At 43.7% G+C, this 61,878-nt stretch overlaps 1 protein-coding gene across 1 annotated transcript; it reads right to left on the bottom strand.

The window, feature by feature from the left end:
- Nucleotides 1-15,164: 15,164 nt before the first annotated feature.
- DHX33 (DEAH-box helicase 33) lies at nt 15,165-60,751 on the bottom strand. Its single transcript, XM_073615063.1, has 12 exons — nt 60,418-60,751; nt 51,190-51,350; nt 48,166-48,393; nt 41,193-41,363; nt 37,965-38,150; nt 37,608-37,719; nt 36,200-36,359; nt 32,354-32,442; nt 29,408-29,535; nt 29,061-29,264; nt 22,143-22,229; nt 15,165-19,161 (listed from the first exon to the last, which is right to left on the bottom strand). The coding sequence occupies exons 1-12, from the start codon at nt 60,620-60,622 to the stop codon at nt 18,853-18,855; spliced, it is 2,040 nt and encodes a 679-aa protein (XP_073471164.1). The 5' UTR covers nt 60,623-60,751; the 3' UTR covers nt 15,165-18,852.
- Between the last annotated feature and the right edge of the window lie 1,127 nt (nt 60,752-61,878).

Below are 61,878 nucleotides of genomic sequence, written 5' to 3'. Positions count from 1 at the left end.
AATGGAGCAGGGATTCGTCCACAGAGATGTTCTTGTCAGCGATATAAAGTTCGTCAGTCTCTTGGAGAAAAAATCTATTAGGGGGCGAATTTTATATAAATTATCAAAGTCTGGGTGATTTCGGGGGGGGGGGGGAGAGACTGTGCATTATCACTGAAATGCAGGAAGTGCATTATAATTTCACATTGGGACCTGGACATGACAGATGAAAAAATTGGCATGTACTGAATAGGGCTGTGGACCAATATGCATGCACTTCATTTTTTTTTTGTAAGCCCCATGTTGAGCGTTAGACCTAAAAACAATTTAAGCTCCTCCACTGTTAGGGGTCTCCATTCAAAATAGCTTGAGTTGGGATTGTTTTCAATGAATTGGTGGGCAAAAAGATTGGTTTGGTCCACGATGCCTTGAACTAATTCATCAGGGAAAAATACATTTTAAAAAATACATTTCGGAAAAACCTTCAGTGTTGACCTGCACACCTGGCTGTGCTGTGAAAGAGGGGATTGTGGCTGACCCTGTGCAAGAAGGCAGCCAAAATGGGTTTGCTAAGGCATCTGGAAGCTGTGTTTGGGCCCTACTTCTTTGGCGTGCAATTCCCGCACTTGTACTGGGCTTTTCCTCCTGGGGTCTAGCAGCGCTTGTACTGGGCCTCCCCTCCTGGGGTCTAGCACCGTCTGCTGGTAGCTGCCTGGTGTTCAGACCATCTTTTTTGGATGGACTACTTCCTCCTCTGATTCGGAACCTGATGTGCTGCCTTCAACGGGCTCATATTTCGAACAGGAATCGGAATCAGAACTTGGCGGTGAGAGCTCCTTGTTGCTCTCATCGGTCAGACTCAGAATTTGATATGCCTCTTCTGGAGTGCCTGGATAGCCTAGACCATCTTTATGTAGAGCAACAGTTCTTTTTTTCAGATCCTCAGAGAATTCTTTGCCATGAGGTGCCATGTTAAACTTCCAGTGACCAGTATAAGAGAGTGAGAGCGATAAATTTAACACACCTGCTCCCCATTCACATCTGACACCTTGTAACACTTAACGAGTCACATGACACCGGGAGGGGAAATGGCTAATTTGGACATATTCACTTAGGGGTGTATTCACTTTTGTTTCCAGTGGTTTAGACATTAATGGCTGTGTGTTGAGTTATTTTGAGGGGCAGCAAATTTACACTGTTATACAAGCTGTACACTCACTACTTTACATTGTAGCAAAGTGTCATTTCTTCAGTGTTGTCACATGAAAAGATAGAATAAAATATTTACAAAAATGTGAGGGGTGTACTCACTTCTGTGAGATACTGTATGCGTCTATATCCATGCATTATATTTAAATTTAACCCCTGTCGTGCTAATTGGGCACTAATGGCATAGACATTTAGATATATCTATTCGGGAACTTATACATATGTAAGAATCCAAAAATAATTATCATGATTATACCATAAAAATATGGCAAACTAAATAATCGGAATACGGGCAATTCAAAGTTGGCTCATATTCCATTCTCCGCATATACGCCTATGTATTGATTATAATTAGAGGTAATTAAAGATATTAATTTAAAGAGCTATGTGCATACAATAATGTTAAAATATTTGTAGTGTCTATTGTCTCAACAGATAGTGCTAAACATATAACTAAACAAAAATATACTAGAGATTGGCTCATATTTTATCCACTAAATGCGTACATGCATGTATATTGATTTAGTTGTCACATCTATTCATAAAAATGTGATACATCCCAGTCGAAATTTAAGCCTATAGGTTTCCTAGTATTCAGATGGAGTGTCCAGAAAACTTCTTGTTTACATAGTAATCTGAATGATCTTCTTAATGGTATGGCGATCTTCTCCATGCCTTGAATGGCCAGACTGGAAGTATCTTTATGATGGTATTCATTCCAATGTCTGGCTATATTTGTGGAGTGATTTTTCTCGATGTCATATAGATGGTCATGGAGGCGGTCCCTCAATCTACGTGTCGTATGGCCTACAAATTCTTCAAAAACGGTTTCTTCTACGAAAATTACAGTTAATACACATACATATATACAATGCTGTGAAAAAGTATTAACCCCCTTTCTAATTATTTTTTTGCATATTTGTCACACTTAAATGACTCAGATCATCAAACAAATTTTATTATTACACAAAGATAACCTGAGTAAATACAAAATGTAGTTTTTAAATGATGGCTTAATTTATTAAGGCAAAAAAGCTGTCCATACCTGCCTGGCTTTATGTGAAAAAGTAATTGCCCCCTAAACCTAATAACTGCTTGTGCCACACTTCGCGGCAACAACTGCAATCAAGCATTTGCGATAACTGGCAATGAGTCTTTCACATTGCTGTGGCCTGTGGAGTAATTTTGGCTCACTCTTCTTTGCAGAATGGTTTTACTTTAGCCACATTGGAGGGTTTTCCAGCACGAACAGCCTGTGTAAATACAGCATCTCAAATGGATTTAAGTCTGGGCTTTCACTAGGCCACTCCAAAACCTAAATTTTGCTTTGTTTGAGCCATATGGAGGTGGACTTGCTGTTGTGTTTTGGATCATTGTCCTACTGCATAACCCAAGTGCACTTAAGCTTGAGGTCACGGACTGATAGCCGGACATTCTCCTTTAGGATTTTTAGGTAGAGTTTAGAATTCATGTTTCCATCAATTATGGTAAGTCGTCCAGGTCCTAAAGCTGCAAAACAGCCCAAGACCATCACGCTACCACCACCATGTCTGACTGTTGGCATGATGTTCTTGTTATGAAAAGCTGTATTAGTTTTATGCCAGATGTAAAGGAACGCACACCTTCCAAAAAGTTACATTTTTGTCTCATCAGTCCACAGTATATTTTCCTAAAAGTCTTGGGGATAATCAAGATGTTTTTTGGTGAATGTGAGATGAACCTTTGTGTTCTTTTTGGTTAGCAGTGGCTTTGGCCTTGAATCTATCCCATGGATGCCATTTTTGCCCAGTCTCTTTCCTATTGTTGAATCATGAACACTGATCTAACATGAGGCAAGTAGTTCTTTAGATGTTGTTCTAGATCCTTTTATGACCTCCTGGATGAGTCGTCGTCATGCTTTTGGAGTAAGTTCTGTAGGCAGGCCAATCCTGGGAAGTTTCACCACTGTTCCAAGTTATCTCCCATTTGTGCATAATGGCTCTCCCCGTGGTTCACTGGAGTTCCAAATCCTAAGAAATGGCTTTGAAACCCTTCCTAGACCGATACATGTACATTACTTTGTTTCTAATCTGTTCTTGAATTTTTTTAGATTGTGGCACAATGTGTGGCTTTTTGTTATCTGTTAGCGTGCTTCACTTTGTCAGACAGCTTCTATTTATGTGATTTCTTGATTCAACAGGTCTGGCAGTAATCAGGCTTTGGTGTGGCAAGTGAAATTTAACTATACAATGATGGGGACAGGAACCTTGTGGAAGAAGACGCCTTGCCCACATCCCTATAAGACTACACAATGGGAAATTTCCTCTGGTGGGACTTTATAAGGCAAGAGTCTTCAAACAAATGATAAGTCAAAAAAGTATCTAATTTTATTATCAAAAGTTAAAACATGACAAAATATAAAAGAGGTGGATGCCAGCAATTACAGATGGTGGTAACTAAAAGGAGTATACATATCTGTTTACAATAATGCAATAAACCCCATACGGACTGTTTCAGCAAGAGACTGAGAACAGAGGCCCGACGCGTTTCAAGGTTATAAAGGTTGAAACCTCTTCTTCAGGGGGTGATGGTGAGGTATTTGGTTATCTAAAAACATTTTGCAAAGAAAATAGGATTTTTTTAAAACAGCTTACCTGTAAAATCCTTTTCTTTCTAAGGACATCACGGGACACAGAGCCACAGTAATTACTGATGGGTTATATAGGTATCACTGGTGATTGGACACTGGCACACCCTATCAGGAAGTTCAACCCCCTATATAATCCCTCCCCCTTGCAGGGATACCTCAGTTTTGTAGCCAAGCAATATAGTGTATTAGAAGAGGGGCGGGACCTCTGTGTCCCGTGATGTCCTTCGAAAGAAAAGAATTTTACAGGTAAGCTGTTTTAAAAAATTCTATTTTCTTTCTCGAACATCACGGGACACAGAGCCACAGTAATTACTGATGGGATGTCCCAGAGCAATGCTACCTGAGGGGGGGAACCACGACCAAGTAGGGTGCAATCAGACCTGAGGACCCTGTACCGCTGCCTGCAGCACACTACGCCCAAAGGCGATATCCTCATGCCTTCTCACATCCACCTGATACATTCACCAGATTCTATGAACTGAAGACCAGGTTGCGGCCTTGCAGATTTGAGCCATAGAGGCCCGGTGATGCACTGCCCAAGAAGCACCAATAGCCCTTGTGGAATGTGCCCTGATCTGAAACGGAGGAATCTTCTGTTTTAAACCGTAAGCTTGAATGATCAACTGTCGAATCCATTTAGAAATGGTAGCTTTTGACGCTGCCTGTCCTCTATTGGGACCCTCTGGCAGCACAAACAAAACATCCGTCTTGCGGATCTGAGTAGTTGCCCCTAGATAGGCCTTAACTGCTCTTACTACATCCAACGAATGTAGAGATCTCTCTTCCGGAGAACAGGGATCTGGAAAAAAGGAAGGTAGAACAATGTCTTGGTTTAAATGAAAATCAGAAACCACCTTCGGAAAAAAACTAGGATGAGGGAGTAGTACCACTCTATCCTTGTGTATAATCAAATAAGGCTCCTTACAGGAAAGAGCTGCTAATTCTGATACTCTTCTAGCAGAAGAGATGGCCACCAGAAAAATTAATTTCCTTGTCAACAAGACCAAAGGAATCTGACTTATTGGTTCAAAAGGCTGTTTCTGTAACACAGCCAGGACCAAATTCAAGTCCCAGGGGTTTAGGGGCGCTTTAACCGGAGGATTAAGATGCATCACCCCCTGCATAAAGTTTCGGACCAAAGAATGCGAAGCAAGTGGCCGCTGAAATAATACTGATAAAGCAGAAACCTGGCCCTTGATGGTACTCAAGGCCAGCTTCATCTCTAATCCCATCTGTAGAAAATCAAGGATTCTACCTATGACATATTTCCTGGGATGCCAACCTCTGGATTCACACCAGGTTATATAAGCCTTCCAGACTCTATGATAAATCATCCTGGAAGCTGGCTTCCTTGCATTAATCAAGGTAGATATGACAGGACCTGAGAGCCCACGACTCTTCAGAACGTGGGTCTCAATAGCCAAACCGTCAAATTTAGCGTTTGTAAGGCAGGATGGAACACTGGACCTTGAGATAACAGGTCTGGGCGTACCGGTAGGGTCCACGGGGAACCCACCATCATCCTTACTATTTCTGCATACCAAGTCCTTCTGGGCCAAGCGGGGGCCACCAGAAGTACCGACTTCCTTTCCTGCCTGATCCTGCGAAGGAGTCGTGGTAGTAGCAGAATAGGCGGGAATGCGTAAATCAGTGAGAACCGATGCCACGGAATCACCAACGCATCCGTCCCGCATGCAAGAGGATCTTTTGTCCTTGCCACAAATCTGTCTATCTTTTTGTTGAATCGGGATGCAAAGAGATCTACATCTGGAAGCCCCCATCTTTGGCATATGGCCCAAAAGACGTCGGGATGCAGAGACTATTCCCCTGGAAGTAACTGCTGGCGACTTAGATAGTCCGCCTGCCAATTTTCTATTCCCGGGATGAAAACTGCCGATATGCATGGCACATGCATCTCTGCCCAGACTAAGATCTGGTTCACCTCTTTTTGAGCAGCTCGGCTCCGGGTGCCTCCCTGATGATTGACATAAGCCACTGCTGTGGCATTGTCGGACTGGATCCTGACCGGACAACCCTGTAGCCTGATAGTCCAGGCTTTTAGAGCTAGATGTATCGCCCGGATCTCCAGAATGTTGATGGGTAAGGTCCTCTCTGTCTTGGACCATACCCCTTGGACCGCAGCCTGTTCCAGAACTGCTCCCCAACCTGACAGACTGGCATCTGTTGTTACTACCGTCCAGGTAACCGGTAGAAAGGATTTCCCCTTCTGCAGGTTTTCGGTTATGAGCCACCAATTGAGGCTCTGACGCACCGCATGCGACAGGTGCATCGGAAAGTCTAATGCCTGAACCTTCTTGTTCCAGGTCGACAGAATACTGTGTTGCAGCATTCTTGAGTGAAACTGAGCATAGGGAACTGCTTCGAATGAAGACACCATCTTCCCTAGTAGCCTCATACAAAGGCGGACTGAGGGACCCTTCTTGGTCCTTACTGTCAGAATCAGCTCTCTCAAAGCAGTGATCTTTGCCTGGGGTAGAAATATTTTCTCCTGGCTTGTATCTATAATCAGACCTAAATACTCCAGTCTTCTTACTGGTTTTAGGAAAGACTTTTCTAAGTTGAGGATCCAACCCAGGTGTTCTAGATACCTGACCGTGGTCCTCAAGTTTCCATTCAAAGAGGCTACCGACCGGTCTATCAAGAGCAGGTCGTCTAGGTATGCTATGACAGCTATACCCTGAGCCCTTAATCTGGCCAGAGGAGGAGCCAAGATCTTTGTGAACACTCGAGGTGCAGTGGCTATCCCGAAAGGCAGAGCCACAAACTGGAAATGGCGCCCTCCTACCTCGAAGCGCAGAAACTTCTGATGAGCAGGAAAAATGGGCACATGCAGATATGCATCTCTGATGTCTATTGATGCCAGAAATTCTCCTCCCTGCAGGGTGGGAACTACTGTTCGAATTGATTCCATGCGGAAGGATTGAATCCTTAGGAATCGGTTCAGATCCCTTAAGTCCAAAACGGGCCTGACATCCCCATTTGGCTTTTGGACCGTAAAAAGGTTGGAATAGAAGCCCAATCCCTGGTCCTTTGCGGGAACTATCATAATGACCTCCTGCGACAAAAGTCGCTCTAACGCTAGAAGGAGCGACTGCTTCTTCTCTGGGTCTCTGGGAACATTTGAGCTGAGGAACCGAGGAGAAGGGAATTCCTGAAACTCCAGCTTGTACCCTAAGGTTACCGTGGAGACTACCCATCTGTCCTGGAAGTCCTCGTGCCAGAGCTCTGAGAACTGTCGCAGTCTTCCCCCCACTCGAGTGAGCGGGGGCGCCCCCTCATGCAGAGGTCTTAGTGTTTTGCCTAGTAGGCTTCTTTCCCCAGGACTTCTTTTGTCCCTGGGGTTGACTCTTGTCTCTGGACCCCGATGGAGGCGGCCGTCGAGACTGCCTGGAGGCTGAAGCCCCCGGCGCTGGGGAAAGAGTCCGTTTGAAAGAGGGACGCTTACTCTTCTTCTTGACAGGTAAGAGAGTGCTTTTCCCACAAGAGATTCTCTTGATATAGTTATCCAAGCCCTCTCCAAACAACCTTGCACCACGAAATGGAAACCCAGCCAGTAGCTTCTTACATGGTGCTTCGGCTGACCAATTTTTCAACCATAGGATTCTACGTAAATGCACCAACCCCAGTGAAAGACGGGAGGTTTGCACGATAGAATCTCTAATGGCGTCAACCACAAAGCATAAGGCTGCTGGAAGGTTAGCAAACCCCTGGGCCTGCTGTTCAGGTAATACTTTGATGACCTGCTTAACATGGTCTCTTAAGTATTGACAGACTCCAATCGCTGCTACTGCAGGTTGGGCCACTGATCCTGCTAAGGAGAAAACATCCTTCAATAGGGATTCCATCCTTTTATCTACAGGATCCCTGAGCATCTGAGCATTGTCTACAGGACAAGTCAGGCTATTATTTACGGAGGAAATGGCGGCATCAATAGCCGGTATTCCCCACATTTTAATAAACTTTTCTTCCATCGGATAAAGTGTTGAAAACTTTCTCGGCGGAAAAAAATGTTTGTCTGGGTGATCCCACTCAGAATAAATAAGCTTTTCAAGTAAAGTATGAACAGGAAAAGCATGTGCTGCTTGGAAAGGTTTCAGTGACCCCAAAGCAGAAGAGGATTCTTTAGCAGTTTCAGGTATGGGCAACTTAAATGTGGAGCGGACCAATCCAGTGAGGATCTGCACTAAGACTTTCTCCTCTTGGGAAGTCGCAGAGGGTCCCTCTCCACCTGAATCCTCCGAAGAGGAATCATCCATCCCATCCCGATCCTCTGAAAGGGATTCATCTCCTTTATCCCAGAGCTCCTCTGTCTGAGGGTCTTGGGGAACAGAGGAAAGCCTAGTGCGTTTTCTTCCACTGAGTGAAGACGTAATCACGGCCATTAAATCTTTCCTCTAGACCATTAATGGTTGAGGAAAAAACCTCTTGTGTAATATATACAGGGGCTGAAGTGCCAGAAGCAGGTGTAGCCCCTGACCCCGATGGCTCTCCCTGGCTAGCCGTCCCTGGCCCATCTTTAGGGGGGGAGGATGCTGCCGACAGGGGGCCCTCAGAACCTGAACGAGATCCCCTAGTGTCTCTGGTTCCTGGGGTGCTTGAACCTCTTCTACCCATAGTGCAAAGCAACAAGGTGTGAGGTATACAAATGAACACTGCCCGCTGAGCGATGTAGTCTGGCTAAAAGCCTTGCTACCCAATGCTCAGTCTGGTGTTACTTCAGTAAATGCTGCCTAGGAGAATGCCTGTGTCCCACCTTACATGCGACCGTCAGCTCTGTGTCTCTCAGAAGGCTGTGTGCACCTGTACAGAGTGCCTCTAATAGCCTGCAGCTGGCCTGAGTGGGAGTCTAAGCACCTGTGCTGACGTCCCGCCCCCTCCTCTACCACCCCCCCCCTCGAGTTTTGAAAAAAACTAGCGCTGCCGACTCTCCTGTCATGCTTCTGGAGGAAGGCTGGGGATGGGGGGGGAGGGAGGCTGGTAACAAGATCTGCCTGAACGGCTATCTTGAGAGATGGTGGCCATTAGGCCACAGAGCCCGGGTGGTATAACCACTTTCTAGACCCCTGTGGCCCCTCTCTAGCCTGGGGGGGAACATTCAAACATGAGAAATCCCCCTTTCCACCTTACCTGTTTGCAGCCTGCTTGAGACGCTGGGACATAAACAGCGATTACAACACCTGAGACAGAGTCAGCATGTGTAGGTTTGTGCTCTTGGCAGCCCCCGGTGGTCACAATAGACATAGCATGCATTTACCTTAAAGGAGAAAAGCCACTAGAACTCAAAAATTCTGTGGAATCTCCTCTTACCTTATCCAGCCGCAGGGTGCTGTTTACACAGACCCAATCTTCACCTCTCACGGTGGGCTCCGTTTGAAAAAAACGTCAGAGACTGGGGCCCCCATCAGTAGGGGGATCCAACAGTTCTGGGACCGTAAAGCACCTCGCCAGAAATTAGGAAGTTTAAAGCCATTTTCTGATCTGCGGGGTCCAGCTCTCTAAAAAGAGAAGCATTACGGGTAAAACCTTGTTTCTTCGGACACGAGGCCCGGGTACCATTCAATTCGGCCATGAAAAGACACTTTGAATGGATCCGGTTCGCCTGGCTTGCCCCAGTATAGGATCTTAGGATATTCCCTTTGGAGCTCAGCACAGGACATCTTTACACGTCCATCACCTAAGACACTGGCGTAAAAACTGAGGTATCCCTGCAAGGGGGAGGGATTATATAGGGGGTTGAACTTCCTGATAGGGTGTGCCAGTGTCCAATCACCAGTGATACCTATATAACCCATCAGTAATTACTGTGGCTCTGTGTCCCGTGATGTTCAAGAAAGAAAAACAGAATAAGCAACACCGTAAGAACCAAACATGATATACTATTCAAATAGATTCATATAGCATAGATATCAAAATTTCATTAATATGTTTAGGAAATGTTCTGACAGTGTTACTCCTAAGCCAACATCAGGTTGCATCCAACTTTACGAAAAAATGGGGATGAATGGTTTGCCGGCAGGGATCAGATCCGTGAGCTAACGCTTGTCACCAGGAAATGCGCAAATCCACGACCCAGGACAGAACACAAAGGGCATCCTACCACCTATAATATGGCACCAATAATATCCAATGCCATAAGATGTCCTGTCAGCTGAAGGAGAGACGATACAATATGATAGAACCCACTCCATGGGTATAAGGGAAGGATTGAGCCTAAATGGGCTCGCACCTACTCTAGATTGGTGTGATGGAAATGTGTGTATCTCCTTTAATACCTGTTAGTACATGGATGGTAGGTCACTCCAAATCAGGGGTAAGGGGGCGTCACATGGGGCGCTGTCTGGTCAGAGGTAGTGTTGAGTCCCCACAGTGAAAAAGGATCACAGAAAAGAGAGAGCGGTGGAATCCTCTGCACAAAACAGCTAGAAAGAATAAAGAGAAAAATGAATGGTGCTGTTTGATTAATTAAAATCACAGACACCGGCCATGTATAGCTCAGACTGCAGCGTGGAGTGTCCAAAGTGGACAATAACTATTGCAATCCAGTATAGAGGTAGATTTACATGTAGACGCACATTGTTCTCTACAAAAAGTCATATCAAAAATTATATAGTGTGTAGTTTGCAAAACAAAGTTAGATGGTTTACCTTTGGAAGTGAGCGGCTGCACGATTTTCCCCCACAAATAGAGCTTTCTTTTGGTAGCATTCGATCACCTCTGGGGTTTTTATTATTTGTGCTACAAATAAAAAAAGAACAAAAATTTTGAAAAGAAAAAGTTTTTCTTTGTTTGTTACAAAACTTTGTTAATAAGTAAGTTTTCTCCTTCACTGACGGGCACTGATGAGGTGGCACTGATATCTGAAACAAGTCAACTGTGTTCCTAGGCATGTTTAGCCATCATATTCCACCCATAATCTCCATGTAGAAAAATAATCATACCCATGTTTTTATCATAAACAGGTCAACTGTGTTCCTAGGCATCAGAAACCAGTCAAATGCATTACATAGGCTGTGCATAGATGATATTCCACCCAAAATCTCCATGTAGAAAAATAATTATACACATATTTGTATCAGAAATAGATCAAATAGGCTCCTTGGAATGTGTAGCCATGATATCCCCCCATAATAGCCATGTAGAAAAATAATTATACCCATGTTCTTATCAGAAACAGGTCAACTGTGTTCCTAGGCATGTTTAGCCATGATATTCCACCTATAATCCCCATGTAGAAAAATAATTATACATATATTTGTATCAGAAACAGGACAAATGCATTACATAGAACGTGTATCCATGATATTCCACCTATAATCTCTATGTAGAAAAAGAATTACTATTATTGTATAGCTGCAAGTATACAAATCAGCAAGTAAACAGTTAAATATTAGAAACTGCTTCTTGCAACATAGTATCAAGCACTGCAGGAAAGAATATCATATTTTGAGTAACAACAGAGTCATTACCATATATGTGTGTAAAAATACACTGACATCTAGTGATAGTTCTGAGCGTGCAGCCAATAAGCCAATCATCCCATCACCCCAATATGCAGTTTAGTAAGCCCCATGTGATGCAGTGTCTCTCTGGGATAACACTCATCCCATCACACAGCCTCTGATCACAGGGCCATTCTCTCCACAGGTCCTGCGGTCTGGGTGGTTCTTCTTGAGGCGCGCTGAAGTCCGGCTCCGCACACCATCTCTGGTACAGAACACCCAGCACAGGGTCCCCCTTCATTCCACCACACAGACTGACTTCTCTCATGCCGGATATCTACCTAATACAGAACATGGGGCCGCGCACTGCACTCTGGGAGATGTAGCGCTCTGGGCCAAAATTCCTCCTCTGCGTAGGGAAGGCCAGAAAAGATCTGAACTACACTTCCCAGCATGCAAGTGTTTGTATATGAAAAACTTTAAACACCAGAAAACTTTTCAGACGGTTATGATTGGGTTGTTTTTGCACCATCATAGAGCGCCTGGAGGAGGTACAGAGTGGTGCATCTGGGCAGGGTCTGGAGAAACATCAGAAGAGCTGGGGGGTACAGAGAACTACTGACTGCATGGAGTGTGCTGTGAGTAGGGCAGCCATTAGAAATTGTGGGGCCCCTATACACAGCTTTAGGTCTGGGCCCCCCCCCCCCGAGCCTGACCACCAACATTCCCCAGGGCCCACTAGCCATCCCACCAAGTCATTCAGTCCCACCAAATCTGCCCACTAGCCATTCCACCAAGTCCTTTAGTGCCTCAACCCCCCTCACACCTGTATGCTCTCAGCCCCCCCTCACAACTGTACGCTCTCAGGTCCCCCTCACAACTTCATTTTTTATAATGGGCTAATATACTTCATTGCATTAAAGCTTTGTACCCTATGGGAGGGTCTATCGCTACTTTGAGATGTTTTTGAAAAAACTGTTTAAAGAAAACCTGTACACATTTTTTAATTCCTTACATTCATTAATTCATTTCACGCTTTCAGGGTCCTTTCCTGCTTTTCGGCCCCAGTGGGTCCTCTGGCTTCCCCTCCTCCGGGTTGGTGTTGTGTGGCCACTGGACCAGCACATACGGGCCAGGCACTCTCCTGTTCTTGAGGTATGCCTACATATTGAACACTGTGGCTCAAGCAATTTGGAAACAACTCCTCTTGACAACCCCAATGTTTTTAAACAATTGTGACTTCCAGTCTATGTAAGTACTCTCCCCTTTATTATCCCTCCATGAATCCTGCCTGACACTTTATATTTGGATGTAAAATATGTTATATATTTGTATATTTATGCTATCATTTTCTCTATTTTAATGTAGAATACTGAGTTTCTTGTTTAAACTATACCCTTGAAGGAGGATTACATTTTCACTCCGAAACGCGTTGAGTACAGGAAACACTAGTTCGTTATATGTATTCTGATTTATATAACACTGGAATGTTTATTCTCAACATGTTTTTTTTTAAAATTAAATGTTGTGTATTTTTCATATTTCAATAAATACTTTTCATATTAGAATATACCTTTTTACCATTTTGTGCCTTAAAAGTCCGCCACCTGGGGATCTTGTTTCATTTCTTGTAAACATTGGATGTGGCACAACTATATGCCACAAACCGACTCACCCTCGCTCAGCCTCCCCTCACACCTGTACGCTCTCTGCCCCCCTCACACCTGTACGCTCTCAGCCGTGTGTGTGTGTGTGTATATATATATATATATATATATATATATATATATATATATATATATATATATATATATATGACACACAGACATGTACACACACACACAGCCACCACCCTCATTTGTACAACAGCCCTTACTTGTAAGGTGGTCCTCCTAGTTCCAGCTCTTGTTTATACATGTGGCTGAGACACGTATAGGAGCTGCAGTCCAGCATACATTACACTGAGTACAGGCAGCTCACGAGGGGTGCACATGCAGGAAATGGCCAGAGGTGGCAGCAAAGAGCCCGATGTGAGTTCAAAAACACACAGCAGCAGCTGTCGTCGACTCACACATGTACAGAAGCATTCACGGAGCTCCTCTGTAGCCACCCCTGCCAGTGGGCCAGGCCCCTTACAATTGCATGGGCTGTACCCCCTGATGGCGGCCCTGGCTGTGAGTATAGGAGGATCACATGTAGTGTTTATAAGAATGTGTATGGGGACTGCATGGAGTGTGCTCTGAGTGTATAAGGGTGTATAGGGACTGCATGGTGTGTGCTGTGTGTATAGGACTGCATGGGGTGTGCTGTGTGTACATAGGAGAGTGTATGGGTACTGCATGGAGTGTGCTGTGTGTATAGGTGTATGGGAACTGCATGGAGTGTGCTGTGTGTACATAGGAGTATGGGTACTGCATGGAGTGTGCTGTGTGTATAGGAGTGTATGGGGACAGCATGGCGTGTGCTGTGTATAGGTGAGTGTATGGGGACTTCATTGAGTGTGCTGAGTGTATGGGGACTGCATGGAGTGTGCTGTGTGTATATGAGGGTATATGGGGACTGCATGGAGTGTGCTGTGCGTGCATAGGAGTGTGTTGTATGGGGACTGCATGGAGTGTGCTGTGTGTGTATAGGAGAGTGTATGGGGACTGCATGGAGTGCGCTGTGTGTGTGTATAATAGAGTGTATGGGGACTACATGGAGTGTGCTGTGTGCATAGGAGAGTGTATGGGGACTGCATGGAGTGTGCTATGTGTATATAAGTAAATGGGGACTGCATGGAGTGTGCTGAGTGTGCATAGGAGAGTGTATGGGGACTGCATGGAGTGCGCTGTGTGTGTATAATAGTGTATGGGGACTACATGGAGTGTGCTGTGTGCATAGGAGAGTGTATGGGGACTGCATGGAGTGTACTGTGTATATAGGAGAGTGTATGGGGACTGCATGGAGTGTGCTGTGTGTATACAAGTAAATGGGGACTGCATGGAGTGTGCATAGGAGAGAGTGTATTGGGACTGCATGGTGTGTGCTGTGTATATAGGCAAGTGTATGGGAACTGCACGGAGTGTACTGTGTGTGTATATAGGAAAGTATATGGGGACTGCATGGAGTGTACTGTGTATATAGGAGAGTGTATGGGGACTGCATGAAGTGTGCTGTGTGTATATGAGGGTATATGGGGACTGCATGGAGTGTGCTGTGCGTGCATAGGAGAGTGTATGGGGACTGCATGGAGTGCGCTGTGTGTGTGTATAATAGAGTGTATAGGGACTACATGGAGTGTGCTGTGTGCATAGGAGAGTGTATGGGGACTGCATGGAGTGTGCTATGTGTACAGGAGAGTGTATGGGGACTGCATGCAGTGTGCTGTGTGTATATAAGTAAATAGGGACTGCATGGAGTGTGCTGAGTGTGCATAGGAGAGTGTATGGGCACTGCATGGAGTGCGCTGTGTGTGTATAATAGTGTATGGGGACTACATGGAGTGTGCTGTGTGCATAGGAGAGTGTATGGGGACTGCATGGAGTGTTCTGTGTGTACAGATTGTATAGGGACTGCATGGAGTGTGCTGTGTGTATACAAGTAAATGGGGACTGCATGGAGTGTGCATAGCAGAGTGTATGGGGACTGCATGGTGTGTGCTGTGTATATAGCAAGTGTATGGGAACTGCATGGAGTGTACTGTGTATGTATATGGGAACTGCGTGGAGTGTACTGTGTATATAGGAGAGTGTATGGGGACTGCATGGAGTGTGCTGTGTATACAGAGCTGCCTGGAACTAAACTTTTAAAAAAATGCCAACGACAATTATAACAAGGTAGATAGCAAAAACATGTCAGTAATATATTCATCAGGTTTAAAGTAACAACAACCCCGATAAACTATATATAAAAACCAAAGCTTTATTTTAGTCCAATATATATATATATATATATAACAAAAAATATATGCTGCAGCATTTCCTGTATTTGTAATACTAATACATTTCTCAAACCATTGTTTTCATGCTGCATTTAATTTACCTAAGTCTAGAAGACAGCACTTTAACCTTCATTTTACACTTGCCTATATTATAGCAGCACATTTTTTATATTGCACCTAGTACAGTAAACAGGATCCTAAAAATGAATAAAGAGAAATTTATATTCAATGTTCAAAAGCACAATAGCAAAATGAATATGTATACATATTATTATTGATAGTTAATATACCACACAACAGAAGTATTATATTGTTGTTTTTATACCAGGAACTTGCATTGTTGTATAAGCCAACATTCATCCCTGAGCAGTCCTAATGATCTGGCTTTTCTGCATTACAAGGCACACATACTCTCTTATATTTGATTCGCCTAAAAATGACATACAACTGAATCGCTAATAAGAGGTCAGATTTAAAAAGATTGCAACCAAGAGGGATAAATATATTAACGTATAAAGTTTCATTACATCACGCTTTACAAGCTGCGCAACTGCAGGTTAGCTACAACAAGCGATCATCTTGTAAACACCAAACAGTTTGTGACCCAATACCTCTTACAGCGCACACTATATAAAATAGAAAGTCATCAATTGGTTTTAATGTATAGATTTAAAATTGTGTGTTAATAATTCATGCTAAATTGCAATACTCTAGAACCATTTTATTTACATTATAAAGAATAAAACATACCAGATACCCGTTAGTGGGTCTTGCACTGGGCAATACTATTAGTGGTCCCTTTTACGCAAGCAACTTTTAATTTACGTAGCATCTAACATAACAGCTGCGCATAATAAAGTAAATAAGTATGAATGTCTGCCTCTTTATATATGTCAAACACATTAAAGCAGAATTATAGGCAGATATAAAAAAAAAAAATCTATGTTTTTAATGTCTAAATAACAAGAACAAATAAATTATTAAATAAATCAGTACATTTTATGCTATATTAGCTTCCTGAAATGCCCTGCACAACATAAGGAGAACCAGTAGTGTGAGCAAACTGGGTTCTACTGCAATGCACTGTGAGCTTGCTGACAGAAGGCGCAAGCAGGTGGATGTCCTCATCAGCATTATTCTTGCTAGGTTGGGTGTGAGTCCATGAGCAAGCAATACTTACCTGGCCATAACGGGGAAAAGAGAGGTCAGTGACCTGGCTATGTTGACTGGCAGGCATGCCTGGATCACAAGAGTGGCTGAAAAAAATTGCAAATCATCTCACTTTATTATATACTTTATAATTATATATAGCTGAAAAAATTCACATACATGTGTTTAAAGCAGAGGTCTGCCCACTCCTGCAAAAATTAAAAGCCAGCAGTTCCACATACTGCAGCTGCTGACTTTTAATAATCGGACGCTTACCTGTCTTGGAGTCCAGCGATATCGGCACCGCAGCTGATGTTTCCATCAGTTGTCGGGTGCTGCCGCCACCATTGCCAGTAAGGGAACCCGGTAGTGAAGCATTACGGCTTCACGCCGGGTGCCAACTGTGCATGTGCGAAGCACCACTGCGCTCTCCTACTGGTCCGGCAGTGGGGGAAAGATGAGGGAGCCGACCCCCCGCTGACGTAATTTGCCGCAGCCCGGTCTCCTGGAAGTGGGGAAGGGTACCTGTTAAAGACAGGCATCGGCTCCCCCCCCCCCCCAGAAAGATGGCAAACATGGCACCGGAGGGGGTAAGGAGCGGAAGTTTTGGGTGGAACTCCGCTTTAAGTCCCAGCTCACATATATCCGATGCAGGAATCAGCGCGATTCCTGTGAGGGTTCCCACATCGCAGATCACTTGCAGGCAGTTCACACCGAAGTGCCAACTGTCAAATGGTGCAGGAATCAGATCACATGTGTGTGAACACCTATGCAATCCGATTCCAGTGCGGACCAAAAAAAGGGTCCTTGCACCATTTTGGTGCGAATATAATGCAATTTCAGCCATACAGACATTGCCTGTGATCTACACAGCAATGCAGTGCAAATCACATGTGATGTGTGTTTGCACCAGTGTGAACCCAGCCTCAAGAGTGAATTTAGCCATTTCCCCATACTTCAGCTTTCAAAAATGCAGCCAAAACAACTGATGTTTCTGTAACTTTTAAGAACAAAATATTTACAGAATATGTACAACACTGAAACTTTTTTTTCACTACAACGAAACATCAAGTGCGATACTCACAAAGCTATCATTTAAAAGCTAAGCGGTTAATATATTGCACTGCTGATTTCATGCAGGCATGAACTCAGTATAGAACTTACAGAAAGGCTATACGGCTTGGTATACATGAAAGTCATAACCAAAGACAAAAATCCTTGAATATGGTACCTAAAAAGGAACTGAACTCATTTTCTAACAGGCTGCGAGCAGGCAGACCATTATCACAGAGACATGCAATGCCTTTTCTGCAATAGAGTACACACCTACCTGCCTGTTCACAGACCCCTGTGGCATGTAAACTGAGCTGCGAAAGCGTAGCTCAGCTTATATCGCCGGCATGGTCCCTGTGTGCCAGGATGACTGGCTCCTGCACTGGCCAATGCATATGCCAGAACACCAGCACCAAGGGAGAAGAGTGCCAGCAAAAGACCTGGACACTGTTCAAGAGAAGGCAAGTATAATACTTTTAGTTCTGCTTTATCTAATCCAATTCAGTATTGGTTACTGCCCAACAAAATTCACTAGAAGAAACTTTTTCTACTAAGTTTCAATTCTGGTATATTAAAGGAGAAGTTCAGCTTTGGCAACATGTTTCACCCATTTTTATGGTGGAACATGTAACAAATGCTGCAGCCGCAGCCCGATCCCCTCCCCGGAGAAGTTCCTGGTACTAGCTGTCACTTTTTAAAATCAGCACGGCCGTGCGGGGCTCCGCCCATGTGGCTCCATCATTCATTCACAAAGCTGTGTGTGTGTGAATGAACTACAAGCCCTGACATCCTTTGCAGCTGTCGACTTGAAACAACAGCACTGTGGCGCGCCGTGGTAGTTCACTGATTCTTCCAGTCAGTGTATCTGCTTGCCAGTAAGGAATGTACGGGCACACAGATACTCTGGAAGATCTGCCGGATTTATTATTTTTTTTTGTGCAGGATCGCTGGTGCCATGCAGGTACCAGTGATCCTACAAAAGAAAATAATAAATGCACATTTTTTTACCTGCAAAAAAATGTGCATTTTTTAAATTTTTTTTTAAGTGAACTTATCCTTTAAATTCAATGCCATTTCTTCACAGTAAAGAAACCTAAGAAATGTTACATTTCAAATCATTTTGATTTATAGAATTCAGCAGTAGATATACAGTCCTCCAGTAGATCGTGAATCTAATTTACAAGCATCTGCGAAAGAGACAATCTAATCGATTATCTAACAAATATAAAAGATTCACACAAGAATGATACAGTGATACATGTATGTTGTACAATGGACAATTTGAAAGTGTTTCCAGTGATATATATGCCCAGCATGTGACCTCAATCAAGTAAATCCGATTTTTATACATAAAGTTTAGGTTTTTCAAGATCCAGTAATTTAGGATCAATTAGCTGTTCGACAATCTAGTTCTACACCATCTAACAGAACAGAAAAAGTTCTGGAGTGACTTAATTTTTAGCAGATTTTAATTTTCTCCTGAAATATTCTGGGGCAGCTTCAAAGAGCCAATCAGGATCCACCACGCACATGTCTCTCATATAGCACTTAGATGTGTGAAGAAGCTCATTGTAAATCACACAGGCAGGTTTACAGTGAAAAAGGACAGATGACGGATGTATAGCAACAGGTTGATGTGTCTCCACAGTTGTATATGTTCCATCTGGTTGCACTTCAGCAGCATTCATGAATAGGCCATGGGCTAAGCACTGTCGGATGTTGCGCGAGTCTGTCCTTGAGGACTCTAATGGCATGGACATCTGCAATTTAAAAAGAGTATATAAATGTAAAACAGGCTTGATCTACATTGAGATGTCAAAATACAGTGCCTTGAAAAAGTACTCGTACCCCTTGAAATTTTCCACATTTTGTCATGTTACAACCAAAAACATAAATGTATTTTATTGGGATTTTATGTGATAGACCAACACAAAGTGGCACATAATTGTGAAGTGGAAGGAAAATGATAAATGGTTTTCAAAATCTTTTACAAATAAATATGTGAAAAGTGTGGCGTGCATTAGTATTCAGCCCCAATTACCCTGATACACCTAACTAAAGTCTAGTGGAACCAATTGGCTTCAGAAGTAAACTAATTAATAAATAGAGTCCACCTGTGTGTAATTTAATCTCAGTATATAAATACAGGTGTTCTGTGAAGCCCTCAGAGGTTTGTTAGAGAACCTTAGTGAACAAACAGCATCATGAAAGCCAAGGAACACAACAGGTAAGGGATAAAGCTGTGGAGAAGTTTAAAGGAGGGTTACATTATAAAAAAAAAATCCCAAGCTTTGAACATATATTACGGAGTATCCACTCACATTTAAAAGTGCCCTCGAGCCGGCACGAAGCTTATCCAGCAGTTATGGACGGGTGTTGGGCTGTTTGCATGGTCCGCCTGATCATACTGTGCGGCCTCCACGCTTGGCTTGCGCTCCAAGCCTCGTTCCCGTTCACGTCCGGTCACCTGATGCAAAAAACTCCCAGCAGCCTCTACGCGTTTCGCATCATAGAATGCATCATCAGGAAGCTTCCTTCGGGAACGAGGCTTGGAGCGCAAGCCAAGCGTGGAGGCCGCACAGTACGATCAGGCGGACCATGCAAACAGCCCAACACCCGTCCATAACTGCTGGATAAGCTTCGTGCCGGCTCGAGGGCACTTTTAAATGTGAGTGGATACTCTTTTTTTGGATTTTAAAATAAATAGTTGAAACATATTGCGCTATGATCGTTTTTTGTCCCCATGCTTTTATATGAGGAATACTAGAGTCCAAGTTTTAGCCGGTGAGGAGTGTTACTTAGGTGGAGTGGTTATCCCTTGAATGAACCAAAGGCGCATCTTTAATTAAGCATCTGGTGAGTGGCCAATCTGAATGGTGGAGGTGTCTCACATAGTCACATATGATTATTGAAGGAACATAGGAGCACGCCAGTCACAACAATTGTTAAAGGATTTTGCAGCACGTTTGAAGGACTTTTTTGTTCATGCACTGGATAATATATGTTTATTTTTGTTTGATTTAAAGTTTTAAGTTAATGCACATGATATTATTTATAAGTGATTGTTTAGAATAATAGAAACGGAAAATTGTAAGTGGTGGAAATATGGGAGTAGCGCATTCACACACACCAATCAGCATTTCCAGCCCATCTTAATGAAGGGTTCTTTTTGAATGCAGCAACCCTGACATATACTTTTGTAAAAGGTTTGGAGGAAGTAGTGGTTTTGCGCCGGTGACACACACACATTAATTCACGTTTATATATTACGGAGCACTGTTCAATCCATCATCTGAAAATGAAGAAAGTATGGCACAACTGCAAATCTTTTAAGACATGGCCGTCCACCTAAACTGACAGGCCGGGCAAGAAGAGCATTAATCAGAGAAGCAGCCAAGAGGCCCATGGTAACTCTGGAGGAGCTGCAGAGATCCACAGCTCAGGTGGGAGAATCTGTCCACAGGACAACTATTAGTCGTGCACTCCACAAATCTGGCCTTTATAGAAGAGTGGCAAGAAAGAAAGACATTTTTTAAAGAAAGCCATAAGAAGTCCTGTTTGCAGTTTGCGAGAAGCCATGTGGGGGACACAGCAAAACATGTGGAGGAAGGTGCTCTGGTCAGATGAGACCAAAATGTAACTTTTTGGCCTAAAAGCAAAATGTTATGTGTGGCAGAAAACTAACACTGCACATCACCCTGAACACACCATCCCCACCGTGAAACATGAGTGGTGGCAGCATCTTGTTGGGATGCTTTTCTTCAGCAGGGACAGGGAAGATGGTCAGAATTGATGGGAAGATGGATGGAGCCAAATACAGGGCAATCTTAGAAGAAAACCTGTTAGAGTCTGCAAAAGACTTGAGACTTGAGGTTCACCTTCCAGCAGGACAACAACCCTAAACATACAGCCAGAGCTACAATGGAATGGTTTGGATCAAACCATATTCATGTGTTAGAATGGCCCAGTCAAAGTCCAGACCTAAATCCAATTGAGAATCTGTGGCAAGACTTGAAAATACCTGCTCACAGACGTTTTCCATCCAATCTGACAGAGATTGAGCTATTTTGCAGAGAAGAATGGGCAAAAATGTCACTCTCTAGATGTGCAAAGCTGGTAGACATACCCAAATAGACGTGCAGCTGTAATTGCCGCAAAAGGTGGTTCTACAAAGTATTGACTCCGGGGGGCTGAATACAAATGCACGCCACACTTTCCACATATTTATTTGTAAAACAATTGGAAAACCATTTATCATTTTCCTTCCACCTCACAATTATGTGCCACTTTGTGTTGATCTATCACACAAAATCCCAATAAAATACATTTACGTTTTTGGTTGTAACATGACAAAATGTGGAAAATGTCAAGGGGTGTGAATACTTTTTCTAGGCACTGTACAAGCTTGTTGTCTTTGTTTCACATGTATTCCTACAGTATGTCTCTTCTATAATTGTAAAGAAAAATCTCTTTCTTAAAAAGAGTTCACAGATTCAGCCAAAAATACAATCTATATCCACATACAACTATATTGTAGTAAAACTGTTTTAATCCCTGCTGAGAGGGTTTGTGGCTGCTTTATTTTTCTTTTTTTTAATGGCTAAAAACAATTTTCAGCATGTTCGGAAAATAATGTTCTTGTAAAAAATACAGTGCCCGTAGACACTACACTCAAGTCATTAAATGTTGCTCAGAAAGACCAGGGCATTAGTGACTGGGTAAAAAACAAAAAATGAAATACCTTTATACAAATATCTCTGAGCTGAGCACGAACCTCTGAAACCAGCATCATATTTCTGCCATTTATGAAATTTTCACGGCACCAGTCCTAAGCATTAAAGAAAAAAAAATAGACTTCTTTATTCTTTTATAATATCAGATTACATTAGTCTACAACGTAAAAGTGAAGATCTGTGAATACTTAGCCACTCCTGTTACTACAGCCCCATAGTTGTATATCTGTAGTGTGAGATCTAAGGCGAGGAAATCATTACTGTGCTGCTCATTGTTCTCCATGTAGGAGGCTCTGACCTGAGAAATAAAGGCCCTGCCTCGATCAAGATGGCATCCTCAAAACAAGACATGGTAAGTCAGTAATGGCTGAAAGATCAGCAAGACCACAGGTAGTAACGGTGTCTAGTATTTGGCCCTCTGCCTACCTTTCTTCGGGCACAGCTTCCAGAGTTTAGTTCCTTTGTAAAGTGGTTGTAAAGTCAGAAGGTATTTTATGCATTAAGATAAAAAGCCTTCTGTGTGCAGCAGCCTCCCTTAGCCCCCCCTATACTTACCTGAGGCCATCTCGATCCAGTGATGTTGTGCGAGAGACTATGCTGTCCGGGACTCTCCCTCTTGATTGGTTGAGACATACAGAGGGCGCCATTGGCTGCTGCTGTTGTCAAAGTCAGTGAGCTAATGAGGAGGGAGAGGGGGTGGGGCCAGTCCATCTCTGAATGGACACACAGAGCTGCGGCTTGGTTCAGGTGCCCCCATAGCAAGCCGCTTGCTGTGGGGGCACTCAACAGGAGGGAGGGACCAGGAGTGCTGAAGAGGGACTCAAGTGGAGGTGACCCTGGTTAGCTTTCAATTATTCCAAAGCATACCAGAACTTGTTGGCACCCTTGGACACTAATTAAGATGAGGCTGTCCCATTTAACTGTGCTAGAGTTGGTTCCATAATGAATGTATGGATGGAGCACTGTATTAGTTGAATGCTTCCTGTGCTCTCTTGGGGTCTTGAGGCCAACCTAGTCTCTTACTGACATAATCCCTACTACCCCCTTCGTACCCAGTTTTAACTCTCCTGCCTCCATCCCCTTCAGATTTAGAAAAAAAAATGTATTTTAGAAAGTAAACAAGACACGTTTAGAATATACAAACACATAAAGAAAAAAGGTAGCACACGGATTATGCAAACACCCCCCAGGGTCAATAGGCTGTCACGTTGTATCGTATTTCCGGGAAAAAATCCTGTAGCAAGGAAACCACCAAATTAAAGCGGAGCGCCGCCGAAATTTTTTTTTTTAAAAGTCAGCAGCTACAAATACTGCAGCTGCTGACTTTTAAAACATGGACACTTACCTGTCCAGGGTGCCCGCGATGTCGGCACCCAAGGCCGAACCGTCTCTCCGTCCTCGGGTGCTTCCACCTCCATCTTCGGTAAGGGAATCAGGAAGTGAAGCTGTGCGGCTTCACTTCCCGGTTCCCTACTGCGCATGCGCGAGTCACGCAGCGCAATACGGATGGTCCCTGCTGCCTCTGGGTCCCGTGTGTTTCCCAGCAGGCAGCGGGGAGGGAGCAGGAAGTGGCGTAAATAACCGCAGATTCTGCGGCTATCTATGCCGGAAGTGGGTACAGATACAGATATACAGGTATCTGTACTCCCCTCCCCCCCGAAAGGTGCCAACTGTGTCACCGGAGGGGGGGAGGAATCTGATGGGTGGAACTCCACTTTAATGCTAGAATTGAGAGGAAACTACCCAATTTTCCAGAGAGTTGGAGAAAAAAAAAAACAGGTGGGAAAGAGCGAGAAGGGGAAAGGAGAAGAGGGGGGGGGCGGGGGTTAAACTCAGGGTTAGGTTGTCAAGAGATGAGGGGGGACCTTCAACCATTAGGAGTCACTTCAATGAGAGCCTTCCCTTCCTCAGAATAAATGAACATGTTCCATAGTGTCCAAGTGTGTGTGTAGGTCTCTCGTTTCTGCCGAGAGGTCAGAACCAAGTCCTCCATCCGGCTTAGTTCCTCAACCCTCCTCAGCCACAGCCCAATCGTCGGAGGCTGTGTGCTTCCAGGTGAGTGGAATGCAAGACTTGGCTGCATTCAGGAGGTGCCGGATTATTGAATTCTTGTAAACCTTGGTGGGAATAGTGGAGGCATGCAATAAGAAAAAAAGCTGGATCCTCGGGGATCCTGTGATCCGTGAATTTTTGGATAATCACATGGACCTCCCTCCAAAAGTCCTCCAATTTATTACACAACCAGAAAATGTGTAGCAACATCCCCTGCTCTTCTTGGCATCTCCAACACAGAGCAGAGGTGGTCGGGAAGTATTTGTGGAGAAGAGATGGTGTACGGTACCACCGAGTAAGAATCTTGAAGTTGGTTCGTGCAGATTGAGGATTTTAAGGTGAATCGCGTTATATTAGTTTGTTGCGTCTTCCTAAACGTTCTACCCAGATTTGATTCCCATTTCGCCAAGTAGGGGAGCAGAAAGCCTTCGGAAGGAGAAACTAAGAGGTTGCACATTGTGGAGAGGGCATAAGGAAATGTGCCACTTTCAAAGCAATACTCTAGTGTGGTCAAGTCGCGGCAGAAAGTATCAGGAGTAGGGCGAGTCTGTAGAAAGTGCAATAATTGCGAAGCCCTCCAGATATCCAGTTGAAAGGAACCATCACGATCCATCAGGGCCTGCAGAGAGGGCCAGGCTCCCATTTTTGCAAAGTGGGAAACTTGATAACTCCTGCCTCAATCAACATCTTAAATTGACCCATACGAAGGCCAGGAGAGAAACGGGAGTGACCAGGTATAGGGGACAGTAGAGACTTGTTCTATACCAGGCCAGAGTTTGACGTCACCGTGGCGGCACCAGTCTACAAGTCGTCCCAGGTGCGCTGCTTGATAATGTTTGTAAAGATCTGGGACCGCGAGGCCCCCCAGAGTGTTTATAAAAGGGACAATAGAGATCTCCTGATCCTTGGGGGTTTAGGAGCCCAAATAAACCCTGTGAACAGGGAATGGGCTTGTTTAAAGTATCTCGCAGGAATAGCAGTACACACATTTTGATATTGCATCTCCCAAACCAGGAGTGCAATCCCGAGTTCCACTTTTCAAGCAGAGCGCGCACAGCTTGTAAAAGGGGGGGGGGGGGGGGGGGAGAATAGAGTTCAAAAGTTTGGGAGAGGTCGGCAGGGATAAAGGTCCCCAGGCATTTCAGGGTTCGGTCGGTCCATCGAAATTTAAAGCTGAGCTGTAAGGATCGTATCAGGAAGGGAGAATTGTCCACCCCCAGAGTGGTGGCATAAATTTTGGAGATTAACAAGTTGGTCAGAGAGAATAGCATGTCATCGGCATAAGCCGAGACCTTATGTTGGGATCACGTGCCTTGTATATTAGGTTTCGTACAGACAGTGCAGAGGAAGGGCTCTAGTGTAAGGGCAAATAGAAGGGGTGATAGTGGGCATCCCCGTCTAGTCCCATTTGTGACCGGAAAAGGGGATGATAGAACACCATTCACCTTAACCTGTGCTGCTGGTGAAGAGTAATTACTCATTATTCAGCGAAGCATATTATCTCATAGGCCTATATGTCTCAGAACCGCAAACATGAACTGCCAGTTAATCCGGTCAAAGGCTTTCTCCGCATCTGTTCCCAAAAATACGCAGGGAGTCCGATATTGACATGCTGCATGGATCAAGTTCAGGACTTTAGTGGTGTTATCCCAAGCCTCCCTTGTCGGGATGAAACCCACTTGATCCAAATACACCAGGGATTGCAGATGCTGTTGAAGGCAGGAGGCCAGTATCTTGGTAAAAAAACTTCAGGTCTGCGTTTAGGAGGGAGATTGGCCTGTAGCTTCCGCACTGCATGGGATCCTTCCCGTCTTTAGGGATGACCAAGATAATAGCCTTCAGAGACTCCCTGCGAAAGGAGGCCGAGTCACCTAGAGTGTTGAGCATTTTGACCAAGTGAGGGCCTAGGGCGGGTGATAGTAGCTTATAATATTGTACCGTACAGCCATCCGGTCCCGGGGCTTTATCAGACTTAGCGGAGCCTGCCGCCTGCAGTTCCTATATTGTAATCGGGGCTTCTAGTTCTTGCCGAACCAGGGACGGAAGGTGAGGCATGCCAGAGTCCGCCAAATAATTGTCAATTCTAGGTTGGGAGGGGGATTCTAGGTTTATATTATAGAGAGAGTAGAAATCTTGAAAATACTGGGCTATTTGTTTCGGAAGAGTGACTTTCTGGCCTCTCGGGCAATATATCCGTGGAACATACGTGGTCGAGTGGTGGTTGCTTGCCACATTTATTGCTGAATTCAAAAAAGTATCTCCAACCTCTTTGTAGAGCCGCTTTAGCCCTGTAAAGGGGTCTGATACATGACTACGAAGACTCAGGAGTTCTTGTTCAGTGTCTGGAGAGGGAATGTGTTTGTCAAGAGCTTCGAAGCGTTGGATATCTGCAAGTAAGGAAGATAGTTGCGCCTCCCTTTCCTGCTTCATTCGGGCCCCATGTTTGATTACAAGATACCCCTTGTATCACTGATTTGTGAGCTTCCCAAACCACCCCAGGGTCACAGCCAGGTGTATCATTTACCTGGAAATACCATGCAATCTCCTTCAGAACGTCCGCGAAAAATGGCAGGTTCCTGAAAAGACTTTCATTCAGTCTCAATGTTCTGATACTTGAGTGTGGGGAGTCCATGATGTTGTATTTCAAAATAATCGGTGCATGGTCCGACCAGGTAATCAACCCAATCGAGGCTGCAACAAACGAGTGTAGCTGGCTATGGGGAATAAAAAAAATTATCTATACGAGTATATATTTTGTGTGGTGAAGAGAAAAAAGTACAGTCTCACACCCCAGAGTGCAAAAGTCTCCATACATCCACCAATTGAGCTCCATCAAGAGATTTTGAGATGCGCTTACAAGTTCCAGGAAGTATTGAAGAAAAACCTGAGGAAGTATCTACACTAGGTACTAGAGGGACATTGAGGTCGTCACCCAGGATTAACTGGCCCTCGGCAAATTCCAAAAGCTTATCCAGGGTATTTTTAACAAAGAGGTCCTGTTGCGCGTTAGGAGCATAGTAAGTGGCCAAGGTTACCTTGACACCACCAATTGTACCTTTAAAGGAACAGGGAGCGGCCTCCAGCATCTACGAGAATGTCCAAGCATGTCCATGGGACCTTTCCAAAAATCATAATAGAGACTCCCTTAGACTTAGCCAGGGGATTGGTAGCATGGTAAGCCACGGGATAATATCTGTTTCAGAGCAAAGGAAGGTGGTTATCCCTAAAATGTGTCTCCTGTAGAAATGCAACATCTGCACCCATCCTTTTCAGGTCGTGCAACAGCATACGTGACTTCTCTGGTGCATTAAGTCCCTTGGCATTTAAAGACACCAAACACAGGGAATCAATCTCAAGACTAATTCAGGGAGGGTAGGGGATCAAAAAAGAAAAGGTTGAACAAATAGAACGTGGAGCAGAGACAGAGAGAGTAAAGGGGAAAAACCTAAGGTAACTGCCCCAGCTAGAGCAGTAAGTGAAAAAAATACTAAACCACTCAGAGGTCGGCCAAGGGGCCATCTGGGTGCAGGTCTAAGGGGGAAAGTGGTTAAACACAGCCAAGGGTTGGATCCTTGGCACACTCCAGCAAACATTACATATGAACAAAGGTTATGCCATAAAGGCATTATAACGAACAGTAAACATAATATTGCAAAATCACAAAGCATAATATAAAACAACAATACAGAACAAAAAGAGCATTTAGTTTTGTGCCCTCCAACTTAGTTGTCTGCGGTAACTAACAAGGCATTGCTAACCCTGCCTTCCATTGTATGAGGAATAACCAAGGGTAACCTGCCTAAGGGACTGGTGTATCCATCCCAGTTCCATCCCCACACTGCAGTAGTCCTCCCTACATGGTCCCCCACGCAACCTGAACTAAGAGTGTATGCATTAGGGTAGCTGTGTACCCCATGGTGTTAAACAGCATGGGTGGCAGCACCGGAAGTGCAGTCCGCAATGTAGGGAGTCACTCTGATAGGACTAACTCCCAGACAGGAAAGGTAACCCTTCTCTCAACACGGTAGGGAGGGGAAGTGCTACTTGAAGTTATTGTAACTAGCAGGCAACTAGGGCTAAATCCAGAACCCAAAATGGAAAGAGAAGACATATGAAATATATGAAGAGTAAGATCTTCCCCTGTCATTTTTCTCTATCAGCGTGTGAACCGTGCATAAAGGGGACAATCTCAGACACATAGAAAGTACCATGTCAGCCAAGGGAGTCCATCCAAGGCAGGGACCAAAGACCCCCGTCATTGGTGGCCACACAAAATATTGACACTCTGGGCCCAATTTGGACATTTTCACTTAGGGGTGTACTCACTTTTGTTGCCAGTGTAGACATTAATAGCTGTGTGTTGAGTTATTTTGAGGGGACAGGAAATTTACACTGTTATACAAGCTGTACACTCACTACTTTACATTGTAGCAAAGTATAATTTCTTCAGTGTTGTCACATGAAAAGATATAATAAAAACTCACTTTTGTGAGATACTGTATATATGTATGTGTGTGATTCTGCCCAGAATGGCTGCCCTGTAGCAGTAAATCTGCTATAGGGCGGTCGGCATGCGGTTAATGACCTTTGAATGTGTATAATATAACACTGGCTGTGTGTGCTTATGTTACAGAAGTACCTCAGCTGTGTCTGAGGAACAATATCTTTCATTTATCTTTCACATACTCACCTGAATTTCTGTCCTAAATATGAAATAAAAAAATATGCTTGAGTAAGCAGTATTGTGTATGTGGCTGCCCTGCCACCCTGGACCACAGCTTGTGTTGGTAATCAATAAATATGACCCTGACTTTAGTCAGTTTTCCATAAAAAGTAAAGGTAAATTCTGCCTAATCTGGACAAGGGACACTTGCCTTATTTTTGCCCAGGCTTTTGAAAGCACGATAGATATTTAGTAAGGTGATATGGTCCCCTTCACTGGAGATGAACTTCTTGCGAGCTGCTTGTACGTCATCTCTTTTAGCAGGAGGATTATGGAGAACACTGTCCACTGAAAGCAGAGCCACAATAGTCAGGATTTCTTCCGTACAATGAAATTTTGGTGAAATGAGAATAGTCTGAAAAGGAAAGGAAATAGAAAGCAAAATTTTATAAGACAGGTTATTATAAATGTTTCTATTTATAATCTATGCACATTTTCACAGTGAACATGATGGAAGTCTAACACTGCACAGAGGGTAGTAGGTTTTTAGGGAGTTACCTTTGAAAACCGTGGCTCCAAAGGGAAAGCAGCCATCTTTCTTCCAAGTGGTGTGAGGATAATCTGGTCTTCCTTTCTCTCTACTGCACCTAGAAGATCCAGCTGATCGATAGCAGCATGCATGGCATCTAAAATATAAAAAAATCCCTTATTTACAATAAATGTTACACCATACTTCCTTTAACAATCCTCACATAAATGTTGTTCTAAAGAAATGGCATAAAGCACTGAAGATTTCCCCTTCCAAAATTAATTTGATTAACACTGGAATGTAATCAGACAGACAATCATGCCAGAGTTTGAATTTCTCCCGTTCCCTAAAGAAAATCGGCCATCTAGAACTGCCCATTTTCCACTATCTGACAATACAGTTAGATATTTCTGCACACTTTAAGGCAAAAGCAACAAAGAAACTTTAGATAGAACAAAAAATAGAGCAGAATAAAAATCGACCGCTTAATAATCCTTCACACAAAACTAAACTTTTTAAATCTGCTTTATTGTGTGTCAAAATATCAAGTAGTACAATCATACCTACAATCCAAAGACATAAAACCAGACAAATATAAAACTAAGCAAAATGGTGTCAAATGCAAAATGTTTACAAACACACAAGCTGCAACAGCACCCACATGGGACTACCACAGAACAGGTAAAGGGCAGACATATAGAAAGCACCGCTCCAAGTAGCTGTACTCCTCTTTGTACTTTCAACAGTAGGCATTACATAAAGTATGGACCACAGCTGTTGTGATACCTGCATGTCTTGAGAGTAATTAACTGCTTAAGGGTTTGTTTACACATGATAGCCTTCTGACCCAAAGGGCGTATGACAGGCAGTTAGAAGGCGTTATATATCACCTCCTCACAGCCCGTTCTAACGTCTTAAAGTCCGCACCACCGTGGTGGTTGCGGCCCAGCCCTTATTCATCTGAATGTGTCATGCTCGGGGGCAGTACTGCCCACTGGACATGATGTGGGCATAACTTTTGGCATTACAGTGCGGCCTTAGCATGTGTACACCTCCATCTGCTGCCTTTACAGCTTAAAGTGGAGCAATTGGCAGGTGGTAAAAATGTGGCTCAACCATGTGTATTACAATCCTAACTACAAATGTAAAAAAGGTGTAAGAGAAATTGCCTTGAATGGAGTCTTATGTAGTGTCTGAGTCACAAAACATTACCCATACTTTACGACATTTATTTTGGCATTTCTTGTCCTGCCCAAAGCTAGATACCAAAATATGTCTAATATTAATTTTACTTACCACAAAAGCCTTTTGAACATATCTATGCTGCATATTAAGGCCTGACTTTTCTTAATTGCATAGTTATGCTCCACCCACTGTCATCCTCCTGCCCAGCAAGATTGCGCTTACTGGCCACTGAATAAAACTCACTGGAAAGCGCAATGACAGTTGAAAGGGTTTGAAAATTAAGGATTAGAAAAGTCAGGCTCTAGTAATAAACTATAGCTAAATTGGAGAGGGGCACAGAAGAGGTTTCTCCAGCTTATAAAAGGAAATAACGTGTATTGGCTGGTTTAACCCTGTCGCTGCCAGGACCTACAGAACTGCTTCCAAATGGTCAGGTCCGTACGGCCCCGGCATTCCTCCTTCTGTTATAAGCTTATGGTCCCCTGTAGCTAACTTGCAGCCGCCAGCTTCCCGGCTTCAGGGCAGCCACAGGATCTTTAAAAATAGATGCATATACCCCCCACTCCTGTTGCTCCGACCCCCCTGCAATGCTCCTTCCCCACCAATCCTCCCAGCATCCACCCCCTTTGTGCTGCTGGCTGGCATTCCCTCCTCTCCCTCCTGCTGGCTGCAGCTTGGGGACAGGACACAAGCTGTCAGAGTGGAGAGCGGTGGAAGGGTGGGTCGGTAAACATGTGTTTACCCCCCCTTTCCTTCAATTGACACAGTCGTGATCACTACTGAACGCTCCTGTGTCAATTGAGAACTGAGCATAGTAAACCATGTTTACTATGTGTCAGTTTATGAATGAATAGGAGTCTATATACAGACTCCTTATTCATTCATGTACAGTGCAGCTCAGGCTGCAGAGAAAGGGACTGTCTACAGTCCCTTTCTCCAGCTTAAAAAAAGAAGCATCAGGGGGTCCATTTAGACTTCTGATCTCTCACCCCAACTGACATGAATGGGACTGCCTGCATGGAACACCTGGGCATCCCTGTGCATATAAACACGGACCTCCACTTTAGTATGCCCCATGTGAACGAGGCCTTAGTAGCAATTTAGCAGGAATTTTTGTAAATCATGTTGTGTTCGTGTGCACTAATAATGATTTTAATGTATTTTTAGTGAAACTAGCAATTTGATGAACATTTGCGCAACTATTACAGTAGCTAAAAAATCAGTAGCACTTTTTTTTTATTCTACAGGTCATGTGCTTTCAGAAAATGTATGATTTAGGGGGTCTTTTACAACCTCAAATTTTTAGAGAAAATTGTTTTTATTTACAGTTTTGCGCGCCTTCAGTTTTCACCATTTCATAAAAAGGCGCAATTTAAAAATGTACAATAATTTGTTATGTACTAACTCAATACAGTTTTAGCTTTTATATTTAGTAGGAATTTTGTAAATCTTTCCATGTATGTATCCACTAATAATGATTTTAGTGTATTTTTAGCGAAAATAATGTATATTTTGATAAACATTTGAGCAAATATCACAGGGCCTAAAAAAATCAGTAGCACCTTCCTTTTATTCTACTGGTCCTATGCTTTCAGAAAATGTATGGTTTGGGGGGGTCTTTCACAAACTCTGAAAGCAGTAAAGGGAAACTAAAAAAACCATGGTAAAATTGCAAAAACAGCCCTGGCCACCTAAGTTTAGAAGTGGAGTGCAGGGCCTAAAAGCTAAAGGGTTAAAGTTCAAAGACTTTCCATATAAAATGAGCCAAGTTTTATAGATTTTGCACACACCTGGAGAGGGCCTGGACATAAAATCAAATGTAAGAATATTCGGAACTCTCAGAACCAGAAGTTGCAGCATCACACTGGCTAGATTACACCTGTGCAAAAATACAAAACATTATTCACAATTAAAGAAACAGAAACAAGTGAGAAGACACGATCCACTGAATAAGGTACAAAGGGAAAACTCTCAAAGTCTTACACCAATAAAATAGTTTTTTTAGTGAAATTATTTTTTTTTATTGCGTGTGATAGAAGGCAGAATTACACATTTTAAAGGGGTTAGTAAAGGCAGAAGGTTTTTTTATTCTAATGCTTTCTATGGCTAAGACACAGCAGCGACGCCATTGGCTCCCGCTGCTATCAATCAAATTCAGTTAGCCAATGCAGAGAGAGAGGTGGTGGGCCCATTTCTGAATGGATACATGGAGCTTCGGCTCAGCTCGGGTGCCCCCATAGCAAGTTGCTTGCTGTGGGGGCACTCAAAGTGAGGGTGGGGGGCCAGGAGAGCTGAAGAGAGACCCAAGAAGAGGAGGATCTGCGCTGCTTTGTGCAAAACCACTGCAACAGAGCAGGTAAGTATAACATCTTTTTTTTTTTTCAATAAAAACAACAGATGAGACTTTACAGTCAGTCACTTTAAAGCAGTTGTATACCCCGCTTGGTCATTTTTTACCTACAGGTAAGCCTATAATAAGGCTTACCTGTAGTTAAATGAATATATCTCTTAAATCTGCATGGTTTAGGAGAAATGTAATCTGCATACAGCCGCTGACATCAGCGGTGCATGCGTCTGAAGATCCGGCGGATCGTGTTGGAACGGAGTGACGTCATTGCTGCTCCGGCCACTCACAGCGCTGGAGCCCCCGAACCCAGAAGACAACCGGCCGCGCTGCAGGAGCTTCGTTATAAGGAAAGCGTTTCATAATGTGCTAGTATAGTATGCAATGCATACTAGCACATTATTCTATTGTCTTGCAGTGTTTTTTTTTTCTCAGCGGTTTATTACTGCTTTAAGCATGGTCAAGATAACTAATCTGCAATGTTCCTGTCTCTCAGAACTTGTATTGAAAACAGCCAAACTGTCAAGGCCAGCAATTGAGAAGCAGGGTGAAAGATCAGTTCTCGATATAATAGATCAGGCCAATCTGGTAACAGCCACAGCGCGTCGGCTAACAAATAAAGCATACCATACTCAGTAAGGCCAATTTACAGCTATAAGAATGGGTTTGAATGCTTTTAATCCTTCAAAACAGATGAGGCAATATCTTCAGCTGAGGAAAGGCATTGAGAGCCTTCGAATCCAAGATGGAGCTGAAGGCCTTCTTTGGGTTACGGAACTGTACACAGATTTGAATAAAATAATATTTTGGTTGCATCATTGGGAAGGTTAATGTCCTGGTTTTAACAAATCTCCCAATGGCTGAAAGCATGTCCATCTGAGGTTGCTGAGACACAAGTAAATGCAAAACGCAATATTGAGGTGGAGGACAGAAGGGAAACTTTATTTTGTAACCTGTAGGAACAATCTCCTGCACCTAAATGCTGGCTATGTAAGCTTCCCAAATGTCCATTAAGGCCATTAGATACCCCTCCACCACTTGTGGATTGAACTGCTGGGGCGGACCTTCATGCTGAGTCAAATTTATCAGCAGGTTAAGAGCTCTTGGGCTGCCAAGAATGCTTTAATGTATGAGGGCCGGAGGGGAAGAAAACTTTTGGAAATTTGAACCCGACTTAGAAGATCAAAAGAAAAAAAGAAATTATGTGAAATAGGAAGGTGTTGACGTGCCACTAATCCTTAGTCTAAATCTAAAGCAACTGGATAAGTACTCTTAAACACAGTTGGCACCCAGCAAGATGTCACACAAAAAAATGTATTTGTCATCTGGTCAACAAAATCAATAAAATGAGGATCAACACAAGCAGAGCCTGTTCTTTATTTTGCAATTATGACCAGTTAGTTAAAGCGTTTGTTAACCCAAAAAAACAAAAACAAAAAGGATCCTGCTCCTTTAAAACATGTTATATGACAGTGCTTGGCCTGTGTCATTTGGCCCCCTGTAACACCTAAAAAACCTGGCTGATCCAGCCAGTTTCTCCCCACCCTCTGTAAACTGACCACGGCATATAATGGCTGCTGAGCCCTAACACTGTGGTCAGTTTACGTGCCTCCGTCATCAGCAGCTTGCCATCTGCTCTCCTCTCTGCTCCTGGGTCCTCTTCCTCCCCCCTCCATCTGTGTGTGAGCCACCCCTCCCCCTCCTGTTGCTCTCATAACACTAACCTGTATACACCATCAGCACTGCCTCCTATTCCAGTGTCCCCCTCTGTGAATGATTTATAAATATAAATGCTGTAAATACCTAATTTAAGAGCCGAGATTGCAATCACATGACCAACTAACTCTCTCTCCTCCTCCCCTCTAGACTGACATCAGCAGGGGAATCTCAGCCCTGCCCGCTGCATCTATCAGAGGACGAAAAGAGAAAGGTGGCCAGTCATGTGTTCGCAGCATTTATTTTTATAAATCACACACAGAGGGGGATACTACAGTAGGAGGCAGTGCTGATGGTGTATACAGGTTAGAGTAGCTTAACAACCACTTTAAAGAATGGTGGTAAGAAAAAGGGCCAATCCTGTTAGGGAGTAGATGGATTGAGGAAATGCTCAAAAAAAAAAATTTGTCAACAGGGTCCCTAAAGATGGAGCATCTTTGATAGAAATGGTCAGAGCCTTGTTAAGGTTAGACATTGGAAAGTCAACCTCTGGAAGAATAGACCATTTTGTAAAAAAATTGCCCTAGAACGGGGTAGAGTGCCTGGAATAGTTTACTGGCAAGGAATCGTTTGTATGGTTGTTTCAAATCATTCTTTCCAATGTCTAACCTTAACAATACACTGCATAGGGGATGAACAATAAAAACCTTGTGGAGACATTTAGTTCTATGAGAACCAAGGCCAGACACCATGGTAGGTGAAGTAACAGTAGAATCCTCTCATTTTTAAGTAGAACATACAATCTCGGTCAGAAAAGAAACAGTTTTCTTTGAATACATAACATTTTGTTTAACAGACGAAAAATCATCCATTTGTAAGATAGGAAGAGGAAGAAAGGGAAGGTTTAGAAATAGCCTGTGTCAGACATATTGCTTACATGCAAAAAGGGTATGTACCCAATCCCCAAGGAATACTTATGGCTCCACCATGACTAGGGGTTCATGTGGCAGGAAGGCTCTGTGAACACTTGTCACTGATGGCAGCTGCTGGGAATGGCTAAACTGAGACCTGGTAAAAGCTATGCACAACTGTTGAGGAGGCTATGAAGCCCAGGACTACAGAGCAGTGCTGAGAAACAGCCATCTGTGAAGAGAACTGCCTCAGAGACTCAGAACTTCCACAGATGGCAGCGTACAGACAGGAAGGGCTGTTACACATATCCAGTAAAAGCTGGCCTCTGGAGAAATGTTGGGAAGTTTCAAATGATAGTTTAGGCAGAAACATTGCCTGGCCACCAAAAAACAAAACAAAAACATAGCCCAAGGAAATAATAAAAAGGAGCGGTTAGCTCCAGTCTAAAAATGCCCATCCAGTTTACACTACAAAACAAGGGTGCTCCTTTGCTTCAGCAGTAGCCCCCCAGCTGCATCCTTGGCCTTCAGTCTAGTGTCCATTTCCTTTGAAGGTGGCAGTATAACCCTTGGTTGCTTCCTATCCATAAAGCTGTGTTTTTTGATGGATGATGGAGCAATAATGACAAATTCAAATATATTAGCCATCATTAAACCTTTAGGCATTCTTCAATCAAATCACTACTTCTTTGTATAGAGAGCTATGAATATGTTTACAAGCTTACCTCTGTATTTCTGGTACAGTCATTTTCTCAAGCTTCTCAAACTCATCTTCTGTATAGAGTCTATAGCATATCCCACTGTCCTCTCTACCTGCTCTTCCTGTACGCTGCCAGGCCTGGGCTTTTGATATCCTCTGCACTGCAAGCACTTCAAGACCACTGTCTACAGACACAAACATATATTTAAGTTAAAAAACAAGTCATGCTCAAGCCATGTATCTTATCTTGTAAAGCACTACACAAACAGTTGGTGCTATATAAATCCTGTAAATAATAATAATCATAATAATGTTAATCCTCTGCCTTTGATGTGCTGTAAAAATTCAATGATGAGGGCCATTAATGCACACATGGATTAAGGAGGCATATGTGGATACAGAATTAAAAGGGGAATATGGGGTAAAATCATAGTAATTTCCAGCTCCCATCTTCACCACTCGAAAGTACTCCTTGGCAACCGTTTGGACATGCTGCCTTCTACAGAATCTCCTTAGGTGTCAGTATCTTTGATACAAACTTGACACCCTTTCTGCCCAAATTATGCCGCTCCAGGATGCACTGGCAGTGGGTATTATTTCCTGCCTATAAATGCTGCTTAAAGCCTATGTGTGCATGGACACATAGGCTAACATGCAAAGGCGTTTAGAGGCAGAAAAAAAAAAAAAAAAACATGACAGACACCCCTAGAAGCAGCTATAAAAACTTCCTGTGTCCATTAGGCCTAATCATGAGGCAAAAAAAAAAAAAAAAATCTGACCCAAAAACTTTAAACACTCAGTCTGCGGTACAGGCATTCATACACCGTGGCACCAGAAATTACATTATGGGATGTGAATAAGGTCAATGCCTAATCTCCAATACCAGGAGCTGAAATAATAGCAGAGACTCTGGGTAGAAATGTAATGATTCTACAGCAAAAATCATTTGCTGGTAAGTTTACACCAATGGTTGTCTACTTATGAGCTAAAGGGGGCCTCAAATGCAGCCCCTGACATCACCAAAGGGCCTCACATAATGTTTAATATATGAAATGCTTGAAAGGACTGTCAGAAACTGCAGACCTAATAGTGGAAATGAGGGGCAGAGAGTGTGGGCATGCTACGATTTTTGGCTGGGGATATGCTGCAGAAGACAAATATGAAACTGGGAACATGTTTTCCCACTACAAACTGCTGAGGTCCAAGGGCCACTCATCATATACCACAGGCTAGGCACCAGGAGTTTACACCAATGATGTTCTCATGTTTAATCTCCAAATACTTTCTTACCTGGGTTTGTACGGCTTTGCTTTTACAGCAGCAGATACACTGGGTAGTACCAAAATACACTGATTTTGCAGCAAAAAGTATATGTGGATAGTTTATTCTATTAATAATGTTCTCATGTTTAATCTCCAAATACATTTTCATACCTGGGTTGTACTTCTTTGCTTTCACCATGCCTGTATCTACCACATATTTGATTCCTGTTATAGTGATGGATGTCTCAGAAATGTTAGTCGAAAGGATAACCTTGCGGTGATCCTAAAAGAGATCTAGAATTTAGTTTACGGATGAACGTGAAGAAATTACCATGATAATGCAAATGACAAATACAATGTACAAATAGTTCTTTTTACAGTGTGGCTCATCCTAGATTGAAGCGCCACACTCTGTACTGTGCTTAGATGCAATCAGGTTTAGGTTGACAGAAACATTTGCAAAAGAATACATGCTTTCCTGGTTGATCCTAAAATGTCACCAATAGTCTACTGTTGCTTTTTACTTACCTTGGGCGCATTCTGAAATACTCTAAGCTGTTGAGAGTGTGGTAAAGATGCATAAAGAGGCATTACTGTCATCTGTGGGCAGCCATCTGGAAGATGCTTTGCTATGTCTCTGCAGGTCTTAGTCATTGCTTCAATTTCTTCCTGACCGGTCAGAAACACTAGTATGTCATGAGAAGCAGGTGCCTCCTGCAGGAATAAACATTTAAGCATTACATGGAAACAATTTATCACAAGGTGTACAGTTGTGCAGTTTACTATTAAAGAGATTCTGTCACCAGACTTTTCATTTCTACAATCATCATTTTATAAAGAAAAGATATATGCATTTAGCATATTTTAGGCATGCTATTTTTACCTGTAAAGCCTCTCTTGTGTGGGCATCCAACAGGACTGAAACTGCTGCTTATGCGCTGTTATCTTGGAAGTGATGTCAACAGCCTCAGCAAACCTAGAGCTGTCATTTACATGACACTCTATAGTATTCCTCCATTCTACCCCCAGTGGGTACATAAAAGATTATGTAGGGAGGTGAGGAAAAGGATGGAGAACCTCGGCCAGCACAGAGAGCAATTAGACACTCCCACGAGAGACGAGGTCTATAACATGCAAGGAGAGAGGGGCTGTGCTAGGGAATCGACTCTACTGAAGCAGTCAGATTTGCTGTCAAGTTCAAAGGCACATTGAAATTAAATATAAAATTGTTTATGAAAAAGAAAAGAAAAAAAAAAAAAAAAAAAAAAAAGAGTTTAACATTTGATTTTTTTTTTTTTTTTTGTGTGCTTTACTTGCATTTTTTTAGGTTGGTGATGGGGTCTCTAACCAGCTGAAGACACTGAACATGCTACACATTTCCAAAAAAGACTTCATCCAAGTACATAAGATGTATGTAGCAATGTCCAGTCCTTTTGCCCCTCTGCCAATGGCTGAGTGAGCTGATGGGTAAGTTTTGGCGGAGAGGTCCGTCCCCCTGTTAGATCCCTGTACCAACATCGGAGTGTTAGTGCAGCGGATCTGACCGGAGCGGTCAGTTTTTTTCCATTCAATCCAACGGTGGTGCGTACTAGGCTTTAATTTACCCTAATCAGCCGTAACCAACTTCCTTCCGTTTTCCTGATGTTTTTTTTTTCTATTTCATTAACCATTAATATTTAAACAATTTTTTCATTTTTTTTGGTTTTATTTGTTCATTTGTTCAGAACAAACACAGCTCTGGTCCACAGGGGGTGAACAAGGGTGAGGGGGGAACTGGTTAAGGGAGAATTTTCCAAAATTATGTTTACTGCACTCTTAAAAAGGGCATCTGTGGCCACACATATCTGTTGCCTCCATGATAATACAGACACAATTTAGAGCCTAGACGTTCCAATACAAGAAGGTTTCTTCTGTATAGCCTACTGCTTTCTGCTTTCCTTTTTGCTAGAGAGTGTGATTGGGCCAATAGGAAGTCAAGAAGAGCAGAATGAGTTTGCCCAATTTTTTAGGTAATCCAGAAACTTTGCAAAATAAGTAAGTGATAGGGGTCACCAGGAGATGCCTGCTTAACCCTGTCACCACAGGTCACTTGTACTCAAAGAACACCATAGCCGCAGAAGGCAATACCCCCGCCACACGCCGTGGTTCCCAAAGTGTCTTAAGAACCAGTGGAGGGAAGGACAAAGTGTGTGAGGGAGCTGGTACTTTACATACCTAAAAAGGTGCAGCCGGGGAGAAGTGAAGCAGGAGCATTTCAATACATGAGCCACTGGAAAGGCAAGTATAGAGCCTGTTTATCAACTACAAGTGACCCTCTGGTAATAAAGTCACTTTAAACATCTATGCTATGAACCTCCATGTCTTGCTAGCTTGAAACAACCTTTGGTACATACTAGAGGTCGACCGATATGGGTTTTTCTCTGGCCGATGCCGATGCCGATATTTACAAATCGCGGTGGCCGATGGCCGATATGTGATGCCGATTTTTTTGGGCCGATATATTAGGCCGATTTTTTTTTTTTTTTTTACCTTCATCTCATAAAATCTAACAGTTAGACCCCTTTCACAATGGGGCATTTTCAGGCGCTTTTGGGCTAAAAATAGCACCTGTAAAGTGCCTGTCAAACGGCTCCCCTGCAGTCTCAGTGTGAAAGCCCGAGTGCTTTCACACTGAGGCGATGTGCTGGCAGGATATTAAAAAAAGTCCTGCAAGCAGCATCTTTGGAGCAGTGTATACCACCACTCCTGCCCATTGAAATGAATGCGCACCACTGTCGAATCGCCTGCAAAGCGTTTCGGCAGCAGCGCTTCAGGGGTGCATTTAACCCCTTCCTCGGCCGCTAGCTGGGTTATAAGCGACCTTCTAGCAGCCGAATAGCGCCGCTAAAATGACGGTAAAGAGCTGCTAAAACTAGCAGTCTTTTACCGTCAATGCATGCCCGCTCCAGTGTGAAAGCAACTTTCAGTGATACGGAAATTTTTTTACATTTAAACATTTATTAAACAAAACAAACCTCCAATCAGTTCACTTGTATGTAGAATTTAGATTAAAAAAATATTAAAAAAAACCTCTCTTAAATATTAAATACACAAAAACAGGTAATCAAAACTTCTGGATGGAAAAAAAATGGGCTAACTTTACTGCTTAGTTTTTTTTTTAAATTTATTAGTGTATTTTTTTTTTTAAATTACATTTGAAAGACCGCTGCGCAAATACCGTGTGACATAAAATATTGCAACAACCGCTATTTTATTCCCTAGGGTCTCTGCTAAAAAAAATATATATAATGTTTGGGGGTTCCAAGTGATTTTCTAGCAGAAAATACTGGATTTTTACTTGTAAGCAACAAATGTCAGAAAAGATTTAGTGATCTTTAAATGGTTAAACTGAGAACTTCTACACACGGAATTTAGTTCATTCAGAAGTGTAAACATTGTATCCTTCAGGTTCTTTTTATCAGATTTGGCAGGCTGCCCAGAGAGGGGGAGAAGTCGCTTCACACAGGCAACTAAACACTGACTTCTATTACAGAAGTCTTTTGCAAGTCGCGCTGAAGCTATATCGGCTTTTTTATCAGCACAATCGGCCGATGCCGATTAAGTAAAAAACACCAAATATCGGCCGATATATCGGCCGGCCGATATATCGGTCGACCTCTAGTACATACACAGGTCCATTCGACCCAAAAGCGCAGTCACCAGATACAAAATTTCAAAACACAGCTATGGACAAGAAACTGATTTTGTTCACATTACCTGGTGGATTTGGAAGACTGTAACCAGTGCAGCTTGGAGGTAATCACTTTGGGGCTGTTTGGTGTAGAAGACCTGAATGGGATGCTGCCTACCTTCCAGATACAGAACAGGGGCCCCATTAAAATACTCTGAAAACAGATCCACATCCATTGTGGCAGACATAATAATGACCTATAAAGAAGAGGAAGACAACAGTTTCAGGGGATTGTTATGCCACACTAAGACTTTGTTGCTCTTTGATTGCTCAGAATTAGGGGTAGACACAACAAAAAAAAAACACAAAAAATAATCAGATTCTCCTACCTACCGCAACATTTCTTTTTTTTTTTTTTTTTTTTTTTTTTTAAGTCCATCGAGTAGGAATGTAGCAAATCCAAAACATGTGGGTTAATCTACCTTCAGGAGGTTTGGAGTACTGTAGCTGGGAGTATAACCCAATTGTCCAAGAATCACTACATTACCGTGTCCCCCAATGGATGGTATGGAGAACAAGATTTTTGTATTTGCCATAAAATCTTTTTGCAGTCCATTGAGGGACACAGGAATTTATAGTAATTCTTAGAAATTTGGGTTTTTCTACAGGAGTCCAAACCTACTGAAGGTGGCAGTATAATCCAAATTTCTAAGAACTACTACATTCATGCATCCCCTTATTTTTTTAGAGATACGAATACAGACATGGAAACATTTCCTCTAATGTATACCTGTATGCATTTGGTATGTCATAGAGCAGCCATTCTCCGTGGCTCTGTTCCTCCAGAGGCTGCTAGAAGATCCTTGAGCTGTGAACGATTGACCTCCCATTTGATGGTGCCTGAATAGTTCCAGGGCCACTTGGCAGAGCCAGCTGCATACCAATGATCCCCTCAGCTATCTCTAAGGGCTCATTTACACTTGCTTTGGCTTCAACACACAATAAAGCGCCTACCGCTTCAACATGCTTTTAATGCTTCAATAGTCGGTGATGCTTCCATGATGCTCTTTTGAAGCTTGACAGATACCCTGTAAGTGTGTGCGGATACCTCATACTGGAAATTTCTCCAAAACAAAGCGAAGCTAAAGCTGAATTAAAGCCTTTTAAAAGCGTGCTTCAAGTGAGCTTTGTCATAGGAGTTCTATGGAGACTTTGAAGACGATTTGAAGCACCACTAAAGTGACATGGGGTATAATTTTTGAAGCAAAGCCGAAGCAAAGCCAAACACAAGGTGTAAACAGGACTGTAAGCTAACCATTTTATTTAGTGATAGGGGCTTTGACTGGCATTCAGAGAGCTTTAACAAAGCCTGTCCGATATCATGTTTTGAAGCAAGTGTAAACTAGTCCTAACGTTCTGTCCACCACTGTAACATTCTGACCACCACTGTAAGGAGGGCAGTCTTCCCACAGGCCACCAACGTAAGGGGCATTTTCCCCCACTGACTCCCTCAGCCCCCCCCTTTACTTATCGAAGCCGTCATTTGATCCAGCCCTGTGCACGTCTGCAGCTCTTCTCTCCCCTCACTTCTGGGTCTTGCTAGCTTTGCTGGGGCACTGGGAGCCATTGGCTCCCAGTGCTGTCAATCAAAGCCAGTGACGAGAAAGCAGAGGGAGGGGCTGAGTCCCGCTGTCTATGTCAATGAATGCAGCAGTGGGGCTCGGGTATGAGCAAGCATGAGTGCCCCCCATGGAAACTGGCTTCCTATAGGGACACTGGATAGGGGGGGGGGGACCCAGGAGCGCCGGTGGGGAACCCAAAAAGAGGAGGTTCCTGGCCATTCTGTGCAATTCCATTTCACAGAGCAGGTAAGTATAGACATTTTTGTTATGTTTTTTTTAAACATTTTTACCTTTACAATCACTTTAAAGTGTTCCTCTAGGGTAAAAATGTTGAGAAGTACAAAAAGAGATAACTTATTGCTCAATTCTACAAAAAGATATTCTAAAATGGCCTGGACAGATTTGTTGGTACCCTAGGAAAGATTAAAAATATTTGGATCAAAGAGTTATTGCAAACTGTTTTCCTACAATTATTATTACTAATTACCCTCAATCTTGTAATCAGTCTGTAGTCACTATGTTGTTTGGCATCAGTGTGTGCACCACACTAAACATGGATTAGAAAAAGGAAAGAGTTGTCTGAGGAGATCAGAAAAGAAATTATATATTAAAATGTCAACAGTTACGGCTATAAGACCATCTCTAGGCAGCTTGATGTTCCTGTCTTGCAAATATTTGAAAAGTTTAAAATTTGTGGGAATGTAGCCCACTTCACTGTACGTACCTACAAAAAGTAAAGTGAACCCCAGACTGAACAGAAGGATAGTGCGAATGACAAACAGACAAAGAGCCACAAGAGCTGAAACAATACAAGCTAGGGTTGTCCCGATACCGATACTAGTATCGGTATCGGCACCGATACCGAGCATTTGCCCAAGTACTTGTACTCGGGCAAATGCTCCCGATGCTTCCGCCGATACCTTGACTGTCAGCTGTGATCGGCGCGTGGGGGAGTTACAAGATTCTCCCCCAGCGGCTTTCACCAGCTTTAGTGACAGACAGCGGTGATCGCTCACAGCTGACTGTCACTGCATCCTCCTCCGTGCCCCCTCCTTTCCTCTGTCCTTCTCAGCTGTCCCCTCCGTTCTGCTCTTATCTGTCCTTATCTGTCCCTCTCCGCTGTCCCCTCGTTCTGCTCTTATCTGTCCCCTCCGTTCTCCCCTTCAGTTCCTCCGTCCTCCCCCTCCTTCCTTTGTGTATGGATAGAGTCAGCTGACTCTGTCCATTCACATAACTGAAACATTGTAATCTTCTGTGATTACGATGTGTCAGTTTATGAATGGAGAGAAGCTGCGGTCTTCTCTCCATTCATTGTCAGTGCAGCTGACGCTGCAGAGAAAGGGACTGGGGATTCTCTATCCTCTGTCTCTTTCTCTGTCTCAAGGAGGAGATATCAGAGGTCTGTTAAGACCCCTGATATCTCACCAAAGCCCCCCAAAAGGGCTGATTAAAAAAAAAAAAAAAAAACAATAAAGAATAAAAGAAATATTATTGTAAAAAATAAAAATTGTAAAAAAAAAAAAAATAACACACACATACAACGTTCACCCCCTCCCCCCCCCCAAAAAAAAGCAAGCACTGTTAAAAAAAAAAAAAAAAATGAAAAAAAAAACACTGTCACGTGACATTAAAAAAAAAGTATCGGTAATCGGTATCGGCGAGTACTTGAAAAAAAGTATCGGTACTTGTACTCGGTCCTAAAAAAGTGGTATCGGGACAACCCTAATACAAGCTGAACTCCTGAAGGTCAAGGTACATCAGTGTCTGATTGCATTATCTTTTGCATTTTGAGTGACAGTGGGCTTAAAGGAAGAAGATTTAAAGAAGCCAGAATGGAATTTTCTAAAATGCATATTGACAAGCCACAATGCCTGGAAGAATGTCCTTTGAATAGATGAGACAAAACTGGAACATTTTGGTCACATAAGCCTAAAGTGGTTGCAACCCTTAAAAAAAGAAAACAAAAACATGCTCCTTTAAGTCACGAGATATAGCACAGTACTTTTGCCATGCCAATCGTCCCTTTCTATCTTGTACAATACCTGGCTGATCCTGCCTGTTCCTGTCTTCCCCTGACCATGTTTATCATGGATGCTCACCTCTGCTGTCAGTTTAAGTGCCTCTGTCATCCAGCTATCTCCTCAGAGCCTCTGCATCTCCCCTCCTCCCTCTTTCCCTGTCTCTTCAGTAGCCTGTGTGAGAGCCGATCTTCTCCAGGTCCCTCCCCTCTAGTCTCTTGTCTGTGTAATTCTATTCTGTGCAGCTGCTCCAGTACTTGTAAAGTAAGGAAACATATTAATTACTTTGATCCACTCTGTTTTAGGCCCCTGTTCAGTACAGTGTGTGTGTTTTCCTAAAATGATAATGCTAAATACCTTCTTTGCAGAGCAGACACGTGACCTCCCTCTGCTAGCTTGCATTCACCAGAAGGAAATCTCAGCCCATCCCACTATACTCACTCAGGAAGGAAAGCAGAGGGAGGTCTCATGACAGGACAGCAGGTCTCTGCAAAGAAGGTATTTAGTAGGGTTGCACCGATACCACTTTTTTTTTTTAAGACCGAGTACAAGTACCGATGCTTTTTTTCAAGTACTCGTCGATACCGATACTTTTTTTCATGTCATGTGACAGTGGCACCAATATGCAGCACCGATGACGTGTGGAATGTGGACTTAACAGACCCCTGACATTACTCTTTTGAGACACAGAAAGGGACTGAGGACAGAGATTCCTCAGTCCCTTTCTCAGTAGCCTGAGCTGCACTGCAGATAAATGGACAGGAAACAGCAGCTCCTCTCCATTCATAAACGGAAGCATTGTAAACACAGGAGGGAGTTACAAGCACCGATCCCCTGTATAGATTTCAATATAGCAGCTGGAAGCCGCGGAGGGGAGAGGAGATGCGGCTGTCAGCTACTTTATTGAAATCTATACAGGGGGATCAGTGCTTGCAACTCCCCCCCACCGATCATCCCCTGACTGCCCAGGTATCGGATAAAGCATCGGAGCATTTGCCAGAGTACAAGTACTCGGGTAAATACTCGGCACCGATACTAGTATCAGTATCGGTGCAACCCTAGTATTTAGCATTATAATTTTAGGAAAATGCACACACACTGTACTGAACAGGGACCAAACACAGAATCAATGTAATACATGTGACTATACAATTACTTTAATGTTCACAGACGGAAAAAAATTAGGCTTTTTAAGAAAAGAACGAACGATCTACCTACTGTGAAACATGGTGGAAGCTCAGTTATGTTTTGGGGCTGTTTGCTGCATCTGGCATAGGGCATCTCGAGTTTGTGTAGAGCACTACAAAATTTCAAGACTATCAAAGAATTCTGGAGCAAAACATACTGCATGATGTGAGAAAGCGCTATCTTAGTAAAAAAAAAAAAAACAAACATTCCAACAGTATAATGATTCAAACCACACAGCTAAAACACCCAAGAATGCCTAAGAACAAAACATTGGACTATTCTGAAATGGCCTTCTATGAGCCCTGATATGAAACCTAACGAATATCTACGGAAAGCATTTTCAACTGTATTCTATAGAAAGGCATCCTTCAAACCTGAGACAGCCGGGGCAGTTTGCTCAAGAAAAGTGAGCAAAACTACCTGTTGGCAGGTGAGAGCTACAGAAATCACTTGTTTGCAGTAATTGCCCCTAAAGAATGTGCAACAAAACCCTATGTTAAGGGTCCAATCAAATTTGTCCATTCCATTTTCGTTTGTTCTATTATTTAAAACACTCTGTTGAATCAAAGGCAGAAACATTTTTATGAATTATAAAATAAATAAAATGTTGGATGCCAATTGCATTTCTCAATTTCCAGTTATTTCATAGAAAATTGTGGGTTTTTGTTTTTTACATGGAAGGGTGTCACAGATTTATCAATGTCTGTATGAAGAATTATACCCAAAATATGGTATATATAATAGGGTTGTCCCGATACCACTTTTTTAGGACCGAGTACAAGTACCGATACTTTTTTTCAAGTACTCGCCGATACAGATTACCAATACTTTTTTTTTATGTCACGTGACAGTGGTTTTTTTTTTTTTTTTTTTTGGGGGGGGGGGGGGTGAACGGTTTCTGTGTTTTTTTTTTTTTTTTATTTACATTCATTATTTTTTTACAATCTTTTTTTTTATTCTTTATTGCAATATGTGTGTTTTTTGTTTTTTTTGGATCAGCCCTGTTGGGGGGCTTTGGTGAGATATCAGGGGTCTTAACAGACCTCTGATATCTCCCTTTTGAGACAGAGAAAGAGACAGAGGATAAAGATTCCCCAGTCCCTTTCTCTGCAGCCTCAGCTGCACTGAGAATGAATGGAGAGAAGACAGCGGCTCCTCTCCATTCATAAACTGACACATCGTAATCACAGGAGATTACAATGTTTCAGTTATGTGAATAGACAGAGTCAGCTGACTCTGTCCATTCACACAGCGGAGAGGGGGACAGCGGAGAAGGACAGTGTAACGGAGGGGGACAGAACAACGGAGGAGGACAGAACAACGGAGGGGGACAGAGGAGGAGGACAGTGTAACGGAGGGGGACAGAACAACGGAGGGGGACAGAACAACGGAGGAGGACAGCGGAGGAGGACAGAACAACGGAGGGTGACAGCGGAACGCCGGAATGGAGGGGGACAGAGAAACAGAGGGGAACAGCATAGGGGGACAGAGGAATGGAGGGGGCATGGAGGAGGATGAGGTGACAGTCAGCGGTGATCACGTGTGGGGGAGTTACAAGCACCGATCACCGCTGTATGTCACTAAAGCCGCGGGGGGAGAAGCTTGTGATTCCCCCACGTGCTGATCACCGCTGACTGTCATAGTATCGGCGGAAGCATCAGGAGCATTTGCCCGAGTACAAGTACTTGGGCAAATGCTCGGTATCGGTGCCGATACCGATACTAGTATCGGTATCGGGACAACCCTAATATATAACATTGTATTTCTCGTCTCACAGCGACCAAAGATTTCATTGAATATTTCTTTGGGTATGACATTACTACAGAAATACAATCAATTTAAAAAAACTTGGTGATTTTAGGGTAAGGGGCTGTTTAAAAGTCATGGCTGACTAACAAATTTTTGTACCGCTTCATTCTGCACACAAATATCAGATACTCCAAGTAAGCATCTAAATACACACAAATACATATAGGATAACTGTTTTACTAAGCAAGTTATTTGTAATGCAGCTGAGTTTAATCAAGTTGTCTGCAGAAATGCCCAAGATGGAGCAAAAAAAAAAGAAAAACAAACAAAACTACCATTTTGTCGCACTCTCCTACTGTCAACATGTTCCCTGTGATATCAAGTCATCTTCAAGTACTAATTATTTTCTTAATGAATACACAAGAGCATGCATTGTAGTCTTTAGAACTCCCTGGAGTTCAAATTTACGATTGAGAACTTACTTTTAATGGTAATTTCCCAAGCTCCTTCCTCTTCTTTTGTGCCATTTTAACCACCCCAAACAGTACATCGGTGTGTACTGTCCTCTCATGAGCTTCATCCAGGATGATGACACTATACTTGCGCATAAGTGGATCTCCAATTGCTTCACGCAGTAACATGCCATCTGTGAGGAATTTAACTTTTGTCTCCTCTGAAGTAACATCTTCGAAACGAATAGTAAAACCAACCTAAGAATTGTTATAAATAACATTTAATTTATTAGAGTCTCTCATACAATAACAAATTATTAAAACTTAGCGGTACACTAAGAAAGCAGTTGTAGGGCTCTATTACAGCCATACTGCTGCTTTATAAACCTTAAAAAATATCAGAGGTTCACCTGTAAAACAAAATATAGTGGTGAGCAACCACAAAAAAAAAAAAAAAAAAAAAAAAAAAAAAAAAAAAAAAAAAGAAAAAAAAGGGAGAGACCGATAATAAGAGCTGTCAAAATCACATGACCGGCTTCTCCTCCAATCTCAGAGGCGTTATGCAGAGAACACTTCGTAGGACATCACAAGCCCCACAATGTGGTCTGCGGGGAGACCTTGAAAGACATATACTACTTCCAAGTGCTCACATGTCAGTTTCCTTTTCTCTCAAAGCCTCTAAAGTCCTCAAAACCAGGGCACCTTGATTCTGTAGTTACACGCTCATGCTTTTGGTTAGCGAGGGCCCCAACAGACTGATAGGCCAACAGTAAACAGAATGAGCAGGGCTTAGGAAAGCCCAATGAGTTTTTTTTTTTTTAAACTCATTGAAAAAGGTATAAGACAGTGACAATAATCAATGAGGCACACAACTTTAACCACTTCCCGCCCGCCATATAGCAAAATGACAGCCGGAAAGTGGTTTCATTATCCTGACTGGGCGTCATATGATGTCCAGAAGGATAAGCCGCGATCGTGTGATCGTGGTGTGGTGTGTCAGTCTGTTACACTGCATCACCGATCGAGGTAAAGGGCCTCTGACGGCTCTTTACCATGAAATCAGCTGTGTCCAATCACAGCTGATCACAGTGTAAACAGGAAAAGCCGTGGATCAGCTTTTCCTCTACTCGCACTGACAGACGACGCGAGTAGAGGAGAGCTTAATCGGCTGCTCTTCTGACTGGGGGGGGGGGGGTGTCTGCGCTGATCATCAGTTTTGCACTCTCCAGTTTTAGTAAATCAACCCCACAGCCATTAATGTCTAAACCACTGGCAACGAAAGTGAGTACACCCCTAACTAAAATTGTCCAAATCGCGCTTAATTAGCCATTTTTCCCTCCCCGGTGTCATGTGACACGTTAGTGTTACAAGGTCTCAGGTGTGAACGGGGAGCAGGTGTGTTAAATTTAGTGTTATCGCTCTCACTCTCTTATACTGGTCACTGGAAGTTTAACATGGCACCTCATGGCAAAGTACTCTCTGAGGATCTGAAAAAAAAGAATTGTTGCTCTACATAAAGATGGTCTAGGCTATAAGAAGATTGCCAAGACCCTGAAACTGAGATGCAGCACGGTGGCCAAGACCATACAGCGGTTTAACAGGACAGGTTCCACTCAGAACAGGCATCGCCATGGTCGCCCAAAGAAGTTGAGTGCACATGCTCAGCGTCATATCCAGAGGCTGTCTTTGGGAAATAGACGTATGAGTACTGCCAACATTGCTGCAGAGGTTGAAGGGGTAAGGGGTCAGCCTGTCAGTGCTCAGACCATACGCCGCACACTGCATCAAATTGGTCTGCATGGTTGTTATCCCAGAAGGAAGCCTCTTCTAAAGATGATGCACAAGAAAGCCCGCGAACAGTTTGCTGAAGACAAGCAGACTAAAGACATGGATTACTGGAACCATATCCTGGGGTCTGATGAGACCAAGATAAACTTATTTGGTTCAGATGGTATCAAGTGTGTGTGGCTGCAACCAGGTGAGGAGTACAAAGACAAGTGTGTCTTGCATACCGTCAAGCATGGTGGTGGGAGTGTCATAGTCTGGGGCTGTATGAGTGCTGCCAGCACTAAGGAGCTACAGTTCATTGAGGGAACCATGAATGCCAACATGTACTGTGACATACTGAAGCAGAGCATGATCCCCTCCCTTCAGAGACTGGGCTGCAGGGCAGTATTCCAACATGATAACGACCTCAAATACACCTCCAAGATGACCATTGCCCTGCTAAAGAAGCTGAGGGTAAAGGTGATGGACTGGCCAAGCATGTCTCCAGACCTAAACCCTATTGAGCATCTATGGGGGGATCCACAAACGAAAGGTGGAGGAGCGCAAGGTCTCTAACATCCACCAGCTCTGTGATTTCATCATGGAGGAGTGGAAGAGGACTCCAGTGGCAACCTGTGAAGCTCTGGCGAACTCCATGCTCAAGAGGGTTAAGGCAGTGCTGGAAAATAATGGTGGCCACACAAAATATTGACACTTTGGGCCCAATTTGGACATTTTCACTTAGGGGTGTACTCACTTTTGTTGCCAGCGTTTTTTTTTTCCCCTTCAAAATTTTCAGTCTTTTTTTATTTGTAGCGCAAAAAATAAAAACCCCAGAGGTGATCAAATGCTACCAAAAGAAAGCTCTATTTGTGGGAAAAAAAATGATAAAAATTTTGCGCAATAGTCATTCAAAATGTGATAGTGCAGAAAGCTGGAAATTGGCTTGGGCAGGAAGGTGTATAATTGCCCTGTATTGAAGTGGTTAATTTACTCACATATAGGGATGATGTCACTCCCACGCATGTGCGTGGGAGCCCTCGATTCCAGCGAGAAGCTCTGAAGGTCCCACATGATATGCCAGACTTCAGTGCACATTGCTCTGGTGACAACAGCAGCTGCATGCAGGGGGAATATCTCCTAAACGGTGCACGTTTAGGGGACATTTGTTTTACCTACAGGTAAGCCTTATTATAAGCTTACCTGTAGGTAAAAATAACAAAGCGAGCTTTACTACTGCTTTAACCCTGATAAACCCAATTACTGTAACAGAGTGAGATGACTTACCAGTTTACCAAGCTCAGCCTTTCTCTCTTCCGACACTCTGGTTGCTAGAGATATAGCAGCCACTCGACGAGGCTGTGTTATTCCAATAATACCTTGACGCCCAATACTGGCTTCATAAAGATACTGTGGAACCTGAGTTGTTTTGCCAGACCCAGTCTCACCTGTTAGAGACAAAAAAAAAAAGACATGGCACGTGAGAAAATAACTACACATACACACAAACCTGATTTAAAAGGAATCTCAAAAGGACACCGTCATTGACGCATGAGCAGTACAATTAAAAAACCTGAAGGTCCTATCTAAGGTGAAGATTTGCTATCTCATAGGGCACATTTAGAAGTTTTAAATGTGTCTAAGCAGTACCTTTTGTCATGAATTGCTCCTGAAAAAATAGCAATGAAATTCCTGGTATATGATGGTGCCGAGGCTTCTATGCCGATAGCCTTATAGCTGCCATTCTAGTTGTAAAATCTAAGGTACTGCTGCCTCTGACTGCTAGTGTCAGGAGATTTGGCTCTACTGTGCTGCTGGCTCTAAAATGAAGAGAATCGACATCCAACATGGCCACCTCCATACAGAGACTAGTTCAGAACAAAGCATAGTAAGGTAACAGGTAAATTAGGAATGGCGAAAAGATCAGTTGCAGGAATGGCACAAGCAATATCGGTGACTAGTACTTTGCTGTCTGCCTGGCTTTTTTGGGCACAGCTTGCAGATTTCAATTCCTCCTTAAGACAAATGGCTTACGATTTACATAGTTGCGAAAGTTTGCTAGATTTCACTTGTTTACCAAAATTATGCCAAACTATTTTTTAAATTGTGCAAACATGCAAGGAGAACTGAGTAAGCACAGTGTAGCTGTGCAAAACTAATCCCCCTCTGTTCCTGCCTCTGCAACCGTGGTGTGTGTCATTGTTTGCATGGAATATTCAATAAATGGACTTCAATCTCGTCGGTGTGCAGACATTTTCTTCCTTCATTCATGCAAGGAGAACTGACTGAATATCTTGGTTCTGTACAAGACCTACCTGTCATAAGAGGAAATAACAGCACAACAGTGACACTATAGTAAAGCTTTTTTTCTGCCGTGTATGTGATGTTACATTGACCATCCTCTCCAACAGCAACAGAACTCCACTAGCCCTTTTCTTCAGTAACACAGCAAAACCAATTTCTCTATCAAGAGAGCAGTGCCTTCAGACATGTTCTTGAAGAACAGTGCAGTACCATCAGCTTCCTCTCTACAGTAGATCAGTCCCTCTGTGTCAAACCTTCAACACAGCAGCACCATCCACCCATCTCTCTATCAACAAAGCACTACTGCTGACTCCCCTTAATAACAGAACAACGCTATCCCCCTAACCTCCCAACATAATAGTACCATTAACAAAGCAGTACCATCAGCTCCCCTCTCTATCGCAGTATACTATTAGTCCAACACAACAAATTCCTTTGACCAAGAAGTTTTCTATTCTGCTCCTTCGAAATTTCCCATCATTGTGGTCGAAAACGAATGTCGATTTGACCCCACTAACGATTAGAAAAGCGAATGAACGTTCTTAAATTTTTTTATTTTTTTTTAAAGAAAGACATTGTTTTTGCATGGCCAGCATATAATATATTACAGTTCTGTCTGAAAATCGACAAAACAGTCTTTAATTTTTTTTTTTCTTTAAATAAAAAATTTGATCTCCGAGTCTGATGATATTTACCAGATTCAACCTCTTATGCCGTGTACACACGAGCGGATTTTCCTTCGGAAAAAAACGTGGATGGTTTTTCCGACGGAATTCCGCTCAAGCTTGCCTTGCATTCAATGCTTCTGAGCATGCGTAGGAATTTTGCGCATCAGAATTTGTACAGACAATCGCATTTTCAGATAGGAACTTTTTCCGACCAAAAAATTGAGAACATGCTCTCAATCTTTTGCTGGCGGGAATTCCGCCAGCAAAAGTCCGATGGAGCATACACACGGTCGCATTTTCCAACCAAAAGCTCATCGATCTTTTGCTGGCCGAATTTCCGATCGTGTGTACACGGCATAATAGTATATGCAGTATATCTCTTCTGTCTGTTATTCTCAGAGTGGATTAGAGATTTTGCTCCCTAACCATATAGTTGGTTATTTATATATACTGTAGATATTTCATAAATTGCCTTTTTTTTTTTTTTTTTTAAACTCTACATATTAACTAAATTATACACCACGCATTTTTTAAGGTTATTATCTGATTGATTAATCAAAACAATAAATCGACCAACTAATCAATTATGAAAATAATCGTTAGTTGCAGCCCTAGTCAAAACCTAAGCATAAATCTTCTCCCACCCCCATTCAAGGACTATTCTATCTACCCTGTAAAAGGAAAGATGCCTATACTTACCTATTCTGAAGTATAGACATCTTTCCTTTTATAGGGTAGACACAGAACAGGCTTAGGATGGGGGTTAGTTAGGTTTTGACTTGCCTTCCACTCTCATGCAGGAAAATCAACTCCCTTCTCTGGGCCACACAATACCACCAGCTCTATCTCAACACGGCATTATTAACAGCTTGATACTAAGAAATACAAATCCATTTTCTTAGGCTCAGTTAATACTTTGATGTGATTTTGACCCAATTCTCAGCTCAATTCTCAATTATGTATCACACCTTTGATTGCATTTTGGATGTGGTTTGCATAAAATTGCTCTGTAAATCATACCAAAGTAGCACAGGAACCTTTTCCACAATCACACCACACAGAGTCACATTAAAAATGATGCAATTTCCCTTGTAGTGCAATTATCTGCAACTCAAGTCAAATCTGAAATTGCACTGTTGTTTACTGGGTCTTACTTTTGTCACAGAGTTTTATCATCAGTTCAATGCTCCAACAAACCTATGCCATCAATAAATCAGCTCACTTCACTGACAATGCATCTGAGCAGTGGTGCGAACTGTACCATTAAAGTGGTTGTAAACCCTCTGGGACCACTTTAACCTACAGGGAAGCCTAGATTAAGGCTTACCTGTAGGTGCAAGAAATATCTCCTTAACTTACACGGTTAAGGAGATATCTTACAAAAACCGGGCACCGCTGTGTACGGTGCATGCGCGCTGTAGACAGCGGCGCAGGCGCACTGAGCATGCCGTTAGTGAAGGCGAACATGCCGTCACTGACGGCACCCGTGCACATGCCCGGAGTGACATCATCGTGGCTCTGGCCTGTCACAGCGCCTGAGCTGCGATACCCGGAAGTTCACTCCGGGATAGATGGCGACGGCGGAGGAGGAGGTGAATGAGGGTCGATTCGGGGGCTTTGATCTGAGGTAAGTTATTCATAATGAGCTAGTATGCTATGCAAACTAGCTCATTATGACTTTGCCTTTCAGGGTGTATTTTTTATTTTTTTTTTGTAGGCTTTACTTCCTCTTTAAAGTGGTTGTAAAGTTAGAAGGTTTTGTATCTTAACCACTTCAATACAGGGCACTTTCCCCTCTTCCTGCCCAGGCCAATTTCCAGATTCCAGTGATTTTGCATTGTAAATGACAATTCTGCGGTCAAGCAAAACTGTACCCCCAATTTTTTTTTTATCATTTTGTTCCCACAAATAGAGCTTTCTATTGGTGGTATTTATCACCTCAGCGGTTTTTATTTTTTGCTAAACAACTAAAAAAAGACCGAAAAGGTTTCTTTGTTTCTGTTATAAAATTTTGTAAATAAGTAAGTTTTCTTCTTCACTGATGGACACTGATGAGGCTGCACTGCCGGGCACTGATAAGGCGGCACTGATAAGGCACTAAAATGCAGCACTGATGGGCACTGAAGGGGAGGTACTGGCAGGCATTACTGTTGGGCACTGATTGGCATCTATAACGGGCACCGATTGGCATCCCTGGTGGTCATGGGTGGGCATACCTGGTTGGCACCCTCGGTGGGTCTGCACCGATAATCAATTAGCGCAGCCCCCCCGTCAGGAGAGCAGCCGATTGGCTCTTCTCTACTCGCATCTGTCAGTGTGATTGGAGGAAAAGCCGATAAACGGCTCTTCCTGTTTACACTGTGATCAGCTGTGATTGGACATAGCTGATCACATGGTAAAGAGACTATGTCAGAGGCTCTTTACCGAGATTGTAGATGCGGTGTGTCAGACTGAGACACCACAGCAATGATCGCCCCCGAGGGCTTGCAATCGCAGCTAATCCTGCTGGACGTCATATGATGTCCAATCAGGATAATGAAACCACTTTCCAGCCGTCATTCTGCTATATGGCGGGCGGGAAGTGATTAAAATAGAAGTAAAGGGTTTTTTTTTTTAGGAATCATACTTGCCTTGGTGGATGCAGCATCTGTCTCTTGGCACCTCTGCACTGAGAACCGAGCAATCGAACACCGCCAAATCGCTCAGTTTTCAGAGCTCCCTGAGCAGAAAACTGTACACTGTCAGTGACAGCTCTATGCTCTGCCCCTTCCTCGCTCATTGGAGCGCTGGGCTGTGGAGGGGCGGCCGTCTCAGTCTCTCAGCAGCTCACTGAGAGGCTGAGCCGGGTGTCAGTCCAGGCACCTGGCAGATCCTGACTCCGTGGTTGCGATGACACAGTGCCTGGACTGACAGCAGTGTCCTCAGCAGAGAGTGGAATTCAGCCCACTCTCTGCTGAAAATGGGTCACAAGAGTGCAAAACAATCTGCACTCCTGTAATTCATAGGAGAAGTGCAGCTAAACAAGCTTTGGCTGGACTTCTCCTTTAATGCATTCTATGCATTAAAATAAAATAAAAAACCTTCTGTGTGTAGCAGCCCCCCTCATACTTAAGAAAAATGTGACAGTGCTGCAATAATGCAAAATATATAAATATAAACAACTGACTGTGCAATATATGTGTAATAATTGCAAATAATAAAAAGTCCAAACAATAAAAAAGAAAAACGCCTACACATGCACAGTACAAATGCCTCGTGTTAGTACGACACAATGTAAATTCTACTGCGCATGTGTAGGCGTCTTGGGAACGCTGCAGCTGCCTATGCATAAGGTAATTGGCTATTTCCATATTGTACACTATAAATTGGTCCCGCTACAGAAGCTTGGCACATTCCTCCAGATGAAGCCACGTGGGAGGTGGCGAAACTAGTAGAGGTGGAGCCTGGCAGTGGACCTTTATCCCAACTGAGTGAGACTGTTCTGATTTTATTATCAATGCTTTTATTCTTTTAAATAAATGTGAGTTTATTGCTAGCTGGGGTGGAGGTTTTATTACTAATCCCTCGGATACTGCACTATAGGAGGAACTTTTTTCGTTTTTCCCATGTATTTCTGCATCTACCGGTCATAAATGTGGATTAAGGTTTGAAGCAGCACAGTGGATGGGACTTATACCAGTCATAGATTGTTTTTCTATTCCTTCAGCAAGTAAAGATCACTGAGGATCCCTTGGAGGGAGTATTGGCACAAAGTACAAGGCGTGGTTGACCCCTTGCAGGGTCGTGTAAAGGAGGCGAGCGAGCATTGCATGTGGTGGTGGGAGCACTCTGGATAAGGAGGTTCTTTTAAGAAATCACGTATTTTTCACATCAGTTGAGGAATTATTTTTTCATTTTTTCTTCATTTATTTTTTGTTTTATTGTTTGGACTTTTTATTATCTGCAATTGTTACACATATATTGCACAGTCAGTTGTTGTTTATATTTATATATTTTGCATTATTGCAGCGCTGTCACATCTTTTCTTTTGTTATCTGTGGGAGCACATTAGTGACAGCTGCAGCAATTTTTGGTCAATTATTAGTTTAATTATCCAATTATTTCTGTATAATAGCACGCCACTACCTTCATTTCAATCCCCCTCATACTTACCTTAGCCTCATCTCTTTCCAGCGATGTGCACGAGTGCCTCAGCCGTCTGGGAATCTCCCTCCTGATTGGCTGAGACAGCAGCGGCCTTATTGTCTCCCGCTGTTGTCAAAGTCATTTAGGGAATCAGGAGAGAAGGGGCGGGCAGAACCGCGGCTCTGTGTCTGACTGGATACACGGAGCTGCGGCTCGGCTTGGGTGTCCCCATAGCAAGCTTTTAAGCTATGGGGGCACTCAACAGGAGGGAGGGGCCAGGAGTGTCGTCGAGGGACCCGAGAAGAGGAGGATCGAGGCTGCTCTGTGCAAAACCATTTCACAGAGTAGGTAAGTATAACGTGTTTTTTTTTTTGTTAAAAATAACAAAAGACTTTAGGGACTTTGAGGTCAACAAAGTCGTTTTATCAGATTAGTCACCAAACACACAGTTCCACTATCGAGTTTTTTTTTTTTCAAAAATAGTATCATCAGATTAGGCCCCCTTCACACGGACTTTCCGTTAAGGTCTGCCTGTCAGTTTTTCCGGCGGACCTAATCGGACACTCCATTCACTCCTATGGAGCGGCGGATGTCAGCAGTGACATGTCTGTTGACATCCGCCGATATCTGATCTGATCCTGACAGGTCTGTCCTGCACAGTGAGCGGAGACGGACCTGTCATCCACCTGCTCAGCGGGGATCAGTGGATCAATCCCCCGCTGAGCAAAGCGGAGTCCGTCAGGTGGACCGCCTGTGTGAAAGAGCCCTAATTATTTCAGCACAGCAATACCATCAGGTCAATGGATAGAAAAGAACTTTATAATCATCATTATTATCACAGAGATCAGTACCATCAGTTACTCCTTTCCGGTGGAGCTGTGCCACCAGCAGCTCCTCATTTCCAGCGGAGCAGCACCATCAACTCAGTTCTTGAACAGCAGTGAGGTACCATCATTTATCCCTTTCTGAGGTGCACCGTCATCTACCCCTTTCTGAGGTGTACCGTCAAGCTGTGACAAGGTTATGGGGGGGATCTCCCCAAGGCTGCCACAACCTAATAAGGGAACCTTTTCCCTTTCCATTCAAAATTCAAGTGTGTCTTATGTATTAAGATCTAATCCTGACCATTGTAAATGTGTTTAGATTTATTTGTTGTTCACTGCATGCATTACAGGAGGACATCTTCCTCTCTCATGTGTGTAGACACACACCCAGTACAAGGTGCCCCCCTCCCCAGTACAAGGCGCCCCAAGTACAAGACGTCCCCTTCCCCCCTACAAGGCGCCCCCTTCCCCAGTACACGGTGCCCCCTCCCCCAGTACAAGGAGTCCCCTCCCCCAGTACAAGGAGTCCCCTCCCCCAGTACAAGGAGTCCCCTCCCCCAGTACAAGGAGTCCCCTCCCCCAGTACAAGGAGTCCCCTCCCCCAGTACAAGGAGTCCCCTCCCCCAGTACAAGGAGTCCCCTCCCCCAGTACAAGGAGTCCCCTCCCCCAGTACAAGGAGTCCCCTCCCCCAGTACAAGGAGTCCCCTCCCCCAGTACAAGGAGTCCCCTCCCCCAGTACAAGGAGTCCCCTCCCCCAGTACAAGGAGTCCCCTCCCCCAGTACAAGGAGTCCCCTTCCCCAGTACAAGGAGTCCCCTTCCCCAGTACAAGGAGTCCCCTTCCCCAGTACAAGGAGCCCCCTTCCCCAGTACAAGGAGTCCCCTTCCCCAGTATAAGGTGCCCCCTTCCCCAGTATAAGGTGCCCCCTTCCCCAGTACAAGGTGCCCCCTTCCCCAGTACAAGGAGTCCCCTTCCCCAGTATAAGGTGCCCCCTTCCCCAGTATAAGGAGTCCCCTTCCCCAGTATAAGGTGCCCCCTTCCCCAGTATAAGGAGTCCCCTTCCCCAGTATAAGGTGCCCCCTTCCCCAGTATAAGGTGCCCCCTTCCCCAGTATAAGGAGTCCCCTTCCCCAGTATAAGGAGTCCCCTTCCCCAGTATAAGGTGCCCCCTTCCCCAGTATAAGGTGCCCCCTTCCCCAGTATAAGGTGCCCCCTTCCCCAGTATAAGGTGCCCCCTTCCCCAGTACAAGGTGTCCCCTTCCCCAGTACAAGGTGCCCCCTTCCCCAGTACAAGGTGCCCCCTTCCCCAGTATAAGGTGCCCCCTTCCCCAGTATAAGGTGCCCCCTTCCCCAGTATAAGGTGCCCCCTTCCCCAGTATAAGGTGCCCCCTTCCCCAGTATAAGGAGTCCCTTCCCCAGTATAAGGAGTCCCCTTCCCCAGTATAAGGAGTCCCCTTCCCCAGTATAAGGAGTCCCCTTCCCCAGTATAAGGTGCCCCCTTCCCCAGTATAAGGTGCCCCCTTCCCCAGTATAAGGAGTCCCCTTCCCCAGTATAAGGTGCCCCCTTCCCCAGTATAAGGAGTCCCCTTCCCCAGTATAAGGAGTCCCCTTCCCCAGTATAAGGTGCCCCCTTCCCCAGTATAAGGAGTCCCCTTCCCCAGTATAAGGAGTCCCCTTCCCCAGTATAAGGAGTCCCCTTCCCCAGTATAAGGTGCCCCCTTCCCCAGTATAAGGTGCCCCCTTCCCCAGTATAAGGTGCCCCCTTCCCCAGTATAAGGAGTCCCCTTCCCCAGTATAAGGAGTCCCCTTCCCCAGTATAAGGAGTCCCCTTCCCCAGTACAAGGTGCCCCCTTCCCCAGTATAAGGTGTCCCCTTCCCCAGTACAAGGTGTCCCCTTCCCCAGTATAAGGTGCCCCCTTCCCCAGTATAAGGTGCCCCCTTCCCCAGTATAAGGTGCCCCCTTCCCCAGTATAAGGAGTCCCCTTCCCCAGTATAAGGTGCCCCCTTCCCCAGTATAAGGAGTCCCCTTCCCCAGTATAAGGAGTCCCCTTCCCCAGTATAAGGTGCCCCCTTCCCCAGTATAAGGAGTCCCCTTCCCCAGTATAAGGAGTCCCCTTCCCCAGTATAAGGAGTCCCCTTCCCCAGTATAAGGTGCCCCCTTCCCCAGTATAAGGTGCCCCCTTCCCCAGTATAAGGTGCCCCCTTCCCCAGTATAAGGTGCCCCCTTCCCCAGTATAAGGAGTCCCCTTCCCCAGTATAAGGAGTCCCCTTCCCCAGTATAAGGAGTCCCCTTCCCCAGTATAAGGTGCCCCCTTCCCCAGTATAAGGTGTCCCCTTCCCCAGTACAAGGTGTCCCCTTCCCCAGTATAAGGTGCCCCCTTCCCCAGTATAAGGTGCCCCCTTCCCCAGTATAAGGTGCCCCCTTCCCCAGTATAAGGAGTCCCCTTCCCCAGTATAAGGAGTCCCCTTCCCCAGTATAAGGAGTCCCCTTCCCCAGTATAAGGTGTCCCCTTCCCCAGTACAAGGTGCCCCCTTCCCCAGTATAAGGAGTCCCCTTCCCCAGTACAAGGAGTGTGCACACTAATCCCATCTCACCAATGATGACGGAGTTCTCCAGCTGTCGGAGCTGTCCTATGAGCTGGGCCCGGGCCTGGTAGATGGGCAGACTCCGCCGCTGCTGATCGATGGGTACCGGCTGTTTCCTGGGCCCGAGCTGCATGGCCCCTGTCCGGATGTGGCTGTATGGAGGGCTTCCCGGCTTGAACTTCTTGGCCGGTGGGCGATAGGAATCCTGAGACATAGTCCTATGCACGATACGAGGCTCCGTTTAAGGAAAGGTAAACACAGGCCGGGGAAACCATACCGAGCCGCAGCTCTGTCACACGTGCTTCCGCTTCCAGTAGGGCCGCTAGGGGGAGCAGGAGAGACAGCTGAGCGCGGTCCAGTACAGCGGGGGGGCGGGTCTCTAGTCTGTGCTGTGTATTCAGTCCCCCATCTCCACTGTACGCATCTAATATTCTTGGGCTACTGAACAATTCGTTCCTATGTTGTGGAATGAGAAGACAGGGAGGGCTTCAGTAGTTTCATAAAAGAACCAGGCTGGTTGGACACCATTCAGTCCACAAATATGCTGTGTTCTCAGTAACCAACAGGAAATCAGGGACCAAGTGCTTTCCTGGCAGATCAACAGGTCTTTTGCCATACTTGGCGCATTTTTGGGATAAAACATGAAGAAATGTGCTTATAAAGCAAAGATGGACTGCAGATATTTTTTTGACTTAACATACACTTTAACCGCTTCAGCCTTGGAAGATTTTACCCCTTTCCTAACCAAAGCACTTTTTGCGATTCGGCACTGCGTCGCTTTAACTGACAATTGCGCAGTCGTGCGACGTTGTACCCAAACAAAATTGCTGATCTTAGGTCAGAGAATTTTTGTAGGTTTCATTTTTAGCCAACTACCTGTAGCTGGTACATTTCCTAAACTATTCTATATATTTATATTTTTATATATTTGTATTTTAATTTTTTTAAGTCATGGTAAATTATTTGTCTGTATGTTCTGCTATTTGATGATGTGGCATGTTAGTAAATATCAAACTAAATCATTCTGGGAGTAAACGATAAACTGTATCCCATTAGTCAATTTCCTCATGACCAAACACTATTTGAAAAATATGTAAATGAGTTTAGTCAATTACAAAAATGACAAACAACAAATATAAAAATGTCAAATCATTTTCTATCAGTAATGTGCAAAAATGACGTTAGTAAGAGTCTTACTTTACTTCTACATGATTTGATAAAACTGAAATTGCTTAGCTTGTCTTTAAACCAGCTTGTAGGTTTAAGTTTTACAAATGTAAAAAAAAAAATTATATGCTGTCCAAAAAATGATATTGATTTTAGAACATACCAATCACAAAATATTTAACCGCTTGCCGCCCACCCACTGTCAAATGGCGGAGGCACGGTGCAGCTCTCTTTCTGGGTAGATGTCATATGATGTCGCCCCAGAATGGCCACTCTCGCATGCCTGTTTGCTGCCGCACTGTG

Source organism: Aquarana catesbeiana, linkage group LG02 (genome assembly GCF_042186555.1).
Source record: "Aquarana catesbeiana isolate 2022-GZ linkage group LG02, ASM4218655v1, whole genome shotgun sequence".
NCBI classification, from domain to species: Eukaryota; Metazoa; Chordata; class Amphibia; order Anura; family Ranidae; genus Aquarana; species Aquarana catesbeiana.
The sequence above is the reverse complement of the archived record's forward strand: the minus strand, read 5'-3'. Positions and strand labels throughout refer to the sequence as shown.

Coding starts and splice junctions, on each gene's coding strand:
- DHX33 (XM_073615063.1), bottom strand. CDS start 60,622: ATGTCTCAGGATTCCTATCGCCCACCGGCCAAGAAGTTCAAGCCGGGA. Junction 36,360..37,607: donor AGCAAAGAAGTACAACCCAG/GTATGAAAATGT, acceptor TTGTGTCTGTAG/ACAGTGGTCTTGAAGTGCTT. Junction 29,265..29,407: donor TGGAGCCACGGTTTTCAAAG/GTAACTCCCTAA, acceptor TTTCCTTTTCAG/ACTATTCTCATTTCACCAAA.